Below are 71,499 nucleotides of genomic sequence, written 5' to 3' on the forward strand. Positions count from 1 at the left end.
TGCCAGCGGAGCAGCAGCGGGTGACAGGAGGCAGGAGTCCCGGTCCCCACTGCAAAACAGAAATGAATATTCACTGCTCCCCATTCCCACATGGGCGTGGAAAGGGGTGAATATCATTTAAATTTAGCGGTCTCCGGTTAGTGACACAGTGTTGGCCGCAGCAGCCGGCTAACACTGCCCACTATCAGGGCCGGGGCTCCCCGCTCCCCCAGACCAGGCAGCCGATATGCGGCAGTAAGTCAGGGCCGGCATCGCCCTCAATTGTAATGGAAGAGAGAGCGTCAGATGAAGCTCTCCCATCAGTCCCCTCTGCTCCTGACTCACAGCCGGTACGATGACGTCACTTCATAGTGCACCCGCTGTGTGTCTGGCAGATGGCAGCTCCTGACACTGAAGCAGAGCCGCCACCGGAATCAGCTTGGGAGAGAGGAGAGGTGAGTATTGTTTTTTTTTTTTATATCTCTATATATCTCTATCTCTAGATCTAAATAGAAAACAGACAGCAGCACAAACTTGAGCCGATTTTGGGGGCAATACTTCCTGAGTAATGCGGTTGTCCAACGCAAAATATAAATGGAAAAAAATCAGTCAGCACCAAGTGGTAAAGCACAAAGACCGTGCTGTGAGGTCAAAACGTTGCCCCACTTGGTGCTGGATTAAAGGCCACAACTTTTCCTTGAACTGGAGCGCGGCCTGATTTTTTTCCATTTATCTCTATATCTATTTATTTATCTATATTTATATCTATCTATCTATCTCTATATATAGCATTATACCCTATGAGGGGGGCTGCTTTATACTATATGAGGGGGCTGAATTATACTATATGAGGGGGCTGCATTATACTATATGAGGGGGCTGCATTATACTATATGAGGGGGCTGCATTATACTATATGAGGGGGCTGCCCCAACTCCTGCTACATAATTAAGCTTTGTACTACCTTATATTATACCCGGATATTAGCACGTTTTACCGCACAATTGGTGGTCTTGTATTTATCTCTATGTAGCTACATAGTGGGCCCCAAGAATGATTTTCTCTGGTGAGTACAAGGTGTTCCAGTCTGACGCTGAGCACCATGACAACCAGCACAGCAGAGTCCTGCACACACTGAGGCCCCTGATCATGTGACCCCTGACTCCTCCCCTCCTGTGACCTCATCACAGGTCCTGTGCGCACAGAGCAGCCATATATGTGGAGTGCGGCTCTGCGGGAGGCTCCATTATTCTCTATGTGGAGTGCGGCTCTGCGGGTGGAGGTCGGTGCTGGAGGCTCCATTATTCTCTATGTGGAGTGCGGCTCTGCGGGTGGAGGCTCCATTATTCTCTACGTGGAGTGCGGCTCTGCGGGTGGAGGTCGGTGCCGGAGGCTCCATTATTCTCTATGTGGAGTGCGGCTCTGTGGGTGGAGGTCGGTGCTGGAGGCTCCATTATTCTCTATGTGGAGTGTGGCTCTGCGGGTGGAGGCTCCATTATTCTCTATGTGGAGTGTGGCTCTGTGGGTGGAGGTCGGTGCTGGAGGCTCCATTATTCTCTATGTGGAGTGTGGCTCTGTGGGTGGAGGTCGGTGCTGGAGGCTCCATTATTCTCTATGTGGAGTGTGGCTCTGCGGGTGGAGGTCGGTGCTGGAGGCCCCATTATTCTCTATGTGGAGTGCGGCTCTGCGGGTGGAGGTCGGTGCCGGAGGCTCCATTATTCTCTATGTGGAGTGTGGCTCTGCGGGTGGAGGTAAGTGCTGGAGGCTCCATTATTCTCTATGTGGAGTGCGGCTCTGCGGGTGGAGGTCGGTGCTGGAGGCTCCATTATTCTCTATGTGGAGTGCGGCTCTGCGGGTGGAGGTCGGTGCCGGAGGCTACATTATTCTCTATGTGGAGTGTGGCTCTGCGGGTGGAGGTCGGTGCTGGAGGCTCCATTATTCTCTATGTGGAGTGCGGCTCTGCGGGTGGAGGTCGGTGCCGGAGGCTACATTATTCTCTATGTGGAGTGCGGGTGGAGGTCGGTGCTGGAGGCTCCATTATTCTCTATGTGGAGTGCGGGTGGAGGTCGGTGCTGGAGGCTCCATTATTCTCTATGTGGAGTGTGGCTCTGTGGGTGGAGGTCGGTGCTGGAGGCTCCATTATTCTCTATGTGGAGTGTGGCTCTGCGGGTGGAGGTCGGTGCTGGAGGCTCCATTATTCTCTATGTGGAGTGCGGCTCTGCGGGTGGAGGTCGGTGCTAGAGGCTCCATTATTCTCTATGTGGAGTGCGGCTCTGCGGAAGGAGGTAGGTGCTGGAGGCTCCATTATTCTCTATGTGGAGTGCGGCTCTGCGGGCGGAGGTCGGTGCTGGAGGCTCCATTATTCTCTATGTGGAGTGCGGCTCTGCGGGTGGAGGTCAGTGCTGGAGGCTCCATTATTCTCTATGTGGAGTGCGGGTGGAGGTCGGTGCTGGAGGCTCCATTATTCTCTATGTGGAGTGTGGCTCTGTGGGTGGAGGTCGGTGCTGGAGGCTCCATTATTCTCTATGTGGAGTGTGGCTCTGCGGGTGGAGGTCGGTGATGGAGGCTCCATTATTCTCTATGTGGAGTGCGGTTCTGCGGGTGGGGGTCGGTGCTGGAGGCTCCATTATTCTCTATGTAGAGTGTGGCTCTGCGGGTGGAGGACGGTGCTGGAGGCTCCATTATTCTCTATGTGGAGTGCGGCTCTGCGGGTGGAGGTCGGTGCCGGAGGCTCCATTATTCTCTATGTGGAGTGCGGCTCTGCGGGTGGAGGTCGGTGCTGGAGGCTCCGTTATTCTCTATGTGGAGAGTGGCTCTGCGGGTGGAGGTCGGTGCCAGACGCTCCATTATTCTCTGTGTGGAGTGTGGCTCTGCGGGTGGAGGTCGATGCTGGAGGCTCCATTATTCTTTATGTGGAGTGCGAGTGGAGGTCAGTGCTGGAGGCTCCATTATTCTCTATGTGGAGTGCGGCTCTGCGGGTGGGGGTCGGTGCTGGAGGCTCCGTTATTCTATATGTGGAGTGCGGCTCTGCGGGTGGAGGTCGGTGCTGGAGGCTCCATTATTCTCTATGTGGAGTGCGGCTCTGCGGGTGGAGGTCGGTGCTGGAGGCTCCATTATTCTCTATGTGGAGTGCGGCTGTGCGGGTGGAGGTTGGTGCTGGAGGCTCCATTATTCTCTATGTGGAGTGTGGCTCTGCGGGTGGAGGTCGGTGCTGGAGGCTCCATTATTCTCTATGTGGAGTGCCGCTCTGCGGGTGGAGGTCAGTGCTGGAGGCTCCATTATTCTCTATGTGAAGTGCGAGTGGAGGTCAGTGCTGGAGGCTCCATTATTCTCTATGTGGAGTGCGGGTGGAGGTCGGTGCTGGAGGCTCCATTATTCTCTATGTGGAGTGTGGCTCTGCGGGTGGAGGTCAGTGCTGGAGGCTCCATTATTCTCTACGTGGAATGCGGGTGGAGGTCGGTGCCGGAGGCTCCATTATTCTCTATATGAAGTGCGAGTGGAGGTCAGTGCTGGAGGCTCCATTATTCTCTATGTGGAGTGCGGGTGGAGGTCGGTGCTGGAGGCTCCATTATTCTCTATGTGGGGTGTGGCTCTGTGGGTGGAGGTCGGTGCTGGAGGCTCCATTATTCTCTATGTGGAGTGTGGCTCTGCGGGTGGAGGTCGGTGCTGGAGGCTCCATTATTCTCTATGTGGAGTGCGGCTCTGCGGGTGGAGGTCGGTTCCGGAGGCTCCATTATTCTCTATGTGGAGTGTGGCTCTGCGGGTGGAGGTCGGTGCCGGAGGCTCCATTATTCTCTATGTGGAGTGTGGCTCTGCGGGTGGAGGTCGGTGCTGGAGGCTCCATTATTCTCTATGTGGAGTGCGGCTCTGCGGGTGGAGGTCGATGCTGGAGGCTCCATTATTCTCTATGTGGAGTGCGAGTGGAGGTCAGTGCTGGAGGCTCCATTATTCTCTATGTGGAGTGTGGCTCTGCGGGTGGAGGTCGGTGCTGGAGGCTCCATTATTCTCTATGTGGAGTGCGGCTCTGCGGGTGGAGGTCGGTGCTGGAGGCTCCATTATTCTCTATGTGGAGAGTGGCTCTGCGGGTGGAGGTCAGTGCTGGAGGCTCCATTATTCTCTATGTGGAGTGCGGCTCTGCGGGTGGAGGTCGGTGCTAGAGGCTCCATTATTCTCTGTGTGGAGTGCGGCTCTGCGGATGGAGGTCGGTGCCGGAGGCTCTATTATTCTCTATGTGGAGTGCGGCTCTGCGGGTGGAGGTCGGTGCTGGAGGCTCCATTATTCTCTATGTGGGGTGTGGCTCTGTGGGTGGAGGTCGGTGATGGAGGCTCCATTATTCTCTATGTGGAGTGTGGCTCTGCGGGTGGAGGTCGGTGCTGGAGGCTCCATTATTCTCTATGTGGAGTGCGGCTCTGCTGGTGGAGGTAGGTGCTAGAGGCTCCATTATTCTCTATGTGGAGTGTGGCTCTGCGGGTGGAGGTCGGTGCCGGAGGCTCCATTATTCTCTATGTGGAGTGCGGCTCTGCGGGTGGAGGTAGGTGCCGGAGGCTCCATTATTCTCTATGTGGAGTGTGGTTCTGCGGGTGGAGGTCGGTGCTGGAGGCTCCATTATTCTCTATGTGGAGTGCGGCTCTGCAGGTGGAGGTCGGTGCTGGAGGCTCCATTATTCTCTATGTGGAGTGTGGCTCTGCGGGTGGAGGTCGGTGCTGGAGGCTCCATTATTCTCTATGTGGAGTGCGGCTCTGCTGGTGGAGGTAGGTGCTGGAGGCTCCATTATTCTCTATGTGGAGTGTGGCTCTGCGGGTGGAGGTCGGTGCTGGAGGCTCCATTATTCTCTATGTGGAGTGCGGCTCTGCGGGTGGAGGTCGGTGCCGGAGGCTACATTATTCTCTATGTGGAGTGCGGGTGGAGGTCGGTGCTGGAGGCTCCATTATTCTCTATGTGGAGTGCGGGTGGAGGTCGGTGCTGGAGGCTCCATTATTCTCTATGTGGAGTGTGGCTCTGTGGGTGGAGGTCGGTGCTGGAGGCTCCATTATTCTCTATGTGGAGTGTGGCTCTGTGGGTGGAGGTCGGTGCTGGAGGCTCCATTATTCTCTATGTGGAGTGCGGCTCTGCAGGTGGAGGTCGGTGCTGGAGGCTCCATTATTCTCTATGTGGAGTGTGGCTCTGCGGGTGGAGGTCGGTGCTGGAGGCTCCATTATTCTCTATGTGGAGTGCGGCTCTGCTGGTGGAGGTAGGTGCTGGAGGCTCCATTATTCTCTATGTGGAGTGTGGCTCTGCGGGTGGAGGTCGGTGCCGGAGGCTCCATTATTCTCTATGTGGAGTGCGGCTCTGCGGGTGGAGGTAGGTGCCGGAGGCTCCATTATTCTCTATGTGGAGTGCGGCTCTGCGGGTGGAGGTCGGTGCTGGAGGCTCCATTATTCTCTATGTGGAGTGCGGCTCTGCGGGTGGAGGTCGGTGCTGGAGGCTCCATTATTCTCTATGTGGAGTGCGGCTCTGCGGGTGGAAGTCGGTGCTGGAGGCTCCATTATTCTCTATGTGGAGTGCGGCTCTGCGGGTGGAGGTCGGTGCTGGAGGCTCCATTATTCTCTATGTGGAGTGCGGCTCTGCGGGTGGAGGTCGGTGCTGGAGGCTCCATTATTCTCTATGTGGAGTGCGGCTCTGCAGGTGGAGGTCAGTGCCGGAGGCTCCATTATTCTCTATGTGGAGTGTGGCTCTGCGGGTGGAGGTCGGTGCCGGAGGCTCCATTATTCTCTATGTGGAGTGTGGCTCTGCGGGTGGAGGTCGGTGCTGGAGGCTCCATTATTCTCTATGTGGAGTGCGGCTCTGCGGGTGGAGGTCGATGCTGGAGGCTCCATTATTCTCTATGTGGAGTGCGAGTGGAGGTCAGTGCTGGAGGCTCCATTATTCTCTATGTGGAGTGTGGCTCTGCGGGTGGAGGTCGGTGCTGGAGGCTCCATTATTCTTTATGTGGAGTGCGGCTCTGCGGGTGGAGGTCGGTGCTGGAGGCTCCATTATTCTCTATGTGGAGAGTGGCTCTGCGGGTGGAGGTCAGTGCTGGAGGCTCCATTATTCTCTATGTGGAGTGCGGCTCTGCGGGTGGAGGTCGGTGCTAGAGGCTCCATTATTCTCTGTGTGGAGTGCGGCTCTGCGGGTGGAGGTCGGTGCCGGAGGCTCTATTATTCTCTATGTGGAGTGCGGCTCTGCGGGTGGAGGTCGGTGCTGGAGGCTCCATTATTCTCTATGTGGGGTGTTGCTCTGTGGGTGGAGGTCGGTGCCGGAGGCTCAATTATTCTCTATGTTGAGTGTGGCTCTGCGGGTGGAGGTCAGTGCCGGAGGCTCCATTATTCTCTATGTGGAGTGCGGGAGTGCGGGTGGAGGTCGGTGCTGGAGGCTCCATTATTCTCTATGTGGGGTGTGGCTCTGTGGGTGGAGGTCGGTGCCGGAGGCTCAATTATTCTCTATGTGGAGTGTGGCTCTGCAGGTGGAGGTCGGTGCTGGAGGCTCCATTATTCTCTATGTAGAGTGCGGGTGGAGGTCGGTGCCGGAGGCTCCATTATTCTCTATGTGGAGTGTGGCTCTGCGGGTGGAGGTCGGTGCTGGAGGCTCCATTATTCTCTATGTGGAGTGCGGCTCTGCGGGTGGAGGTCGATGCTGGAGGCTCCATTATTCTCTATGTGGAGGTCAGTGCTGGAGGCTCCATTATTCTCTATGTGGAGTGTGGCTCTGCGGGTGGAGGTCGGTGATGGAGGCTCCATTATTCTCTATGTGGAGTGCGGTTCTGCGGGTGGGGGTCGGTGCTGGAGGCTCCATTATTCTCTATGTGGAGTGTGGCTCTTCGGGTGGAGGTCGGTGCTGGAGGCTCCATTATTCTCTATGTGGAGTGTGGTTCTGCGGGTGGAGGTGGGTGCCGGAGGCTCAATTATTCTCTATGTGGAGTGTGGCTCTGCGGGTGGAGGTCGGTGCCGGAGGCTCCCTTTTTCTCTATGTGGAGTGCGGCTCTGCGGGTGGAGGTCGGTGCTGGAGGCTCCATTATTCTCTATGTGGAGTGCGGGTGGAGGTCGGTGCTGGAGGCTCCATTATTCTCTATGTGGGGTGTGGCTCTGTGGGTGGAGGTCGGTGCCGGAGGCTCAATTATTCTCTATGTGGAGTGTGGCTCTGCGGGTGGAGGTCGGTGCTGGAGGCTCCATTATTCTCTATGTGGAGTGCGGCTCTACGGGTGGAGGTCGGTGCTGGAGGCTCCATTATTCTCTATGTGGAGTGTGGCTCTGCGGGTGGAGGTCGGTGCTGGAGGCTCCATTATTCTCTGTGGAGTGTGGCTCTGCGGGTGGAGGTCGGTGCTGGAGGCTCCATTATTCTCTATGTGGAGTACGTCTCTGTGGGTGGAGGTCGGTGCTGGAGGCTCCATTATTCTCTATGTGGAGTGTGGCTCTGCGGGTGGAGGTCGGTGATGGAGGCTCCATTATTTTCTATGTGGAGTGCGGCTCTGCGGGTGGATGTCGGTGCTGGAGGCTCCATTATTCTCTATGTGGAGTGTGGCTCTGCGGGTGGAGGTCGGTGCTGGACGCTCCATTATTCTCTATGTGGAGTGCGGCTCTGCGGGTGGAGGTAGGTGCTGAAGGCTCCATTATTCTCTATGTGGAGTGTGGCTCTGCGGGTGGAGGTCGGTGCCGGAGGCTCCATTATTCTCTATGTGGAGTGCGGCTCTGCGGGTGGAGGTAGGTGCCGGAGGCTCCATTATTCTCTATGTGGAGTGTGGTTCTGCGGGTGGAGGTAGGTGCCGGAGGCTCCATTATTCTCTATGTGGAGTGCGGCTCTGCGGGTGGAGGTCGGTGCTGGAGTCTCCATTATTCTCTATGTGGAGTGCGGCTCTGCGGGTGGAGGTAGGTGCCGGAGGCTCCATTATTCTCTATGTGGAGTGTGGTTCTGCGGGTGGAGGTAGGTGCCGGAGGCTCCATTATTCTCTATGTGGAGTGCGGCTCTGCGGGTGGAGGTCGGTGCTGGAGGCTCCATTATTCTCTATGTGGAGTGCGGCTCTGCGGGTGGAGGTCGGTGCTGGAGGCTCCATTATTCTCTATGTGGAGTGCGGGTGGAGGACGGTGCTGGAGGCTCCATTATTCTCTATGTGGAGTGCGGCTCTGCGGGTGGAGGTCGGTGCCGGAGGCTCCATTATTCTCTATGTGGAGTGCGGCTCTGCGGGTGGAGGTCGGTGATGGAGGCTCCATTATTCTCTATGTGGAGTGCGGCTCTGCGGGTGGAGGTCGGTGCTGGAGGCTCCATTATTCTCTATGTGGAGAGTGGCTCTGCGGGTGGAGGTCGGTGCCAGACGCTCCATTATTCTTTATGTGGAGTGCAGCTCTGCGGGTGGAGGTCGGTGATGGAGGCTCCATTATTCTCTATGTGGAGTGCGGTTCTGCGGGTGGAGGTCGGTGCTGGAGGCTCCATTATTCTCTATGTGGAGTGCGGCTCTGCGGGTGGAGGTCGGTGATGGAGGCTCCATTATTCTCTGTGTGGAGTGTGGCTCTGCGGGTGGAGGTCGATGCTGGAGGCTCCATTATTCTTTATGTGGAGTGCGAGTGGAGGTCAGTGCTGGAGGCTCCATTATTCTCTATGTGGAGTGCGGCTCTGCGGGTGGGGGTCGGTGCTGGAGGCTCCGTTATTCTATATGTGGAGTGCGGCTCTGCGGGTGGAGGTCGGTGCTGGAGGCTCCATTATTCTCTATGTGGAGTGCGGCTCTGCGGGTGGAGGTCGGTGCTGGAGGCTCCATTATTCTCTATGTGGAGTGCGGCTGTGCGGGTGGAGGTTGGTGCTGGAGGCTCCATTATTCTCTATGTGGAGTGTGGCTCTGCGGGTGGAGGTCAGTGCTGGAGGCTCCATTATTCTCTATGTGGAGTGCCGCTCTGCGGGTGGAGGTCAGTGCTGGAGGCTCCATTATTCTCTATGTGGAGTGCGGGTGGAGGTCGGTGCTGGAGGCTCCATTATTCTCTATGTGGAGTGTGGCTCTGCGGGTGGAGGTCAGTGCTGGAGGCTCCATTATTCTCTATGTGGAATGTGGGTGGAGGTCGGTGCCGGAGGCTCCATTATTCTCTATGTGAAGTGCGAGTGGAGGTCAGTGCTGGAGGCTCCATTATTCTCTATGTGGAGTGCGGGTGGAGGTCGGTGCTGGAGGCTCCATTATTCTCTATGTGGGGTGTGGCTCTGTGGGTGGAGGTCGGTGCTGGAGGCTCCATTATTCTCTATGTGGAGTGTGGCTCTGCGGGTGGAGGTCGGTGATGGAGGCTCCATTATTCTCTATGTGGAGTGTGGCTCTGCGGGTGGAGGTCGGTGATGGAGGCTCCATTATTCTCTATGTGGAGTGTGGCTCTGCGGGTGGAGGTTGGTGCTGGAGGCTCCATTATTCTCTATGTGGAGTGCGGCTCTGCTGGTGGAGGTAGGTGCTGGAGGCTCCATTATTCTCTATGTGGAGTGTGGCTCTGCGGGTGGAGGTCGGTGCCGGAGGCTCCATTATTCTCTATGTGGAGTGCGGCTCTGCGGGTGGAGGTAGGTGCCGGAGGCTCCATTATTCTCTATGTGGAGTGTGGCTCTGCGGGTGGAGGTCGGTGCTGGAGGCTCCATTATTCTCTATGTGGAGTGCGGCTCTGCTGGTGGAGGTAGGTGCTGGAGGCTCCATTATTCTCTATGTGGAGTGTGGCTCTGCGGGTGGAGGTCGGTGCCGGAGGCTCCATTATTCTCTATGTGGAGTGCGGCTCTGCGGGTGGAGGTAGGTGCCGGAGGCTCCATTATTCTCTATGTGGAGTGCGGCTCTGCGGGTGGAGGTCGGTGCTGGAGGCTCCATTATTCTCTATGTGGAGTGCGGCTCTGCGGGTGGAGGTCGGTGCTGGAGGCTCCATTATTCTCTATGTGGAGTGCGGCTCTGCGGGTGGAGGTCGGTGCTGGAGGCTCCATTATTCTCTATGTGGAGTGCGGCTCTGCGGGTGGAGGTCGGTGCTGGAGGCTCCATTATTCTCTATGTGGAGTGCGGCTCTGCGGGTGGAGGTCGGTTCCGGAGGCTCCATTATTCTCTATGTGGAGTGTGGCTCTGCGGGTGGAGGTCGGTGCCGGAGGCTCCATTATTCTCTATGTGGAGTGTGGCTCTGCGGGTGGAGGTCGGTGCTGGAGGCTCCATTATTCTCTATGTGGAGTGCGGCTCTGCGGGTGGAGGTCGATGCTGGAGGCTCCATTATTCTCTATGTGGAGTGCGAGTGGAGGTCAGTGCTGGAGGCTCCATTATTCTCTATGTGGAGTGTGGCTCTGCGGGTGGAGGTCGGTGCTGGAGGCTCCATTATTCTCTATGTGGAGTGCGGCTCTGCGGGTGGAGGTCGGTGCTGGAGGCTCCATTATTCTCTATGTGGAGAGTGGCTCTGCGGGTGGAGGTCAGTGCTGGAGGCTCCATTATTCTCTATGTGGAGTGCGGCTCTGCGGGTGGAGGTCGGTGCTAGAGGCTCCATTATTCTCTGTGTGGAGTGCGGCTCTGCGGATGGAGGTCGGTGCCGGAGGCTCTATTATTCTCTATGTGGAGTGCGGCTCTGCGGGTGGAGGTCGGTGCTGGAGGCTCCATTATTCTCTATGTGGGGTGTGGCTCTGTGGGTGGAGGTCGGTGATGGAGGCTCCATTATTCTCTATGTGGAGTGTGGCTCTGCGGGTGGAGGTCGGTGCTGGAGGCTCCATTATTCTCTATGTGGAGTGCGGCTCTGCTGGTGGAGGTAGGTGCTAGAGGCTCCATTATTCTCTATGTGGAGTGTGGAACTGCGGGTGGAGGTCGGTGCCGGAGGCTCCATTATTCTCTATGTGGAGTGCGGCTCTGCGGGTGGAGGTCGGTGTCGGAGGCTCCATTATTCTCTATGTGGAGTGTGGTTCTGCGGGTGGAGGTCGGTGCTGGAGGCTCCATTATTCTCTATGTGGAGTGCGGCTCTGCGGGTGGAGGTCGGTGCTGGAGGCTCCATTATTCTCTATGTGGAGTGTGGCTCTGCGGGTGGAGGTCGGTGCTGGAGGCTCCATTATTCTCTATGTGGAGTGCGGCTCTGCTGGTGGAGGTAGGTGCTGGAGGCTCCATTATTCTCTATGTGGAGTGTGGCTCTGCGGGTGGAGGTCGGTGCCGGAGGCTCCATTATTCTCTATGTGGAGTGCGGCTCTGCTGGTGGAGGTAGGTGCTAGAGGCTCCATTATTCTCTATGTGGAGTGTGGAACTGCGGGTGGAGGTCGGTGCCGGAGGCTCCATTATTCTCTATGTGGAGTGTGGCTCTGCGGGTGGAGGTCGGTGCTGGAGGCTCCATTATTCTCTATGTGGAGTGCGGCTCTGCGGGTGGAGGTCGGTGCTGGAGGCTCCATTATTCTCTATGTGGAGTGCGGCTCTGCGGGTGGAGGTCGGTGCTGGAGGCTCCATTATTCTCTATGTGGAGTGCGGCTCTGCGGGTGGAGGTCGGTGCTGGAGGCTCCATTATTCTCTATGTGGAGTGCGGCTCTGCAGGTGGAGGTCGGTGCCGGAGGCTCCATTATTCTCTATGTGGAGTGTGGCTCTGCGGGTGGAGGTCGGTGCCGGAGGCTCCATTATTCTCTATGTGGAGTGTGGCTCTGCGGGTGGAGGTCGGTGCTGGAGGCTCCATTATTCTCTATGTGGAGTGCGGCTCTGCGGGTGGAGGTCGATGCTGGAGGCTCCATTATTCTCTATGTGGAGTGCGAGTGGAGGTCAGTGCTGGAGGCTCCATTATTCTCTATGTGGAGTGTGGCTCTGCGGGTGGAGGTCGGTGCTGGAGGCTCCATTATTCTTTATGTGGAGTGCGGCTCTGCGGGTGGAGGTCGGTGCTGGAGGCTCCATTATTCTCTATGTGGAGAGTGGCTCTGCGGGTGGAGGTCAGTGCTGGAGGCTCCATTATTCTCTATGTGGAGTGCGGCTCTGCGGGTGGAGGTCGGTGCTAGAGGCTCCATTATTCTCTGTGTGGAGTGCGGCTCTGCGGGTGGAGGTCGGTGCCGGAGGCTCTATTATTCTCTATGTGGAGTGCGGCTCTGCGGGTGGAGGTCGGTGCTGGAGGCTCCATTATTCTCTATGTGGGGTGTTGCTCTGTGGGTGGAGGTCGGTGCCGGAGGCTCAATTATTCTCTATGTTGAGTGTGGCTCTGCGGGTGGAGGTCGGTGCCGGAGGCTCCATTATTCTCTATGTGGAGTGCGTGAGTGCGGGTGGAGGTCGGTGCTGGAGGCTCCATTATTCTCTATTTGGGGTGTGGCTCTGTGGGTGGAGGTCGGTGCCGGAGGCTCAATTATTCTCTATGTGGAGTGTGGCTCTGCGGGTGGAGGTCGGTGCTGGAGGCTCCATTATTCTCTATGTAGAGTGCGGGTGGAGGTCGGTGCCGGAGGCTCCATTATTCTCTATGTGGAGTGTGGCTCTGCGGGTGGAGGTCGGTGCTGGAGGCTCCATTATTCTGTATGTGGAGTGCGGCTCTGCGGGTGGAGGTCGATGCTGGAGGCTCCATTATTCTCTATGTGGAGGTCAGTGCTGGAGGCTCCATTATTCTCTATGTGGAGTGTGGCTCTGCGGGTGGAGGTCGGTGATGGAGGCTCCATTATTCTCAATGTGGAGTGCGGTTCTGCGGGTGGGGGTCGGTGCTGGAGGCTCAATTATTCTCTATGTGGAGTGTGGCTCTGCGGGTGGAGGTCGGTGCCGGAGGCTCCATTTTTCTCTATGTGGAGTGCGGCTCTGCGGGTGGAGGTCGGTGCTGGAGGCTCCATTATTCTCTATGTGGAGTGCGGGTGGAGGTCGGTGCTGGAGGCTCCATTATTCTCTATGTGGGGTGTGGCTCTGTGGGTGGAGGTCGGTGCCGGAGGCTCAATTATTCTCTATGTGGAGTGTGGCTCTGCGGGTGGAGGTCGGTGCTGGAGGCGCCATTATTCTCTATGTGGAGTGCGGCTCTACGGGTGGAGGTCGGTGCTGGAGGCTCCATTATTCTCTATGTGGAGTGTGGCTCTGCGGGTGGAGGTCGGTGCTGGAGGCTCCATTATTCTCTGTGGAGTGTGGCTCTGCGGGTGGAGGTCGGTGCTGGAGGCTCCATTATTCTCTATGTGGAGTACGGCTCTGTGGGTGGAGGTCGGTGCTGGAGGCTCCATTATTCTCTATGTGGAGTGTGGCTCTGCGGGTGGAGGTCGGTGATGGAGGCTCCATTATTCTCTATGTGGAGTGTGGCTCTGCGGGTGGAGGTCGGTGCTGGACGCTCCATTATTCTCTATGTGGAGTGCGGCTCTGCGGGTGGAGGTAGGTGCTGGAGGCTCCATTATTCTCTATGTGGAGTGTGGCTCTGCGGGTGGAGGTCGGTGCCGGAGGCTCCATTATTCTCTATGTGGAGTGCGGCTCTGCGGGTGGAGGTAGGTGCCGGAGGCTCCATTATTCTCTATGTGGAGTGTGGTTCTGCGGGTGGAGGTAGGTGCCGGAGGCTCCATTATTCTCTATGTGGAGTGCGGCTCTGCGGGTGGAGGTCGGTGCTGGAGGCTCCATTATTCTCTATGTGGAGTGCGGCTCTGCGGGTGGAGTTCGGTGCTGGAGGCTCCATTATTCTCTATGTGGAGTGCGGCTCTGCGGGTGGAGGTCGGTGCTGCAGGTTCCATTATTCTCTGTGGAGTGTGGCTCTGCGGGTGGAGGTCGGTGCCGGAGGCTCCATTATTCTCTATGTGGAGTGCGGCTCTGCGGGTGGAGCTCGGTGCCGGAGGCTCCATTATTCTCTATGTGGAGTGCGGCTCTGGGGGTGGAGGTAGGTGCTGGAGGCTCCATTATTCTCTATGTGGAGTGCGGCCCTGCGGGTGGAGGTCGGTGCCGGTGGCTCTATTTTCTATGTGGAGTGCCGGTGGAGGTCGGTGCCAGAGGCTCCATTATTCTCTGTGGAGTGCTGCTCTGCGGGTGAGGGTTTTTACACCCATTCCTGTCAAGAACACCGCACTGCACTTGCTCACTGAGCCAATGCGCGTGTCCTGAGTACAAAGACTATGCACAAAGATATCTGCAGAGCGGGGCATCAGTGGTGACAATGCATGCCCCAGTCTCACAGGATTTGAAGCACGTGACTGCTGGGGGTGTGGCCTCAGCTCCATAGAGCCAGGAGTTGCAGGGAAACTCCTAGAAAAGTATCTACAAGACAATGTTACCAAGGGGCATAGACAGAGATAGAAACCAGATGAAGCCGAGGTCAAAGCACAAGATAGCAATACAGTACCAAAGGGTTAGACAGAGCGGATAGTCAGGACGTAGCAATAGATCAGAAAACCAGAACGGGCAATAGACGGTACAACAGGGACAAACTGTAACGGAGTAACGATAGCCAAGCCAGGAGGTCAGAACCAGGAAAGACAATAATACCAAAACGAGAGACGGAGTACAGAGTGAGGGAACAGACTGGGTCATACACGAGAAGCAAACAAGCAACGCAGAATACACGCACACCAGGGGTCAGGCACACCCAAACAACAGTATAGTTGACAGACAACCCTGGTAAAGAGTGAGCATAAATACCCCTACCAGATCCAGAAAGAGGCCACGAACACTTAACCCTGTGAGTGCAGGGCAAGAGCCCTGTTCAAACTATGACAATTCCATTATAGGAATCCGCAGTCCAAATCCACACAAAATTCTCAGTAATTCCGCAGTAAATCAGGACGCAGGTCATTTTACCTGCGGATTCTGCAGATTCCATGGGGAAAAATCCACACAGAATTCACAACGTGTGCACATACCCTTTATCTTTCCCTGAGCCATCAGTGATCTTACTGACGGGAGTTTCCAGGAGCGCTAGATTCAGGGTGATCCTTGTGCTGATCGAGCCGTCCACCTCCATCTAAAGTTATGTAGGGTCAAGTGGTCGAGCCGCTCTTTCCTCTGCATTTCTGGTAGTGAAATAAACTTGTCCATTTTCTAGATGGACGCTGAGATGATTTATAGTCGGTTGTGTGACGCCGGTCTCCTGGGAGTCTGCTCCAGGCGCACGCTCCCTGCCTATTAAAGGGGCAGCACCTGCACGTCTGAAAACATCCTCAGCCAATAGCAGCGAGACTGTCACGGATGTGTCAGAGGCAGCAGACCATTGCACTGCATCCATCTGCAGAAGGTCTCAGTAGTATGCTTTGCAGACGAGTGGCCACCTACCCAGGTGCCAATGGCCACACCTGGACCTGAGTGTTGGTTTACTTGCTGCTGGGTGATATTTTCTATTTTTACTTCCCTGTTGAGGCTTGGAGCTGCAGCAGGCAGCTAGCGTCCTCATTGGAGTTTGAAGGACGACCGTGTTTCTCTCTGAGTCTACACAAGCTAAGTATCCCCTTGTATTGTGTATCCTAGCTGTCTTTAGCGGTAGTGGGGTTTGACTAGCGCGCATCCTGTCCTTCCCGGTGCAGGGCTTATTGCCAGGGTCAGGCAGGGATTAGGTATCTTGCTCAGCGTTAGGTGCGGAACCTGTGTAGGGACAATAGGGCAGACAGGGTGATGCTAGATCTGTCTAGGGGTCTTCACTCCTCCCTTCCCTAGTGTTTGGTTCTCTTTCCCTTGTCCCTTCATGTTGCACTTAGCCTTTCCTTCATGTTACATGATAGAGCTGTTTGATATTTAAGGCACCCTCCATTATTGGGAGGTACCTTAGCAATTGTAGTAATCAGTGTGCTTTCTGCTACTTAGTTGTAAGGTCCCTGTACCTGTGCTCCCTTAACCTGATCCTGTTCATCATGCTTGCCCTGTTTGAACCTGATCATGTGTATTCTTCTGTAACCAACTCCTGACCCCATCCTGCATCTAACAGAACCTGATCTGTCTTGTGCGCACCTATACCGCTACCCTCACCAGTGCAGTCTAAACCTGGACCTGTGTGATCCTGTACCCGAGTATGTCCTGTGTTCCTGAACACCAAATAAAATTATTAAATAGACATTATAGATATCATCATGCTACAGTGCAGGCACCACCACCGGCACTTGCCTGCTGAATGTGAATTAATATTTTTTTTTTTAAAACATATTATATTCAGTATGTAAAATAGGGGGCAGGTCCCTGAGGGATCAGTGACCTGTCATAAGCCATACAGATGAATATGTAAGTAGAGCAGTACATACAGAGCCCCGCTCACAATCCGACCACAGCCCCGCCCCTGAGCACGAGAATCTCATTACCTGAAAATTGCAAATAAAGAGAAAACAACCACAAGACGGATTTCATCACCAGGTATCACTGTAATCAGTATGACGGCGCTGACCTGACACTGTCTGTAGGTTACTGTGCACAATCCTGCTGTCAGGTTCACTTTGAATAATGTTAATTCCCTTCCCTTATCTCAGGCCAAGTTGGATTACACGAAACTGTAATAAACAAATCAGAATGGCCGTATATCCGAACACGTCATGTTGTCATGCGCATACTCATGAATATGTCTGTGACTTCCTGTAAATGTAGCCAGTAAAATAGGCATTTCTCCAATGTCCACCACGTTGCCATAATTGACAATCGCATTTCTTACATTAATGTGTTCATCCGCTCTACGTTTTTCTTACTTCAGCTGTATGGACAGAACACGCTCACTTTCCACCTTGGCATACATATCAATTAAATTGATGAAAATGTTGCCTACATTGTTATCTGATCATTATTTGGTAGGCATAGAAGTCCATGGATTATATTTTTTATTGTATATACAGTACAGACCAAAAGTTTGGACACACCTTCTCATTCAAAGGGTTTTCTTTATTTTCATGACTATGAAAATTGTAGATTCACTCTGAAGGCATCAAAACTATGAATTACCACTTGTGGAGTTATATAATTAACAAAAAAGTGTGAAACAACTGAAAATATGTCTTATATTCTAGGTTCTTCAAAGTAGCCACCTTTTGCTTTGATTACTGCTTTGCACACTTAGCATTCTCTTGATGAGCTTCAAGAGGTAGTCACCGGAAATTGTTTTCACTTCACAGGTGTGCCCTGTCAGGTTTAATAAGTGGGATTTCTTGCTTTATTAATGGGGTTGGGACCATCAGTTGTGTTGTGCAGAAGTCAGGTGGATACACAGCTGATAGTCCTACTGAATAGACTGTTAGCTGTTTTTTCTTGCCATAATACAAATTCTAAGTAAAGAAAAATGAGTGACCATCAATACTTTATGAAATTAAGGTAGGTCAGTCCGAAAAATTTGGAAAACTTTGAAAGTGTCCCCAAGTGCAGTGGCAAAAACCTTCAAGTGCTACAAAGAAACTTGCTCACATGAGGACCGCCCCAGGACAGGAAGACCAAGAGTCACCTCTGCTGCGGAGGATAAGTTCATCCGAGTCACCAGCCTCAGAAATCGCAGGTTAAAAGCAGCTCAGATTAGAGACCAGGTCAATGCCACACAGAGTTCTAGCAGCAGACACATCTCTACAACACCTGTTAAGAGGAGACTTTGTGCAGCAGGCCTTCATGGTAAAATAGCTGCTAGGAAACCACTGCTAAGGACAGGCAACAAGCAGAAGAGACTTGTTTGGGCTAAAGAACACAAGGAATTGACATTGGACCAGTGGAAATCTGTGCTTTGGTCTGATGAGTCCAAATTTGGGATATTTGGTTCCAACCACCGTGTCTTTGTGCAACGCAGAAAAGGTGAACGGATGGACTCTACATGCCTGGTTCCCACTATGAAGCATGGAGGAGGAGGTGTGATGGTGTGGGGGTGCTTTGCTGGTGACACTGTTGGGGATTTATTCAAAATTGAAGGCATACCGACCCAGCATGGCTACCACAGCATCTTGCAGCGGCATGCTATTCCATCCGGTTTGCGTTTAGTTGGACCATCATTTCTTTTTCAACAGGACAATGACCGAAATAATGACCTGTTCAGCAGTTAGACTTAAAACAGTGCTTTATATATACTCTGCACTGATAGCCAAAATAGTGAGAGCACTTGAACTATCACTAAAGTGTCCCACAAAAATTTTTATGATAATCAATAAAAATACACTAGAGTCTACACAAGAATCACCTTTACCCCCCCCCTGAAACGAAGCTAGTGCGAAACGCGCATCGGGGACTAATGCTTTACAATGTTGTATGCTTTTCATTTACATGCACTCTGCACTTTATTGTCAGCTGCCATTCCTATCATATGTGTATTGGCGATGTTCACTAGTAGGGTCATTGCTGACTGCACTATTTGCCACTTTGCGCTATACCTAGGTCACATGAGTTAGATCGGGGCTATACAGTTAGGTCCATATATATATTTGGACAGAGACAACATTTTTCTAAATTTGGTTCTAGATATTACCAAAATGAATTTTAAACAAAACAGTTCAGATGCAGTTGAAGTTCAGACTTTCAGCTTTCATTTGAGGGGTATCCACATTAAAATTGGATGAAGGGTTTGCCACCCTGTTTTTAAAGGGACCAAAAGTAATTGGACAGATTAAAATGTTCAATTCTAGTACTTGGTTGAAAACCCTTTGTTGGCAATGAGTTTTGCACTCATGGGCATCACCAGACGCTGTGTTTCCTCCTTTTTGAGGCTCTGCCAGGCCTTCACTGCGGTGGTTTTCAGTTGCTGTTTGTTTGTGGGCCTTTCTGTCTGAAGTTTAGTCTAACAAACAAGTTTAACAAGTGAAATGCATGCTCAATTGGGTTGAGATCAGGTGACTGACTTGGCCATTCAAGAATATTCCACATCTTTGCTTTAATAAACTCCTGGGTTTCTTTGGCTTTATGTTTTGGGTCATTGTCTATCTGTAGTATGAAACGACAACTAATCAGTTTGGCTGCATTTGGCTGGATCCGAGCACACAGTATGGCTCTGAACACCTCAGAATTCATTCGGCTGCTTCTGTCCTGTGTCACATCATCAATAAACACTAGTGACCCAGTGCCACTGGCAGCCATGCATGCCCAAGCCATCACACTGCCTCCGCCGTGTTTTACAGATGATGTGGTATGCTTTGGATCTTGGATCATGAGCTGTACCACGCCTTCGCCATACTTTTCTCTTTCCATCATTCTGGTAGAGGTTGATCTTGGTTTCATCTGTCCAAAGAATGTTCTTCTAGAACTGTGCTGGCTTTTTTAGATGTCTTTTTAGCAAAGTCCAGTCTAGCCTTTTTATTCTTGATGTTTGAGTGGCTTGCACCGCGCAGTGAACCCTCTGTATTTACTTTCATGCAGTCTTCTCTTTATGGTAGATTTGGATATTGATACGCCTACCTCCTGGAGAATGTTGTTCACTTGGTTGGCTGTTGTGAAGGGGTTTTCTCTTCACCATGGAGACTATTCTGTGATCATCCACCACTGTTGTCTTCCGTGGGCGCCCAGGTCTTTTTGCATTGATGAGTTCACCAGTGCTTTATTTCTCAGGTGTACCAAACTGTAGATTTTGCCACTCCTAATGTTGTAGCAATTTCTCGGATGGGTTTTTCTGTTTTTGCAGCTTAAGGATGGCTTGTTTCACCAGCATGGAGAGCTCCTTTGACCGATGTTTCTGTCACGCCGTTCTATCTGTATCTGGTTGTCGGCGTGACAATGCATGTCTTTGCTTTTAACCCTTTGCTCCTTTCCTCCTAATTGAGCTGGGATACTGCTGGCTGTTACCTGTATGGAGCCTGCTCAGTTCCCTGCTCTGCTGCGTAGCTGCACATGTGTTGTTAGGTCTTTGCCCTGCTGCTTGACCATCCGCATGTGCGGTCCCTGGTTGCCGCTGTGGAAGCTGTCCATGGGTTGCGAGGTCATTTGCAGCTGGTGAATGACTTTCCACGTGTGTCTAGGCTTGCAGACGATGCCAGGTGCTCTAAGCTGCAGTTCCTGCACGGACTGTGCTGCAATGGTTTCTGTTTGTGCTTAGGGCGTGCGTGGCCACACCTCCCCTGCTTTTATCAGGGTTAGTGTGTGTACTTGAAATGCTGTCCCCAGCCAATTCCTGAGGGGCAGCTCCTTTATAAACTTACCCTCACTATGGGCGGGACCAGAGCTACTCACAAAGCTCCTGAACCTTGCCATGTGTGTCTCGTGTCTGTGTCCCTGGATCTCGTCTGTCTCAGTTTTGGTATCAAATTTCCTGCCTTGATTCCTGCTTTGTCCTGTTCCCTCGCCCTGCCCCAGAGGTGGTATATCCGGGCCTGAATCAATGATCCTGTACCTGTCCTGTACCTGACCCTGTCTAAATTCACCCTGCCTTGGAGGCGGTGTATCCTGGCTTGAATCCTTGATCCTGTACCTGTCCCGTACCTGACCATGTCTGAACTGTCTGCGGTGTTATGTTCCTGGAATCCCTCTGTGTTTGGAGCCCCGCAACCAGTGACTCTGAGACTCTTGTAACCGGTGTTCCTGCTGAGCAGCTGCTATCCTGTGCTCTGACTACCACGCGGTGCTAGCTCCATGCAGGCCCAGCAATCCTGCGGTGTTAGCACCATCACGCTTGAGTTCCTTCCTAGATCCTATGCCCAGAGCCTGACGACCACAGTCTGTAACTTGATGACCGCTGCCTGTAGCTTGATGACTGCAATGGTGCCTGTAGGTCGTGTTGGATGTCCGGAACCAAACGACTCCTGTCTGATGTCTGCCGATGACTCTGATGTCCTGTGGGTGACCCTGATTGTCCTGATGACCTCGTTTATCCTTATGTCCTGCCTGCGTCTTGATTACCTCGTGTACCCCGATGTCCGGCCTGTGTCCCGATGTCCCGCTTATGTGTGCCTCGGTGATCCGTTAGTGCTTTGGGGTCCTCTAGGTGGTACCCTTCTGGGAGGTGTGAAATCAGGAGCCTGGCGTAGCCCTGTTTTGTTTACGTACTGTGACTTTACTTTAAGAAAACTTTACTTTCTTTATACCTGAAGTTGTGCGGTGTCATCAAGTCCTACGTGTCCTTGTCCACACTCTCAGCTGCCACAGAATCCCAGTCGCTGCCCTTCCCTAGTTCGGGTAGGCCCGGGTCCCCCTCTGTGGTATAGAGGGTCCATATTGCTTCCCCAGGGGACGCCCGCCCCCTCGGCGTGGAGGCGCCTGCTGGGCCACGTTTGCAGCCGCAGTCGTGACAGTTTCCTTCACAGCAAAACTTTCCAAATGCAAGCACCACACCTCAAATCAACTCCAGGCCTTTTATCTGCTTAATTAAGAATGACATAACGATGGGATTGCCCACACCTGTCCATGAAATAGCCTTGGAGTCAATTGTCCAATTACTTTTGGTCCCTTTAAAAACAAAGTGGCACGTGTTAAGGAGCAGAAACTCCTCAACCCTTCATCCAATTTTAATGTGGATACCCTCAAATGAAAGCTGAAAGTCTGAACTTCAACTGCATCTGAATTGTTTTGTTTAAAATTCATTGTGGTAATGTCTAGAACCAAAATTAGAAAAATGTTGTCTGTCCAAATATATATGGACCTAACTGTATTTCCAGGCACTTTACTGTTTATATACAATCATACTAGCCCTGTGTAAGATTCATTTTGGCATCTACATGTTATATATATATTTTCTCTATGTGAGCACTGCTTTACATGTGTAGACTCTAGTGTATTTTTGTTGATTATCATAAAAATTTTTGTGGGACACTTTATTGATACTTCAAGTGCTCTCATTATTTTGGCCATCAATGCAGAGTATATATAAGGCACTGTTTTAACTCTAAGGCTATGTGCACATGGTGAAAAATTACTTAGGCTATGTGCACATCTGCTGAGCAGGTCATTATTTCTGCACGGGTATTTTACTGTTATATTATTCAGCACTTGCATATAATGTATGCCCTATGCTCCTTTTATAGTCCCTGTCTAATACATCATACAGTTGTGGCCAAAAGTACTGACACTCCTGCAATTCTGTCAGATAATACTCAGTTTCTTCCTGATTGCAAACACAAATTCTTTGGTATTATCTTCATTTAATTTGTCTTAAATGAAAAAACACAAAAAGAATTGTCCTAAAGCCAAATTGGATATAATTCCACACCAAACATAAAAAAGAGGGTGGACAAAAGTATTGGCACTGTTCGAACAATCATGTGATGCTTCTCTAATTTGTGTAATTAACAGCACCTGTAACTTACCTGTGGCACCTAACAGGTGTTGGCAATAACTAAATCACACTTGCAGCCAGTTGACATGGATTAAAGTTGACTCAACCTCTGTCCTGTGTCCTTGTGTGTACCACATTGAACATGGAGAAAAGAAAGAAGACCAAAGAACTGTCTGAGGACTTGAGAAATCAAATTGTGAGGAAGCATGAGCAATCTCAAGGCTACAAGTCCATCTCCAAAGACCTGAATGTTCATGTGTCTACCGTGCACAGTGTCATCAAGAAGTTTACAGCCCATGGCACTGTGGCTAACCTCCCTAGATGTGGACGGAAAAGAAAAATTGACAAGAGATTTCAACGCAAGATTGTGTGGATGTTGGATAAAGAACCTCGACTAACATCCAAACAAGTTCAAACTGCCCTGCAGTCCGAGGGTGCAACAGTGTCAACCCATACTATCCTTCGGCGTCTGAATGAAAAGGGACTGTATGGTAGGAGACCCAGGAAGACCCCACTTCTTACCCCGAGACATGAAAAAGCCAGGCTGGAGTTTGCCAAAACTTACCTGAAAAAGCCTAAAACATTTTGGAAGAATGTTCTCTGGTCAGATGAGACAAAAGTAGAGCTTTTTGGGCAAAGGCGTCAACATAGAGTTTACAGGCGAAAAAAAGAGGCATTCAAAGAAAAGAACACGGTCCCTACAGTCAAACATGGCGGAGGTTCCCTGATGTTTTGAGGTTGCTTTGCTGCCTCTGTCACTGGACTGCTTGACCGTGTGCATGGCATTATGAAGTCTTTAGACTACCAACAAATTTTGCAGCATAATGTAGGGCCCAGTGTGAGAAAGCTGTGTCTCCCTCAGAGGTCATGGGTCTTCCAGCAGGACAATGACCCAAAACACACTTCAAAAAGCACTAGAAAATGGTTTGAGAGAAAGCACTGCAGACTTCTAAGGTGGCCAGCAATGAGTCCATACCTGAATCCCATAGAACACCTGTAGAGATCTAAAAATGGCTGTTTGGAGAAGGCACCCTTCAAATATCAGGGACCTGGAGCAGTTTGCCAAAGAAGAATGGTCTAAAATTCCAGCAGAGCATTGTAAGAAACTCATTGATGGTTACCGGAAGCGGTTGGTCACAGTTATTTAGGCTAAAGGTTGTGCAACCAAGTATTAGGCTGAGGGTGCCAATACTTTTATCTGGCCCCTTTTTTTGGAGTTTTGTGTGAAATGATCAATGTTTTGCTTCATTCTCTTTTGTGTTTTTTTCATTTAAGACAAATTAAATGAAGATAATACCAATAATTTGTGTTTGCAATCATTTTCAGGAAGAAACGGAGTATTATCTGACAGAATTGCAGGGGTGTCAATACTTTTGGCCACAACTGTAGCATATTTACATATGAACCTTGTAAATGTATATTGGACATATATCTCCTATTAAATCATTTTAAATGTTTTGGATGTTTCATATCAATAAAGGCTATGTATTTTATGGCTTAACCGTCTCATGCCCAATATCACTGCTCCCATTCGCTTCCAAACTCCTGGAACAGCACATCCACGCTGAACTTTCCTCCCACCTATCATCGAACTTGCTCTTTGACAATCTACAATCTGGTTTCCGCCCCCATCACTCCACTGAGACAGCCCTGACCAAAATTCCTAATGACCTACTTACAGCCAAATCAAATGGACAATACTCTCTACTCCTGCTTCTAGACCTGTCCTCTGCATTCGACACAGTTGACCACTACCTCCTACTACAGATCCTCTCCTCCTTCGGCATCAAAGGCCTTGCCCTATCCAGGATCTCCTCATACCTTTCCAACCACACATTCAGCGTCTCTCACACCACCTCCTCATCCCACCCTCTCTCTGTTGGAGTCTCCCAAGGCTCTGTTTTAGGACCCCTACTCTTCTGAATCTATACACTTGGTCTGGGGCAACTCTTAAAGTCCCACGGATTCCAGTACCACCTTTATGCTGATGACACTCAAATCTACCTTTCTGGCCCAGACGTCACCTCTGCTGTCCAGAATCCCAGAATGTCTATCAGCCATATCCTCCTTCTCCTCTCGCTTTCTCAAGCTCAATGTGGACAAATCTGAACTCATCATCTTTCCTCCATCTCACAGATCTTCCTTACCCGACCTAGCTATAACAATTAATGACCTCACACTTTCCCCAGTACCGGAAGTCCGCTGCCTCGGAGTAACCTTTGACTCTGCCCTGTCCTTCAAACCACACATCCAAGCTCTTTCTACCTCCTGTCCCCTCCAGCTCAAAAATATTTCCAGAATCCGTCCTTTCCTCAACCCTCAATCTACTAAAATGCTTGTGCATGCCTTCATCTCCCGCCTCGACTACTGCAACATCCTTTTCTGTGGTCTCCCTGCTAACACCTTTGAACCTCTGCAGTCCATCCTTAACTCTGCTGCCCGACTAATTCATCTCTCTCCTCGCTACTCCTCCGCTTCTCCCCTCTGTAAATCTCTTCACTGGCTCCCATTCCCTCAGCGTATCCAGTTCAAATTGCTAATACTGATGTTGTGAGTTCATTTTCCCCTTCACCATTGAGGTCTGATGAACTCCCTCTTCTGGTGAAGGAAGGTAGTGAGGCTGATTACCAAGCACCTGAGCAGGATGATGATGACTGGGTGACTGGAATTGCTGACTGGATATAAGGCAGCCGACGCCCTTCTGCCTTGCTAGTAATTGCTCTGAGGGATTCTAGGAGACCAGTCTGATTCCTGCTCCTCAAAAGCTAAGTTTTCTGCTCTGCTTTTTGCATTTGTGTTTTGGCTTTGTTTTGCCTTGTTTTTCTGGATTTCTACCATTCCCTGCTGGGGTGAGCTGAATTCCTTTTTGCTCTGTCTTCAGAAAATACCTGAGTACTGATAGTCTTTTTGAAGTCTAGCGTCTTCAGGGCTTTTTTCCCTATCAGTCTGTTGGCTCTTGTTTTGATAGGGTTTTGGCGGATTGCAGACAGCAGCTTTTCTATCCTGTCCTATTTAGTTAGCTTGGGCCCCATCATTTTCTCAGCCTATCTTTCTATCTGTGTGAGTGTCTTTTCATCTTGCTTCACCGTTATTATATGTTGGGGGCTGCCTATTGCTTTGGGGTCTGCTCTGGGGCAGTTTAGATATCCCTTTCTGTCTTTAGGCTATTTAGTTCTCCAGCTATGATCGAGGGGTCTAGGGCTCCGTAGGAACCCCCCACGGCTACTGCTAGTTGTTGTTGATAGGTTCAGAGGTCTGCAATCCGATAGCTGCCAACTTCTCTGGTTTTCTGGACTTAGCTAGTATTTCTGTTTTTGCCTCCTACGGTGACTCATTCATAACCTACTGACCTACAAGGCCATCTTTAACCTGTCTCCCCCATATATCTCTGAACTAATCTCCCGATACCTTCCCTCACGTAATCTCCGGTCCTCCCAAGACCTCCTTCTCTCCACACTTATTCGCTCCTCACCCAACCGCCTGCAAGACTTCTCCCGAACTGCCCCTATTCTCTGGAATTCTTTGCCCCAACAAGTCCGACTATCAACCACATTCGGATTCTTCAGACGGAACCTGAAAACCCACCTCTTCAAGAAAGCCTACAGCCTGCAATGACCCCATTACCTCCTTCTGTCTCACCGCTACCGGTAATATCACCTCAACCAACACCGGAACTGCTGCAACCCACCAACCTACTGTCTCCTTCCCCACCATCCTGTAGCATGTAAGCCCGAAAAGGCAGGGTCCTCTCTCCCCTCTGTATCAGTCTGTGATTGTTAGCTTGTTTACTGTAAGTGATATCTGTATTTTGTATGTAGCCCCTTCTCATGTACAGCACCATGGAATCAATGGTGCTATATAAATAAATAATAATAATAATGCGTCATTGGATGTTATATTTTTTATTGGTTGGCCTAGCAGTGTTGGGATCAGCCTGCTTTAGATTATAGTGATAGCCATCTTGGACATTCCACAATATTATCGGATATGGCAGAGCATCATATGATCTATGTGACTACGTCGAAGAGTTTCCCTTTGTCGCTGAATAATTATATCTCGGCTTAGAAAGTCCCATCCAACCATTACAGTAGCTACTTCGTTAAAACTGTGAGACGTAAATCTCCTTTTGTGCTCCCCAACCGGTGTCTTGTCTGCTGTTATTATAGCCTGGTATTCCGCACTTGGCATTCTTTCTAAGGCCGCTCTACAAAGGGTTACTAACTGATTGTGTTGAAGAAAAAAATCTTTGCAAATTCAAAACAATGTCTTTTGTGTCTCAGGTATAACTTCACAATGTCGATCAGCTCGCATCTGTTCATCTCCCAAACAGTAAACTTGTAAAAGTGGGTCTTGATTTGCTACAGGAAGCATCGGACCTATTTTGTGATATATTTGGCCCTGGACGTCAAAAGTTGCCATGAATCCTTCTTCAAGTCCAGTTGTCTTTATTTTACGCTACATACTGTAAAATAATAAATCTCCTCATATGTTTCCCTTATTATCTTCAGTAATTGTATTATTACACAGGATTTTATGATGTTACATCGGCTCATCTTCTCATTCAGGTCTCTACAATATCGGATCCTCTCAGTGAAGATCTTCTACATAAGAAAATTTTCCTGATTTACCCATCAAGGATGGATATGGACAGAGACAAGATGGCGGAGAGGATATTACACCTCACCCTAGAGATCCTCTTCCGGCTTACTGGAGAGGTGAGAGATTCTGATGACGTCACATTACATCATTCTTATCTATGGGAATAACAGATGGACAGGACTGGAGAGGTGAGGACTCTGGAAATGTCTGTAGTGAGATTTATTACTGTGTCTCTCCATAACCAGGATTACACAGTGGTGAAGAAGACCTCTAGTGAGCGCTGTCAGGACCCTGTGTCTGAGGGATGGGGAAGACCCCTGAGCCCAATCACAGGGCCTCCACCTCACTCCCTGATACATGAGGACATCAATGACCAGAAGATCCTAGAACTCACCTACAAGATGATTGAGCTGCTGACTGGAGAGGTGACACTGCTGGGAATGCTGGGACATTATACAGTAACACTATGAAGGAATCGGGGGGATGACGGTATCATTGTATGTGTCAGGTTCCTATAAGGTATCAAGATGTCGCTGTTTATTTCTCCATGGAGGAGTGGGAGTACTTAGAAGGACACAAAGATCTGTACAAAGATGTCATGATGGAGGTTCCCCAGCCCCTCACATCACCAGGTAATAGACAGGACTGAATACACATGGCCTATAATTATCTGTATGTAAAGAATGAATTCAGTCCCTGTATGTGTTTCCTCCAGATCTATCCAGTAAGAGGACAACACCAGAGAGATGTCCCCGTCCTCTTCTTCCACAGGACTGTAAACAAGGAGATCCCAATGTTCCTCAGGATCATCAGGTAGATGGAGAGAAGGTGACATGAGATCTCCCCTGTGATGTGTAGATGGCTGTGAGGGTCTTGTGCTCAGTCTTGTTTTATCCACCAGTATTATATGTTTTATACTTGTGTAATGAGAGCTGTGGAGATGGCAGGATTAGAGCTGATCATAGATGTGACTTCTCCATCTGTCTGTGACTTTTATAATATTTGTTTCAGGGTGAAGATCTGACCCATATTAATGCTACAGAGACATATGTAAGAGATGATGAGCAGTGTGAAGAGGAGATTCCTACATATGACTACCCAGGTGAGTAATAATGATGAACACACTTTTTCAGAAAACGATCGCCAGGCATAAATTCGGCACAAATATGGAACATTCGGATTCGTGATCGTAAACGTGAGCAAAATTTGATAAGATATAAAAAAAATTGGAAACATGTGATTAAAAAGTGCAGGAAAATGTGTGTTGCCACAAAAGTATTTTCAGCTCTTTTGTAACTATAATGGTGGTGTATCATGAGTGTGGGGCACGTGTTTGATGAGGGGAGGGGGTTTACAGAGCTCAGAGGCGCGGCGTGCTTGTAAACAGTCTTTTTTTTTTTTTTTTCTCCTAACTTTGTGTGCACATTGTGGCTAACCAATCATGGCGCCGGAAACATCCACAATGTCCTGACCCAACGGCTTGTGTCATTAGCTGCTGAAATCACATGTCCCTCGGCATATCAATAGCGGCCAACTTGTTTTAGCAACATTTTGACACTGTAAGGCTGGTTTCACATTAGCGTCTTTAGTGCAGCGCATCGTGCGCATCCATGCGCATGCGCCCCATGTTTAACATGGGGGGCACATGATCTAGCGTTTGCACGCGTTAGTATGAGTTTTTTGTAGTGTATGCTTAGGCGCGCCGGACGCAACCTGTTGCATTTTTGGTCCGTCCAACCTGTGTCAAACGCATGGAATGCGACAAAGCACATTACAGTCTATGGGAACGAACGCCTGCATTTAAAATCACATGCATTTTAAGAGTTAACATGGCTAGAAACTGGTTAAAATGCATGCGCCTAAAAAAAGCAAACGCATGATGCGTTTTTTTTCATGCGTTTCTATTGAGCACGAAGCGCAGCGCTAAAAAAAGCTAATGTGACAGTAGCCTAACAGCGCAGAGCGGCTGCTCCTGATGCCGGCACTGTTAGCAGCTACGGTAGTTTTTAGCTATTTAGCTAGGCAGTTTTTCCTTACTCAGATAGTTTAGCTATGTAGTGTCCTGTATGGCTGTAAAATCAACCTTCCAGCAATACTTATTCGAGTGTCCATGACAGCACCATCTGAAAGAGGGGATCTGCCCTTCAGGGACAGGAAACCTACAGATACAAAAGGGCGGCATCAGTTGGTTTCCTGTTACTGGAGGACAGGATTCCCTACAGATCGTCCATCTTCGATTATCAGGATTCCCAGGCCAGCTGACCACCACATGTAGCGGGGGGTCTCCTACCTCGTCTCAGTACAGGATCCCTGGAAGCGCCACTGTGGGTCCGGGCAGGGCTCCACGATGGTGTGCAGAGCGGGGTCCGGAGGATGGCCGTCTCCAGAGCCAGCGCCGGAAAGTATTTTCTCCCCCCCCCGGGTCCATCCTGGTGCGGGTTGTCCTGCGGTCCGGGCCTCTGCCTGGCACTGGCCGGCATGGCGTTCACAGAGCTGGGGTCGTACCGGGTCGGGCCATGGTGCACGCCGCTGTCCTCCGGCGCGTTGCTGCGCGTTCATTCGAGCGCCGGAAGTCAAGCGACCGGGGACGCCTGGCCGGAAGAGGGATGGCAGCTGGCTTTTCTCCTGTGTGCGCTGCCGGGTCGCGGCGGCGCGGGGGCGGGGCACAGTGGGGTAGACCAGGAGACGCCCCGAACGGGGGGGGACGCACCTGGCCACAGCCCTGCTGACCCGGATTTCCAGGGGAGGACTACAAAAAGGCCACAGAGACACTGCAGGGCTGCTTTTTGCCCATTGCAGCAATGGATGAGTCGAAAGCTCCCGTGGTCCAGTTGGAACAGGAGCAGGGGCAGGAGAGCACCTCAGAGAGGCCCCGTACAAACCCCCAGCTGAAAAACCGAGGACGAAGTGGTCAGTCCAGCCAAAAGAGTTCCTCCAGGCTAAAGGATTCAGCCCGCCCCCCACCCCCACCCCATGATCCGGTACCTACTTCTACTGCTTGAGTAAGAGAGCTTTGTGAATGTACCCTTATATTTTCTCTCTAGGGGAAGAAATGCTCTGGTAAAATGAAAAACAGGGAATTTGCCCTTTGCAGTTTTCCCTTGCCAGACGCCTACCCTAAAAAGTTGTCAGGCTACTTTCACACTTGCGTTTTTTTGCACTGCGCAGTGCAAACGCACATAAACGCATCATGCGTTTGTGTGCGTTTTTTTGCGGTTTTGAGCATGTTTTTTTCTTTTTAAAAACGCATGCGTTCTTTGTGCTGACGTGCGCATTACCATGCGCACGTCCGCGCACCCATAGACTATAATGGGTGTTTGGGTGAAAAAAAACACATTACGTGCGCATGCGTTTTTTTGGGAAAAGTTGGATGCACAAAAAATGCAACAAGATGCATTTTGTGCACCGAGCACACACTACAAAAAAATGCATGCGTGTACAAACGCATGTGTATGCGCACCCATGTAAAGTATAGGGGAAAAAAACGCATGCTTTTTTTTGCGCAAAAAAACGCAAGTGTGAAACCAGCCTCAGCCATGTGTGCGACAGACAGTAGGGGGTAAAAAAAAAAGTGGGGGAAACGGTAGTGGTGGAAGAAACCCCTGACTTCACAGCAAACCTGAGGGAGATTATTAGGACAGAAGTAAAGGATTCCCTAAAATCCCTGTCTCAAGGGGAATCCTCTAAAAGCAGAAGTGGAGCAAGTTTTTCGGGGTCAGACTCCTCAGCTGCCCCTAGGAAGGGCGAATATTCTTCAGAGGCCTCTGCCTCTTCTTCGGCATCGTCTTTGGATGAAGACTCCTCCAACCGGTTTTGCTTCGCCCTAGATCAAATGGACAAATTGGTCAAATCAGTAAGGTCTACCATGGGGGTAGCTGACATGAAGCCGGAACTTTCAGCTCAGGACCTGATGTTCGGCAGCCTAGACCCAAGGAAACGCAAATCTTTCCCACTAAATGGCAAATTGCAAAACTTGATAAATAAGAGAATGGAAGAAGCCAGAGAAAAGGGGATCCCTACCACCGGCCTTCAAATGGAAATATCCCTTCAAGGACCCCTTGGTGAACAGATGGGATAAAGCCCCAAAACTGGATGCATCGGTGGCTAAAGCCTCCAAAAAGTCCTCCATAACTCCCAACTTTTGAAGAATGCAAAGAGGGATAAAGGCGGCGGCGCGCTTAGCGCGCCACGTCAAGTTTTAGGCCATGCCCCTAGCCACACCCATTTTAAGCCACACCCATTTACACACACCTTTTCCTCACTCTTCTGTCCCCTCCAAACTCCTGTCCCCTCTGCACTCCTCTGTCCACCCCAAACTCCTCTGTTCTCCTATGTCCACCCCAGACTCCTGTGTCCCCTCTGTACTCCTCCGTCCACCCCAAACTCCTGTGTCTACCCCAGACTCCTCTGTACTCCTTTGTCCATCACAGATTCCTCTTTCCCCCTTGTACTCCTCTGTCCACCCCAAACCTCTGTGTCCCCTCTGTACTCCTCTGTCCACCCCAAACTCCTGTGTCCCCTCTGTACTTCTCTGTCCATCCCAAACTCCTCTGTTCTCTTCTGTCCACCCCAGACTCCTGTGTCCCCTCTGTACTCCTCTGTCCACCCCAAACCCCTGTGTCTACCCCAGACTCCTCTGTTCTCTTCTGTCCACCCCAGACTCCTCTGTCCCCTCTAGTCCTCTCTGGACTCCTTTCTCTCCCTCAGACTCCTCAGTCCCCTCTGGACTCATCTGACCCCTATAGTCCTCTGTCCCTTCTGTCCCCTCCGAACTTCTCTCTCTCCCCTAGACTCCACTGTCCCCTCCAGACCTCTGTCCCCTCCGGACTCCTCTCTGTCCCCGAGACTCCACTGTCTCCCCCCCCCCCCCAGACTCAGCCTGTTCCGTGGACCTGAGCGCCTGACCGCGTCCTCACAGCACCACACGCTCTCTGGACACTTGAGGCAGGATGGGGGCGCGTCTCCTTGGTGATATACGGTAGCTGTAGTTCCGGGTTCTTGCTTCCTGGGGCTGGGCTGGAGGTGAGCTCTGTGCTCCCTGTGGATGTGACGCGGCGATCCCCGCACTGTGTGCGGCCTCTGCTGTATTTTGCGGTCATACACCGCGATCACGGGACAGAAAGCTTCCCAGCCGGGACGGCGGGATAAGGACTAGATATCTAGTCTGTCCCGCGGGAATCGGGAGGAATGAGACCTATGCCTGTGATGACATGGCCTCTTTAAAGGATCCGCTGGATAAGAAAGCGGACTCATTTCTGAAAGGCACTTGGGAAATGTCAGCTGGCGCCCTAAGCGGTTGCTGCTACCTGCATAGCCAGATCCACGATGGTCTGACTGGACCAGCTTGAATCCCAATTAGCAGACAGAGCCTCGAGAGAATCCATCCTTAAGACCCTGCCAATGACTCAGAATGCTGCAGCCTTTCTAGCCGGTGCTTGGGCAGATTCAGCAAGGATGACTGCCAAGGCCGCAGGACTGTCAAATGCAGCACGAAGGGCTCTATGGTTGAAATGTTGGCCAGGGGACATCTAGGCCAGATCCCGTCTCTGCTCCACTTCGTGTGAAGGAGAATATCTGTTCGGCCCAGTTCTGGATTAACTTTTGGAAAAAGCTGGGGACGATAAAAAGAAATTTCCCAGTCTGCTGACCCCTTCTTACAGACGTCCCTTCACCAGGAAAAGATATTTTGGTAGAAGGTTGTCTGGAGATCGAGGCAAATGGGATGAAAAAAGGAGAGATACAGGATTTATGTTTGGAGGAGGGGGTCGCCAGGAAGGAGCATCTCGTGAAGCTAAGAAACCACCCCAATGACCAGCTGCTCCGGTAGGAGGTAGGCTAGCTGCCTTCTACCCAGCCTCGTCCCTAATTTTCCAATAGCAAATGGATCCTGGGGTTGATAAAGCTCAAGTAAGGATCTCTTAGGAAATGATAAACCAAACATGTGAACATATATTTCCCTATAAAATTCAAATTTATTAATCTCAATTTAAAAAACACACCAACCCAGTGAAAAACTGGTGTATAAAAATACCATAGGATAAAAACCCTAGCCTAGAGGATACCCTACAATAGAACTAAGCTTTATTCCTGCCTAGCCGTGGAGGTTGGCACCCTAGTAGGACGATTTTGGCGCCCCCACTCAATGTAGGCTTTCCCTCACTCCCCTATTTCACCCTAGCAAGAAAGGTTGGAAAACAATTTCCAAAAAGGGCAGAGGTGAAGTGAGCCTTGAAACTTGATGGGTACCTAATAGGTATAGCATAAACCAAAGTACATGACCATTTTCGTTTCCCCGTAGACGGTACTGTTCATCAGAAGGTTGTACTCAAGTGAATGCTGGCTGCCATAGTAGATGATGACGTGCCGCAGCCCCACACATGGTGGACTTAAATAACCACCGTTGTTTAGTTGGCCCCGATAAGCTCCGCCCACCCTATCGCGGGCAAATAGACCGGGTTACACATTATGCTGCAGACAGATGTCTCACCTCCCCCCATAAACGAGCGCCCCTTTTTTTTCTCTCTCACCCATGACAGCACCACGGAGAGAGGGGATCCGCCCTTCAGGGACAGGAACCTACAGATAAAAAGGGCGGTACCTCTCCTCCGCCTTCAGTTGGGTTCCTGTCCCTGACGGAGGGACCCACGGTACGGCGTACCTGTGAGGAGTCCGGGGCCGGCCTGTCCGGGTATCGGCAGTGGGGAGGCCCCTGTCGCGGCAGGTGCGGTGCCCGAAGCCGCCACCGCCGGGGCCGATGCGGGCTGCCAAGTGAGCGGGGGGGAGAGACACCGGAGTCGCCGCTCCGGAAAGGAGGTTGGGGCTCAGCGGGACCCGGTGGAGCGTGGGCAGCGCCATGGTACGGAGAGTACCAAGATGGCCGCTGCCCCGGAAGTAGACCAACGACTTCCGGGTCCCGGAACCGGGCGCATGCGCAGGAGCGCGCTTCCCGACCAGCGCGTGCAGGGGGAGCGGTGACGTCACGCGGCGCCAAGTTTAAAAAAGGTGAGGTGCAGAAACTCCTGGCTGGAAGCGATCCTAATAATGGAGGATAGCGACCAGCAGCAGGAGCAGAGGCAGCAGCTGAAACAGCAGCAGCAGCACCACCAACACCACCACCGACAAAAGGAACGAAACACAGAGTGCCGTTCCAGCAGTCACTCCACGCGGCGTAGCACGTCAGTAGCGAGGAGCAAAATGCCACCAGGAGATCAGCCTATACAGGACCTGACTCCATCTCCCGAACCGGTACCTGCAGCCGTGCGCCTTTTTTTGGGGTAAGTGATCTTCGTGAATGTCACCCTTGTAATGCAATCCCTCTCCCTTATTAGGGAAAGAAGAAGGCTAAAAAGAAGAACAGGGAATGTCCCACTTGCGCTAAACCCCTACCGGTATCATGGGAGAAAAAACTATGCGAGTCCTGTACAAAAGAAATTGTTTGTCAGGAGACTCCGGATTTCGCATCTGACCTAAGGGCCGCAATTAAATCAGAGGTCCAGAGTGCCCTCGAATCCCTTAAACATAAGGATAAAACGAGGAAAAAAGACACGGTAGAAACCTCCCAGTCAGACTCTTCCACATCGGGAGAAATCTCGACTAAATCCTCAGAATCCGGCTCCTCATCCTCAGACGAGGAAACAGGAGGACGACATTGTTTTCCCCTAGAAGAGGTAGACAAACTGGTGAAAGCTGTAAGATCTACCATGGGGGTATTGGACCCGAGGCCGGATAACACAGTCCAGGACATAATGTTCGGGGGGCTAGGCCAGAAAAAACGGAGAGTATTTCCGCTAAACGAAATCGTCAAGGGTCTAATCAAAAGGGAATGGGACAAGCCAGACAGGAAAAATACTACAGTCCCTTCCCTTAAAAGGAAATATCCCTTTGAGGAGGAGGCATCCACGTCTTGGGACAGAGCCCCGAAACTCGATGTGGCAGTCGCTAAAGCCTCAAAGAAATTCGCCCTCCCCTTTGAGGACATGGGCACCCTCAGGGACCCCCTAGATAAGAAGGCAGATACTTTTCTAAAGGGGGCTTGGGAGTCTGCAGGCGGTAACCTCAGGCCAGCGATAGCGGCCACATGTACCTCAAGAGCCCTAATGGTATGGGTGGACCAACTTGAGAAACAGCTGAAGGAAGGGACACCTAGAGATAAAATTCTAGATTCTATCCCAGTAATAAGGGGATCGGCTGCATTCCTAGCAGACTCATCGGCCGATTCAGTCAGACTGTCGTCCAAAACAGCAGCACTTTCAAACGCGGCCCGAAGGACACTATGGCTTAAAAGTTGGCCAGGGGACCTTCAGACCAAAATGAAATTATGCTCCATCCTCTGTGAAGGAAAATTCCTTTTTGGGGAAACGTTAGCTGACATCCTCCAGAAAGCAGGGGACAAGAAAAAAGGATTCCCAAATTTAGGGCCAGCGGCATTTAAAAGACCCTTTTGGAATAGGAGGTTTTTTCAGAGAAGACCACCAAGGGAACAAAAGTGGGATGATAAAAGAAGAGATAGAGGCTTCTTCTTTAATAACTCTCCCCGGGACAAAAAGCCCTCCAAGTGACAGTACGCCAAGGGTGGGAGGAAGGTTATCCTTTTTCCTTCCAGCCTGGAGGAGGATTTCAACAAACCCCTGGATAATAAACCTAATCCAGGAGGGCCTAAGGATAAACTTTTTCTCTCTCCCGCCTCAAAAATATGTAACAACGCCGCTGAGATCCAGCATGCGAGAACAGGAAGCGCTAGAAAGCGAGGTTCTAGGCCTAGTAAAAAAAGGAGTCCTCCAGGAGGTCCCCCTGCAGGATATGGGCAGAGGGTTCTACTCCCCTCTTTTTCTAGTGACCAAACCAGACGGCACCTTTCGTACAATTATAAATCTGAGAAAGCTAAACAAATACGTCAAGAACCAGAGCTTCAAAATGGAGTCGATCAAATCTACCACCAAAGTCCTGTTCCCAAACTGCTACATGACGGTGTTGGACCTCAGCGACGCTTATTATCACGTCCCTATCCACAAAGACTCCAGGAAGTATCTGAGGTTAGCCGTCTCAATAAAAGGCAAGGTCAAAGAATTCCAGTACAGAGCCCTGCCGTTCGGAATATCGATAGCCCCGCGAGTATTCACCAAAATAGTAGCGGAAATGATGGCTCATATAAGGGAACAAGATATAATAATAATCCCGTATCTAGACGATTTCCTAATAGCGGGCAGCTCGGCTCAAAAATGCAGGGAACAGAGAGACCGGGTGATGAACACTCTACAAGACCTGGGCTGGCTTCTAAATCTAAAAAAATCAAGATTGGAGCCGAGCAGGGTAAAAGAATTCTTGGGCCTAACACTAGACTCAAACATTCAGGAGTGTCGCCTCCCAAACCACAAAAAGGAGAAGATCGCTCAAATTACAGCAAGAGCAATCCAAAATCCCTCCATGACACTAAGGAAGGCCATGTCACTGTTGGGTTCACTATCTGCCTGCCTACCAGCAGTTCAATGGGCTCAGTTACACACGAGAAATCTCCAGTGGGACGTATTGGCCAACCAGGCAGTAGTAGGGGGACACCTAGAGGGTCGCATTACCCTAAATTCAAGCACTATTCATTCCCTAGCTTGGTGGGGAAACCAGGAGAACCTGTCCAAAGGGATCCCCTGGGCACCAAAGATAACACACGTAGTGACAACAGATGCCAGTCCTACAGGATGGGGAGCGCACATGAACAACGAGGTGACTCAGAGCGAATGGGTAAATCAAGAACTAAGAGCCTCCTCAAATCAAAAGGAGCTTCTAGCAGTAGGCTATGCCCTAACACACTTCCTACCCCTACTCCAGAACCACCATGTCCGTATCCTTTCGGACAATCGGGTCACAGTGGCCTATATAAACCATCAGGGGGGAACCAGGTCCCGAACCCTAATGGACACATCCGCCAAAATCCTCAAACTAGCGGAGGCAAACCTATTATCTCTGACAGCCCTACACATCCGCGGTACAGAGAATCAAAGGGCAGACTTTCTGAGCCACACCCAATTGCGACAGGGGGAATGGGTACTAAAGCAGTCCATTTTTCGGCAGATTGTAAAAATGTGGGGGACCCCAGACGTGGATCTGTTCGCCGACTTCAAAAACAAAAAAGTAGACGCCTTCTGCTCCCTAGATCCCAGGGGGAATCCTCTAACTCTGGACGCATTTATGCTCCCATGGACACAGAATCTAACATATGCCTTTCCCCCAATCATGCTCATTCCAGCAGTCCTAAAGAAAGTCAGGCAGGACAGGGCAAGAATGATACTGATAGCCCCCTTCTGGCCCAAAAGAACCTGGTTTTCGTGGCTAAGAATGCTCTCAGTAACCGACCCGTGGGTCCTACCGGATCTCCCGGACCTGCTATCGCAGGGCCCAGTGCTACATCCTCAGGCACCGAACCTCCATTTAACAGCATGGAATTTGAGAGGGCACTGATGAGGGACAGGGGTTTTTCAGAAAACCTGATAGCTACACTACAAAAGAGTAGGAAACCAGTTACAATGAGAGCTTATGGTAGAATATGGAAAAAATTTCTATCCACCTCTAGGGCAAAGGTTCAGGACGGGGTTCAGATTGATAAAATCCTAGAATTCCTACAAGTGGGCCTAGAACAGGGTCTGGCGGTCAACACATTAAAAGTACAAATAGCGGCATTAGGCGCCCTCTATAACCATGATGTGGCAGGTGACCCCTGGGTAGCACGGTTTATTAAAGCCGCAACCAGATCGAGGCCAATAGCCAGTCAAAGATTACCATCATGGGACCTGAATCTTGTACTTTCAACACTGACAGGCCCTCCGTTTGAACCAATTCACTCGGCACCCCTAAAAGTCCTATCTCTTAAAACGGTGCTTCTGGTGGCACTAACATCAGCCCGAAGAGTAAGCGATATTCAAGCCTTGTCAGCGGGGCCTCCTTTCACAAAAATTCTAGAGGATAGAGTTATCTTAAAACCTGACCCAGCCTATTTGCCCAAAGTGTCATCACATTTTCACAGGTCCCAGGAGGTAGTCCTTCCTTCCTTCTGCCCAAATCCAAAAAATAAGGGGGAAGAAAAGTTCCACACTTTAGATGTTAAAAGGTGCCTAGTACAGTACTTAGAGGCCACCAAAAAGTGTAGGAAGGAAGGCTCTCTCTTTGTATGTTTCCAGGGTCCTCGGAAGGGGCTCAAAGCATCCAAGAGTACCCTGGCAAGAACAAATCTGTAAGGCGGCCACCTGGTCATCACCTTCGACCTTTTTTAGGCACTATAGATTAGATCTAGCCTCTACATCTGACCTGACCTTCGGGAGAAGGGTCCTTCAGGCGGTGGTCCCTCCCTAAGCTACCAATCTCTGAAATTCTCTCCCTGGTGCTGTCATGGGTGAGAGAGAATAGCTTAGTTACTCACCGATAACGGTGTTTCTCGGAACCCATGACAGCACCCGCTTATTCCCCTCCCCTTCACGAGTGTGGTGGGCACGTTTTACTGTTAGTAGAGTGTTTCTGTTAAGGCACGGTGCTTCTGATAAGCAATATTATAATGTTGTGCATATATTTCTGTTGTCTAACTAACCTGGAGACCCTCTGATGCTCTGTAACCAACTGAAGGCGGAGGAGAGGTACCGCCCTTTTTATCTGTAGGTTCCTGTCCCTGAAGGGCGGATCCCCTCTCTCCGTGGTGCTGTCATGGGTTCCGAGAAACACCGTTATCGGTGAGTAACTAAGCTATTCTCCTTCATTTCCGGTCACTCATACTGCCACGCTCAGATCAGCGTGGCTCGGGTGTCCAGGAAGTACCCTGTGCTCCCAGATAATGGGGGCGTATGTCACATCCGCCCACTCCACCGGAAAAGCCCTGCGCTCCAGACAGTGGAACGCAAACAGTGCTCACTTCCTCATTGCGATCTCATACCAACAATAGAAAAAGCGCTAACGAGACGCAAAATCAATATTACACCTTCTTGGGGGATAAAGCAGCAGCTTAATGTATCATATATATATTAATATATCATAGAAAAATCAAACAAAGCAAAAAACACATTTGCATTAATCCAATAAAAAAGGCCATAATGGGGGCATGTACAAAACACGCAAGTAGTATGCTGTCTAAATCACATATATCCTATCACGTTGTGGACTCCATTGAAACACAAAAGGTATATATTTTCTCAAATGAAGCATGCATAAGAGAGGCATTCATTTAAACCTTAGGAGAGAGGAATTGCATCCTAAATATCCATTCAGCCTCACGTTTTAATATTAGTCTGTCCAAATCTCCTCCTCTCGTTTTAGGCTTCACAAGCTCCGCCATAGTGAAAGATAACTCCAATAAGCGGCCTGCATGAGTCTCATTAATATGGCGGGCTAGTGGTGTATCTCTCCTGTGTTTAATGTCATTTCGGTGTTCCCCCACACTCAGCTCTCTCTTGGTTTTTCCAATATAGTCCAGGGGACAGGTACAGGTGGCCTTATATACCATCTCTATGGACCTGCAATTCCCAAAGTCTCTAATTGAAAAAACCATTGGCTGCACTACAGACGGTCTTTCCTTGAGCCATCATACTACATCTGGAGCAATTGCCACATCTATAGAATCCAATAGGTCTTCTGTCAAGCCATGTACCAGTCCCAGCGGGTTTCTGATAAAGACTATGGACCAAACGATCACCAATAGACCGGCCCTTCCTGTACTTCACACCTGGTTTGGCTGAGATGAATTTATTGACACTTGGGTCTGCAAGAGGGATCCCCCAATGCTTTTTAAGGACCTGATAAACCTAATACAGTCGGAGAGGATTTATCAGATCTCCAAAAGATTTAAATGAATGCCTCTCTTATGCATGTTTCATTTGAGAAAATATATACCTTTTGTGTTTCAATGGAGTCCACAACATGATAGGATATATGTGATTTAGACAGCACACTACATGCATGTTTTGTACATGCCCCTATTATGGCCTTTTTTATTGGATTAATGCAAATATGTTTTCTGCTTTGTTTGATTTTTCTATGATATATTAATATATGATACATTAAACTGCTGCTTTATCCCCCAAGAAGGTGTAATATTGATTTTGCATCTTGTGAGCGCTTTTGAGATCTCCCATTATTTGGATTAAATCATGTGATCCGTTTCTATTGTTGGTATGAGATCTCAATGAGGAAGTGAGCGCTGTTTGCGTTCCACTGTCTGGAGCGCAGGACATTTCCGGTGGAGTGGGCGGATGTGACATTCGCTCCCATTATCTGGGAGCACAGGGTACTTCCTGGACACCCGAGCCACGCTGATCTGAGCGTGGCAGTATGAGTAACCGGAAATGAAGGAGAAAAAAGCGGCGCTCGTTTATGGGGGGTGGGGGGGAGGTGAGACATCTGTCTGCAGCATAATGTGTAACCCGGTCTATTTGCCCGCGATAGGGTGGGCGGAGCTTATCGGGGCCAACTAATTGGTGGTGGTTATTTAAGTCCACCATGTGTGGGGCTGCGGCGCGTCATCATCTACTATGGCAGCCAGCATTCACTTGAGTACTACCTTCTGATGAACCGTACCATCTACGGGGAAACAAAAATGGTCATGTACTTTGGTTTATGCTATACCTATTGGGTACCCATCTAGTTTCAAGGCTTACTTCACCTCTGCCCTTTTTGGACATTGTTTTCCCACCTTTCTTGCTAGGGTGAAATAGGGGAGTGAGGGAAAGCCTACGTTGAGTGGGGGCGCCAAAATTGTCCTACTATGGTGCCAACCTCCACGGCCAGGGAGGAATAAAGCTTAGTTCTATTGTAGGGTATCCTCTAGGCTAGGGTTTTTATCCTATGGTATTTTTTATATACCAGTTTTTCACTGGGTTGGTGTGTTTTTTAAATTGAGATTAATAAATTTCAATTTTATAGGGAAATATACGTTCACTTATCCTGGGGTTGATAGCCTCAGGAGTACGGTTAGAATTCTCCTGTGTCCCCCAACACAGATTTAGTATCACCCCACTCAGGTCTTCCCCATTGGAGCAGGCTGCCCTGGAGACCGAAATCCGTGACCTATGCAGCAAAAAGGTCCTGACAGAAGTACCAGAGGCAGAAAGGGTCAGACGTTTTCACTCCCCTCTATTCCTTGTCCGTAAACCAGACTGCTCCTTTAGGACTATAATCAATCTTAAAACCCTCAATGAGTTTCCGGTCATACGCCCGTTCAAGATGGAAACAATTCCACGATAAAATTGTAGTTTGAAAACTGCTTTATGGTGGTGTTGGAGTTAAGCCGCCTACTACCATATACCCATCCATGCAGCTCACCAGTGATTCCTTAGAGTGGCGGTTCATTTATATGGGTCAGTTCAGCATTTCCAATATGTTGCCCTTCCCTTTGGCATTGCAGTTGCCCCCGGGTATTCACTAAGGTTATAGCCGAGGTTATGGCCCATCTGCGTGAATCAGACATTCTGGTGGTCCCCTACCTTGATTACTACCAAAGTATCCCCTTAGGGTGGGATGACTGCCTGGAGAACCATTCTCCCGAAAGCAGTCTGTTGGTTAGATAATACATCTAATTTGTAATGCTTACAGAATGTTTCCAACCTGGACTTGGTTGCGGCCCTACAGATTTGGTTTACTGAAGCCCCTGCCCTTTCTGCCCAGGAAACTGATAATGCTCGCGTTGAGTGAGCTTTTAACCCTTCTGGGGGAGGAACCCCCTTAGAGACATGGGCTAAACTGATTAGCGATGTTATCCATCTCGCGATGGAGGCTTTTGAGACTTTTTTCCCTTTGTTTTTCCCCCCCAAAGAGTAGAAACAGGTTATGGTCCTGTCTCCAACCCTGCATGGCCTTGATGTAATCAATAACTGCCTGGTGTACATCTAATTCGTGCAGGGCCCTTTCTTTGTCATTTGATGGGTTCTCACAAAAGGAAGGCAAAATTATTTCCTGGTTTAAGTTTTGGACTGACGCAACTTTGGGCAAAAAGTGGGGTCTAATCTCACGATTATTCGATCCTCCCAGATTCGGAGAAATGGGTCTCGGATAGATAGCGCCTGTATCTCACTTATCCGTTTTGCGATGTTGATCGCCACTAAGAATGCTACCTTCATGGTTCGATGTGAAATGGGCATCTCCTGGCTCTGTATAAAGGGATCTAAGCAAAGGGACCGCAGGACAAGACTAAGATCCCATGGGGGGGACTGACCTCCTGATTGTGGGACGTAACCTCTGAATTGCCCTGATGAATCTTATTACCCAGGGATAGGAGGCCAAGGGGTAATCAAGAAAGACGCTTAATACCGAGATCTGGAACGTCAGTGTGCTAGGCCTAAGTCCTCTATTAAAGCCTGCCTGAAGGAAATCTAGTTTCTTTGGGATGTCTGGTTTTCCTTCCGCTGAGTCGGGCCTGCCACAATCTAGACAGAATCTTTTCCAAATTTTGTGGTATATCGCAGAAGTTACGGGTTTTCTGCGGGCCTGACTAGTCGATATGACCTGGTCTGACAGGCCTCGAGCCCTCAGGATCTGCCGTTAAGGATCCAGGCTGACAGGTGAAGTCTTCCTGGATCTTGGTGAAGAACCGGCCCCTGGTGAATGATGTCTTCCCTCTGTGGCAGCAGAAGTTGTCGATCTTCTGCCATAATCCCCAGGAGTGGAAACCAGCTCCTTTTCGGCCAATAAGGTGCCATCAGTAGCACTCTTGCCTGATCCTCCTGAATCTTCCTGAGGATGGCTGGAATGAGAGCTATCGGGGGAAATGCGTATGAGAGAGTCTGCCCCCACTTCTGGCTTAGGGCGTCTACCCCCTCTGGATTGTCCAGCGGATTCAGAGAGAAAAACCTGCACGTCTTAGTATTCTTTCTGGTTGCGAAGAGGTCTATCTGCGGTCTTCCCCAGCGCTGGCATAAGTTCTGGAAGATCTCCGTGTTCAGCTCCCACTCCGTGGGACAGATCATCTGCCTGCTTAAATAATCTGCCACAGTATTTTGTGATCCTTCGAGATGGACGGCTGTTACTGACAGAACCGTATTTTCTGCCCAGGAATAAATCTTTTTTGCCAGGTCCTGGAGTGCATAATGCCTTGTTCCTCCTTGATGCCGGAGGAAGGATACCGCTGTCACATTGTCCGATAGAATCTTGACGTGTTGGTTTTTTAGTCGGTCCTGATTACTTCTTAGGGCCTCCCATGTGGCGTAAAGTTCCTTGTAGTTGGAGGAAGTGGACCGCATGTTTGCCGGCCATTCTCCCTGAAGAATTCTGCCTTCTAGATGAGCTCCCCAGCCCCATTTGCTGGCGTCTGTAGTGATTATGATGCATGGGGAGGTGATCCAGGGGACATCTTTCCTTTGGTTTTGTCGCTGCATCCACCACACCAGGGATCTTTTTACTGCTGGAGACAAGGCCATTTTCTTGTCTAGGGAGGTCTGGTGATGATTCCAGGTGGCAAGTACTTCTTTTTGAAGGGTTCTCGCATGGAACTGTGCCCATCGGATACAAGGGATGCAGGATGTCATGAGGCACAGAGCGCGCATTGCTACTCTGATGGAAACGCGGCCTTTTTGAAGTTCCTTCATGCTGTCCCGTATCTTTGTCTGTTTTTCTGGTGGTAAGAAGGAAGTTCTGCTTCTGGAGTCCAGTAGTACTCCCAAAATTTTTTTTCTCCTTTCTGGTACTAGGTCCGATTTTTCTTTGTTTATGATCCAGCCCAGGAACTCTAGAACCTCTATTGTCTTCTCCTTGTGTCGCCGCAGTTCCTCTGTTGACCTCGCCACCAGGAGGAAGTAGTCTAGGTATGGAATGATGATTATGCCCCGATTTTCTTAGGAACGCCACCACTTCCGCGATTAGCTTCGTAAAGACTCGAGGCGCGAAGGCCAGACCAAACGGAAGACACTGAAATTGAAAGTGGCAGGTCCGATTCTGAAGTCTTACTGCAAACCTCAGGAATCTCTGTGACATTTGGTGAATTGGTACCTGATAGTAGGCACTTTTCAGGTCCAGGGTACACATCAGGGCATTCTTGTCTATCAGATGGACTGTGGATCTGATTGACTCCATTCGGAATTTTTTGTCCATGACCCAGGCATTTAAGGGTTTCATATTTATAATGGTACGGGATTCTCTGGATGGCTTCACGATGGCAAATAGGGACGAATAGTGGCCCGCCCCAATTTCTGCCCGGGGAACCGGAATTATCACACGTGAGTTTGCCAGTTCTGTCACGTCGACCCACATCTGGGAGTCGTTAATTATTCTGCGGGGAGAAATGGACCTTTCGGGGGGAGGGGATGAAAATTCTGTTTGGTAACCCTCTGCTATTGTTCTCAGTACCCACTGATGTTTTTGTGATCTGAGACCACTGGGAACTGAATTCTCTGAGTCGACACACTATGTTGGTATAGTCATGTTCTTCTGGATCTAGTACGAGATCCAGAAGGGTGGGCTCTAGATCTTCCAGCTCTAGAGTGGGTGCTACCGTAGGAACCCCTCTGAGAGCTCCCCTGGTATCTATAGTACTGCTGTCTTCTTTATCCCCCAGGTCTACGAAAGGGCTGGTCCCTAGGTTTCTTTTCCTCTGGGAACCCTTTCTTTACATCAGATGCTTTTTCTAATATATCATCTAATGCTGGGCCAAAGACATTTAACCCAGAGAAGGGAAGGGCACAGAGCTTGTTTTTAGAGGCTCCGTCACCCGTCCAGGTCTTTAACCAGATGGCTCTGCGTGCCGAATTTGACAAAAAGCCATTCCGGGCAGAAATTCTAACGGATTCTGCCGATGCATCGGCTAGGAAGGCTGTGGCTGATTTCATGATCGGAAGTGAATCTATAATTTCCTCCCTTGGGGTTTTATTAGTTAAGTGTTCCTCTAACTGCCCCAATCATAAACACATAGACCTTGCTACCGAAGTAGCTGCTACGTTTGTTTTAATTAAGGCTGCTGATGTTTCCCAGGCCCGCCTTAGTAGGTTATCCGTCTTCCTATCCATGGGGTCCCTCAGACTAGACGCGTCCTCAAAGGGGATCGTTGTTTTCTTGGCCACTTTTGCCACATTGACATCAATTTTGGGAACTACCTCCCATTCTTTAATGTCCTCCAGGTCGAAGGGGAGATGTCTCTTAAAGTCCCGAGATATCACGAGACGCTTTTCCGCTGCCTCCCATTCCACCAGGACCATAGCTCGCACATGGTCATTCACTGGGAATACTACTTTCCTCTGCGCCCTAAGGCCCCCGAACATCATGTCCTGTCTGGACTGAGGATTCTGGACCTCCTCAATCTGCATTGTGTCTCTGACCGCCTGTACCAGATTGTCTGTATCATCCGAGGAAAAGAGGTATCTTTTCCCATACTCCGGTTCACTAGTGCCCAGCTCGCCTTCTTCCTGATCCAACTCCGAGGAGTAGGAACCTTCCTCTGAACTAGGCTCCACCTCCTGTCTGGTTCGCTTAGCACTGGGGCCTGGACTGGCTGGCTGGGGCTGGGACAGGGTGGCCACGGAAGCCTAGACCTCCTCTCGAAGCAGCGATCTCATCTCCTATAGGAGGGACGGCTGTTCGCCCTTCATTACTTTGGCCGTACAGGTGTCACACAGCAACTTCTTGTGCTTGCTGGGGAGCTTAACCCTGCATACGGGACACTTATTGGGCTTCCCTGGGTCTTACTCCGCGGTCGTGGGAGTGGGCGCTGTCGGTTGTGCCTTTTCCTGCATAGTGCAAGAGAGGGACAGTCAGGCTCTGATCTGGGCAGTCCGGGTCTCGGTCGGTTGGTATGCGCTATGCACACTTACCCCGTCCGGGTCGATTCTGCCCTGGTTCTCCATCCTTGCTGTGAGCCTCTGCAAGATCAGGACAGGCGGGTGCTGCCTGTCTCGCTGATGCCGAGCTCTGCTCCTTCAGCGCGCCCGCCGGCGGCCTGTATTTGCAGCGCTCTGATGTCACCGGAAATGCGTTGCGGTCTCTCTGCACGCGACTTCCGGTCCCCGCGCTGCTGGCGTCGGAGCTGAGAGCCTCCGCTGCGGGAGGAAGCAGCTCTACCCAGGGGGCTCGTCCCTCCCCTGATCTCTGTGGCTGAGGGATCCCCACCCAGGAGGGTTTCAGCGCGGGGGCGTCCCTCCGTGCAGGGACAGGAAGAAACACTGAGGGAATGGGGATGGAGACTGGTTTTTAACCTCTTGTGTGCTCTTCCTGTCCTTGCAAGGAGGCGAGGTACGTCGTCCCTGGTGCTGTCAGGAGGGACGTCCTGGAAAAATCGGATAGCACTCAAATTTCATCGGCTGCTAGATAAGTAAGTTTCTCTACCTTTTCCTATTTCTCATTGGAATAAAATGGATGAATCTCAGACCAAACGCAAATGAGATGTTGACATTGCGGAAGATCTGATGAAATGCTGAACAGAATCACTGATGAAACAAGGATTGTTTTTCTGATACATGAGAAAAACTTATTTTTCGGATTATAAGACACTCCGGAAAATAAGACGCACCCCAAATTTTGAAGAGAAAAATAGGAAAAACTTTTTATTTAAATAGAATTATGGTGTTTCTTATAATCCATGCATCTTATTGCTTACCGGGGGTGGTGGCTGCGGTGAAGCGGGGTCCCTGGGTCGCTGCTGAAGGCTGGGATGAGGGGGTATCCGATGTACAGTGCGCCGCTGCAGGTGTCCAGTGCTGCGGGTGTGGCCGTCGGTGGTGCTGGGATGTCCGGCGCTGCTGCCCAGGTGTGCGGCGCTGCTGCCTGGGTCTCCAGTGCTGCGGGGGGCTCTGCCTACATTTTGTGAAAGGCCAGAGCCCCCTGTAGTTTCGTGGTTTCCTGTGCGGAGGACTCCGGGAAATGGCTGCCGGGGGGCGGCGCATGCTCTGATGAAGATCGTCGCATCAAGATCTCTATCTGCGCGTGCGCCATACCCCGGTGACCATTTTTCTGGCGTCCACTGCACAGGAAACCATGGAACTGCGGGGGGGCTCTGGCCTTTCACAAAATGTCGGCAGAGCCAACCCGCTGGACCAGTGACCCCAGCACCACCGCCAAGCACCCCAGCAGCACCGCCGGGCGCCCCCTCATCCCAGCCTGCAGCAACAGTACCGGTAAGGTATATCCTCATTATAAGACCCCCCCCCATTCCCCCCCCCAAATTTTGGGGGAAAAAACTGCGTCTTATAATGCATAAAATACGGTATATCTGAATTAGCTCTTACTCTCCAATCCTAGGTTCAGCCACTGATTCCGGTGCCTGTTATTGTTTGATGTCATATCAACACTACTGGATCCAATACCTGAGCTCAGCAGCTTCATGTGAGTTGACGCCATGAGTCGTCATGGCCATTGAGTTCCCCGACTGGCTGCAGTGTTATAGACGTGACTTGAGCACTGCAAACAATGACAGGCACCAGGAACTGTCACGAAGACACGGCACTGGCCCCGGGAGGGTGAGGAAAAATTTTTTTTTCTCTAGACACCTTCCACGACAGCGTAGGAGGTTGTCTCCATACCCTAATGGGGGACAGTAAACACAAAGAGGTTAAAAACACATCCCATCTCCCATTAGCCAGTGTCTTTCCTGTCCGCCATGGGGCATGGACAGGTTCCAGGTATGCTGCGTGGCCGGCGACTGCAGTAGTACCTTAGAGATTAGACCTTCGTCCAGGCAGTGGTGGTCGTGGGCTCTGATTTTCTCCTCCCTCATGCTCTCGTCTCCCCTTCGGGTGGATTCAGGGACCTTTTCCTGGCCCACCTGCGTCCCCTTGCGGGGGTAAAGCGGGCCAGTGATCCCCTTCCCAGAGGCCTCCCTGAGCTCTCCGGCGTCTCTCCCTCCTGTACGCGCCAATCGGTCTGGGTATTATAGGCTCCCCTACTTCCATTTAGGGAGACAAGTCTACCCATAAAGCCTCCACTAAAAGACCCACCAAGTGTGTCATCTGTAACCTAAAGCTGCCCCTAAGATGGGAGAAAAAGCTGTGCCAGCCCTGTACAGATAAAGTAATCAGAGTGGAGCACCCCTCTCTAATTGAGGAGATACGTACGCTTGTCAAACAGGAGGTGCAGACCTCTTTGGCCACGTTTACTCCTCCCCCACCGCCACCCTGGCCTGGTCCATCTCTCCCAAAAAAGAGAAAGTTTCAAGTGGAGGCCTCTGATTCAGATTCAGATATCTCTTACGAGTCGTCGTCAGGGAGATGGGAAGATTTTGTAGCCCATAGAAATTCTGAGGTCAGGAAATATCTTTTTTTTCTTCTGAACATATTGGTGAGTGCTGTACAGAGCACTATGGGGTTGGAGGAAGAACCCGTCCCTCAATCCATACAGGACGAATTGTTTAGTTGGTTACATGTAAATAAACAGATTGACCATATCCACAATACTTTTATGTATGGGAAAGCCAATCAGGAATGGGAGCTTCCAGAAAAGCGGCTAACCACCCCCTCACACTTCAAACGGGTTCCCTCTCAATGAAGATCGTATTAAGTGGTGTATCCCTAAAGTGGATGATCAGGTGGCAAGAGTGGCAAAGAAAACCGCCATACCCTTTGAAGACTCTTCCCAGTTAAGAGATCCCATGGATAGGAAGATTGAGAGTCTTCTAAAAAATATCCTGGGAAACTTCCACATCTGCTCTCAGATCTAATATTGCATCCACCTGTGTAGCCAGGTACCTTTTCTGCTGGTTGGATGCATTGGAGAATCACATCTCCCAGGGGACTCCTAGAGGGGATTTGCTAGACTCGCTGCTGATTCTCCAGAAGGCGACCGTTTTCCTGGCAGACACTTCTATAGAGTCAATCCATTGGTCCAGGCTAACTCGGCCAGAGGGGAACTCTCGCTCAAGATGTGGAGCGGAGATGTAACCTCAAAAATAAAACTATGCTCTATTCCCTTTAAGGGCGAGTATGTGTTCGGACCAGCACTAGATGAGATCCTGTTAAAGGCCACGGATAGAAGGAAAGCCCTTTTCTGAGCAAAGACCACCTAGGAAGCGTTTTTTTCGGCCCTCCCAATCTCGGCCCTCCCAGCCCAAGGGAAAGGGAAAAACTGGGAGATGGAGCTATGCCAAGGGGAAGCCCAAAAATATTCTCGTTCCCCAGCAACCACAGCAGGAAAAGCAATGACTCCGATCCGGTGTGGGGGGGGGGCTCTCGAGATTCGCCAACAGTTGGCAGGCCATTTCCAGCAGCCGCTGGGTTCTCAATGTCATCAATTAGGGCCTTCTAATAGAATTTGAGGCTTCCCCTCCCCAGATCTTGAGAGTCACCTCCCCTCCATCTCGATAGTCTCAGGCCCTAATGATGTCGGGGCTTCAGGAGCTGTTGGTGTCAGGAGCGATATCCCCGGTTCCAGAAAACGAACAGGGAAGAGGTCATTATTCCTGTCTTTTTATGGTAAAGAAACCCACAGGACAGGCCCGGATTATCATAAACCTAAGGGCTCTCAATTGTTTCATCACTTACCCCAAATTCAAGATGGAATCCATAAAATCAGCCATCCTCCTGATAGGCCCGCATTCCTTTATGGCAACTACTGACCTAAAGGACGCCTATTTCCATGTGCCTATACACCCTCAACACAGGAAATATTTAAGATTTGCTGTTCGGCTGAACCAAAGGTTAATGCACTGTCAATACAATGTGCTCCTCTTTGGGATTTCGTCGGCCCCAAGGGTCTTCTCCAGAGTCACTGCGGAGGCAGTATCGTACATACGGGGACAAGGTATTTCCATCGTATCCTATCAGGACGACCTACTAATTATTGGTCCTTCCGCCGAGATCCTCAGAGACCATGTGGCCAGAACTCTGGACATTCTACAAAACCTCGGTTGGGTCCTCAACCTAAAAAAACCCAACTCCAGCCTTCAAGGTCGATAAGATTTTTGGGGATTCTTGTGGATTCGGTGAGGCAAATGTCATTCTTACCAGAGGACCATCGCCAAAATCTGATAGAAAAGGTACTGAACCTCAAAAAACAAAGGTCACCCTACAGACAGCTATGTCTCTCCTGGGTTCAATGACGGCCTGCATACAATCGGTGTCTTGGGTTTAGGCACACTCCTGAACTCTGCAGGCACACAATCTAAAAAACTGGGATGGGAATCCCAACTCATTAGCCAGAAGGACCCAAACAACAGGAAGTGTAAAAGCCTCCCTAGCCTGGTGGTCAAATCAAGCAAACCTTCGCAAAGGCGTAGGTTGGGTACAATCCACCCTGGTGACAGTGACCACGGATGCCAGCAGAAGAGGCTGGGGGCTGTGGTATCTCACTTTCCGTTCCAGGGCAACACATCCGAGTTTACTCAGACAATATGACTTCTGTGGCCCATCTCAAACATCAAGTGAGCATGAGATTCGACAGTCTGAGAGGGCTCTCAGGCCAGATATTCTGCTGGGCTAAAAGACATCTCCTCTCCTTGACGGCAGTACACCTGAAGGGGTCCGAAATCCAACAGGCAGACTTTCTAAGCCACTGAGAGATCCAGCCAGGAGAGTGGTGCCTGAAGAAGGAAGTTTTCAGGATATTGACAGACAAATGGGGCCTACCAGAGGTCGACCTATTGGCCTCAAGCCAGAATACACAAGTCGAGGCCTACTTTTCCCTAAATCCCAGGGACGCCTCTCAGGAAGTAGACTCCTTCGCCCACACATGAAGTTTTCGGCTGGCATATGTCTTCCCCTCGATACCATTACTCACGAAGACCCTTCGAAAGATTCGGGACCATCAGGTACCGACTATCCTGGATGCCCCGGTATGGCTGAAAAGGAGCTGTTCCAATCTCATTATAGAGCTCCAGTTGGACGGGCCAGTTCACTTGCCACTGTCACACGACCTCCTTCTACAGGGTCCTCTTTGTCACCCAAAGCCTCGAATGCTGAACCTTGTGGCCAGGTTACTGAAGCCCAAGTATTACGAGCCAGGGGGCTCTCACAATCGGTAATATCCACCTTACAAAAGTCAAGGAAACCTGTTACCAATGCCATATATAATAAAGTATGGAAGAAGTTCTCCTCATGGTGTCACCCTAATACACCTGATCCCTTCCACCCAAACATGTCGAAAATACTGGACTTTTTGCAAAAGGGACTAGAACTGGGTCTTAAACCAAGTACGCTAAAGGTTCAGGTTTCCGCCTTAAATACCTTTTTTGACCAGGATCTAGCTGGCCATCGGTGGATAAAGAGATTCATGGTTTCAGCAATCAGATTATATCCCTCGAGACAAATTGTTGTCCCATCTTGGTACTTAAACTTGGTTCTCAGGGGCCTCACAGGTCCTCCATTCGAGCCCCTGTCTTGTACTCCCCAGTTCCTCTCGTGCAAGGCAGCATTCTTGGTGGCCATATCTACAGCAAGGCGTGTAGGGGAGTTACAGGCTTTATCGGTGAGAGAGCCTTACTTAAGCATTTTTTACTGATTAAGACTAATATGTTTCATCATTTCAGTATCTGTGTTGTTGTCTATACTGTTTTTGACTGCAATAGTGTCCAAAATACTCTGATTTAACCACTTCCCCCAGCCAGTTGTGTGTTCCTAATCAGGGCCCATTTTTCAAATTTGACATGTGTCACTTTATGTGGTGATAACTTTGAAATTCTTCATAAAGAATAATAGGAAACAAGTGGACATAGTAACATAGTTAGCAAGGCCGAAAAAAGACCTTTGTCCATTAAGTTCAGTCTATATTCCGTCAGAATAAATCCCCAGATCTACGTCCTTCTAAAGAAGCTAATAACTGTAAGATACAATATTGGTACGCTCCAGGAAGACATCCAGGCCTATCTTGAGCCTCTCAACTGAGTTTGCCATCATCACCTCATCAGGCAAGGAATTCCAGATTCTCACTTCCCTAAATTCTCTTGAATCTTCTGGTTCCCATGTCTCCTCCATTACCAGCGCTGCCTGCAGAATGAATAATGTGGCTCCTGGTGTCAGAAACAGACGTAGCAAGAGCAGATAAGAGGAGATGGGACACACTATGTGCAGAAGACCTAATGTGACAAAGGGGCAGAAAACTAGAGCAATAGAAATTTGTCACGGGCACTAACCGGTGATGTGCACACAGCATGGATCTGGTTAAGCCTGAGACGAGCGGGGCAGAAGACCCTGCAGGCTGCTGGGAGTGAGCGTACCCACAGGGTCACAGGACCTGCGGCACGTGACCGCAGGAGGCGGGACTGGGGCGGAGTCCGCCGTGACTCAATGGGGAGGCAGGCGAGAGTGCTGGCAGGAAAAGGTCAGTCAAGCCGAGGTAGGGTCTGAGAGGGCAGCAACGGTACCAAAGGGAGTATAACAGAAGAGGAGTCAGATGCAGGCCAGGGGTAAGAACCGTGGAGGGCAGACGAGGTACAAGAGGGAAAGATGAAGCGGGCAGTCAGAGCAGAGCAGGGGTCAAGTACCAGGCAGGCAGTAAACAGTACAGAATCACTAGACACAAACCAAGATGGGAGGACGGACTGGATCTGCAACAGGGAATCAAACACAGAGCAGGCACAAGCACACAAGGGTCAAACTACTCAGCTGAGGGCAAAAGTATAACTGACAGCGTTTGGAGCTTCTCAGGGTTATAAGAAGACCTCCCTGATCCAAAGAGATGCCACAACCATTAACCCCTGACGTGCAGGTCCAAAACCTGCACTAGGATCATGACAAAATTCACATAGAGTGATGCAATTTTGGGAATTATAACCTTGAATTAATTAATCTTTAGAGGTAGGGAGTATTTTGACTACAAAGACACTTTACGCATATTAGCAATCAGTAGATGTTGGAGAGTGAAAATTGCACATTTGCAGTTTTATTACCCAACACATAGTGCCCAGATTGTGCTTCAGGAGAAAGACACACACCATAAATTAAGTGGATTCTCCTCACTATGGCAATGCCAAATTCATGGATGCTAAATGTGGTTTCGGCGCAATTCAAGGCTCAGAAGTGAGGGGGAGATTAGACTTTGAAAGAGCGGATATTGCTGGATTGATTTATGGAAGCCATGTTGCTTTTCAACAGCCTTTGAACCACTAATATTGTAGAAACCTCTGTTTTTCCACTTACAGTTGATGGACCTGAGTGGGTGGCTTGTTTTTTGTGAGATGAGTACAAGATTTTATTGGTATTATTTTCACCTACATAACATTGTTTTGTGGCTTTTTATTCCATATTTGGGAGGCAGAATGAACAAAGATGAACCCCATGCCCTACTGGTTCATCCTATTAAGTTTCCTATTAGACTGTAAACTGCCATTGTCTTGGTGAATAATTCAATATTTTTACATAACTTGATATTTTTACTGACAGTTTAAGCAGAAATGTTCAAAATTATAAAATTTAAGGATATTTTATTCAAAAATAAATATTGGTTTTATTCTTGGCAGATGACTGTACCAGAAGATCAGAGGGACAGCTGACATCTTCAATTTTTAAATCGGATGATCTTGAGATTCCACAGGATACAATTGAACTGAATACTATTACTCCAGATATACCATCATCCATTCACAGCAAAGATCTGTCATCTGATCCTTTGAAACAGGTCCTGTCTTCTGATTCATTACCGACTACTAAGGAAAATCAAAGTCACAAAATAAGAATTCAAAAACAAACTAAAGCAAAGAAGCCATTTTCATTTTCAGAATGTGGAAATAGTTTTCCCATCGAAAAGTCTTTTCTTAAACATCAAAAAATTCACACGGCAAAGAATAGCTTTTCTTGTTCCAAGTGTGGTAATTGGTTTAACCAGAAAGCGCATCTTGATAGCCACAAGAGAACCCATTCAAGGGAGAAGTCTTTTTCATGCTCAGAATGTGGGAAATGTTTTAACTTAAAAACGGACCTTGATAGGCACGTGAGAACCCATACAGGGGAGAAGCCTTTTTCATGTTCAGATTGTAGTAAATGTTTTAACTTAAAAACGGACCTTGATAGGCACGTGAGAACCCACACAGGGGAGAAGCCTTTTTCATGTTCAGAATGTGGGAAATGTTTTAATAGGAAAGCTCATCTTGATTGCCACCAGAGAACTCACACAGGGGAGAAGCCTTTTTTGTGTTCAGAATGTGGGAAATGTTTTAACTTAAAAACAGACCTTGATAGGCACATGAGAACCCACACAGGGGTGAAGCCTTTTTCATGTTCAGAATGTAAGAAAAGTTTTCGAGATAAATCAGCTCTTTTTAAACATCAGAGAACTCACACAGGGGAGAAGCCTTTTTCATGCTCAGAATGTGGGAAATGTTTTAACTTAAAAACAGACCTTGATAGGCACATGAGAACCCACACAGGGGAGAAGCCTTTTTCATGTTCAGAATGTAAGCAAAGTTTTCGAGATAAATCAGCTCTTTTTAAACATCAGAGAACTCACACAGGGGAGAAGCCTTTTTCATGCTCAGAATGTGGGAAATGTTTTAACAGGAAAGCGCATCTTGATAGGCACCAGAGAACTCACACAGGAGAGAAGCCTTTTTCATGTTCAGAATGTGGGAAATGTTTTAACAGGAAAGCGCATCTTGATAGCCACCAGAGAACTCACACAGGGGAGAAGCCTTTTTCATGTTCAGAATGTGGGAAATGTTTTACAGATAAATCAGCTCTTTTTACACATCAAAGAACTCACACAGGGAAGAAGCCTGGGCACGAAATTACTTGTAATAAAATGTAACTTCAAATCTCAGAGATAATAAAATAAAGTAGCACTCTGTAGCGCTATAGCTTGCAAACGTGAAATAAGAAAATTTGAACTGCATTACTGCACTTGAAATATGAAAAATTGGGAATGCTTAGCGCATAAATTTGCCAATTCATGTGTACCTGGAAGCCACGTTAAGGCGACTGAATTGGCCAATTTATTCTCTAAGCATTCTTAATTTTTCATATTTCTTGTGAAAAAATGCAGTTCAATTCTCATATTTCATGCTTGCAAGCTATAGTGCTACAGAGTGCTGCCCTATTTATTGTATTATATGTGAGTTGGTGACTGTAGGTAAGCACCTGTTCACACCTAGTCTATGCTTGGATGTGACGGTCAGTATTCATTAGCCTTCTGAGTGAGCACTCCGCCTCTTAGCCTCAGGCATTTTTAATCACAGCAGGACCCTACCCCTCAACAGAGATATAGATTTCAGTCCAAGAGAGGATTCACAGGTTCCCATACACATGAAGACTTTTTTCTAAGACAGGTTTGGCAGTGTTAGGTCCTGGAAATGAGAATTGCCTTAGCGTGGCTTCCAGGTTCACATAAATTGGCCAATTTATGCACTAAGCATTCTTAATTTTTCATATATCTAGTGCAGTAATGCAGTTCAATTTTCAGATTTGTTTGGATGTGACAGTCAGTTTTTTTTAAATTTGTATTCAAATCTCAGACAGAAGAGTCTGGAAGTATAAACTCATGACAACCTTTGAGGCAATCAGTGCAGGAATGAATGTGTCGCATGGATTTATGTCTTTTTACATCAATTAAAGAATTTGCTCCTCAGATCTTGTGGAGGCATCACAACACAGAACCAGACCACAATCAGAGGACAATAAAACTTTTACATTCCTTATCTATGAACTGTTCCAATATTTATGGCCACAACTATTTCTCCCTCTCCCATAATGATAGGTCTGCTTCACGTCAATTGTCTTATCTATTGCATTATTTCTGTCTTGTGTATAAATATGTGACTCTTCAGATTTTGCATTATTCTATACCTTAAGTAGTCTTGAAAGCTTGCAATTTGTTACTATATTTTGAGTTAGCCATTAAAAGGCATCAACCACTGAGGACTCTAGATTCTAAATATTTTTCTATCTACTGGCTAACACGGTAAGGCTGGTTTCACATTAGCGCTTTTTAAGCGCACGCACGGCCGGGGGTAGCTCCGCCCCCGAGCCGGCTCTCTGCCCGGCGTGCCCGCCCCTTGCTTGTAGCGCCGCCTCCTAGCGCACAGCGGCGCCTGCGATCGGCGCACCCTATCTTTAGCATAGGGTGCGCAGATCGTGCGCAGGCCGTGCGCTAGTTGCGCTTTGACCTGCGCTGCGCACTCTTGACGGTGCGCCGTGCGCGCCAAAATCCGAAAAGTTCGATTTTGGCGCGCACGGCGCACCGTCAAAAGTGCGCAGCGCAGGTCAAAGCGCAACTAGCGCACGGCCTGCGCACGATCTGCGCACCCTATGCTAAAGATAGGGTGCGCTGATCGCAGGCGCCGCTGTGCGCTAGGAGGCGGCGCTACAAGCAAGGGGCGGGCACGCCGGGCAGAGAGCCGGCTCGGGGGCGGAGCTACCCCCGGCCGTGCGTGCGCTTAAAAAGCGCTAATGTGAAACCAGCCTAAAAAGATCTTTCCTGTATCTCAATGCGTGAAGATAAATCAAAGGATATAGACATAGAACTGTGTGTGTAATCTATGATAGTATGAAAACACAGAGACCCCTGTAGTCTTTGTACTTGATGTAAATCTTGAATCCTTTTTGACACCCCTGCCTTATGCAGAAATGATAGGATGAGACTGTAGATATTGTGGCCAACAGAATCGCCGGGGGGGCTAATTACTGTGTCTTTTGGTACCCATGCAATGGATGCTTAAGGGTACGTTTCCACGTACCGTCTTCCTAGCGCTTTGGTCGAGAGGGATAACCCGCTCTGCCCAAAGCGCCGCCCCCTGCTTTATGCGCGGTGCTTCTGGATGAGCTCATTGAACACATCCGAAATCACCACTTTGTAAAGAGAGCAAGATCAGACATCATAGACCATCAGTTATCACATCTGCAAAATATCACAGAGCTCCTCCGCTAAACATATATGATGAGATTTATAGACAAGGTGTCTGTCGGTGAATGGGATTCGCCCCCCCCCCAGGCTCTCATAGCACGGGGAAGTAGCTGATGGATAAATTGTCTGTAATAATAAAAAGGGAGGAATTGTTATGGTGAATGTTTATAATAATAATAATAATAATAATAATCTTTATTTATATAGCGCCAACATATTCCGCAGCGCTTTACAGTTGAACAGTTTCAAACACAACAGTCATAAGTAACAACGTTAACAATACAATAATTAAAGCAAAATAAGACGACCCTGCTCGTGGAGCTTACAATCTACAATGAGGTGGGGGAGATACAAAGCACAGGTTTGTATTTACAATGATGTATTTACAATGACGGTCCAGCCATCTTCAGGGGGTGGGGGTTAGATGGAGATAGTGAATGGGCTACACACACACAAACATAACATGACTTTGATTACTGAATGTGATAGGCCGCTCTGAACAAATGTGTTTTGAACGAGCGCCTAAAACTATGCAAATTGTGGATGGTCCTAATATCTTGGGGTAGAGCATTCCAGAGGATTGGCGCAGCACGGGAGAAGTCTTGGAGTCGGGAGTGGGAGGTACGGATTAGGGCAGAGGTTAGTCGAAAGTCATTTGCAGAGCGCAGCGGTCGGTTAGGCCGATAGACAGAAATGAGGGAGGAGATGTAATGTTTATACTTTGCTTTCATTATTATTGAATTAAATCTAACTATATATCTTGGATAATTCTGTATTTTAGTATTAGCTTTATAAGTGTTATCCATAAAAGCAATAACACAGGGAGTTGTCTCTGAGATAGAGGTGTCTTTGTGTTAAACATTCCTCTTTATTTCTGAAAGTATAGTAAGCTGGTTAGAACCAGTGAGAAAGGAATTTTGACAGAATCCATAATTTTGTTTTTCCCAACTGAAATGTGAGAAGTAATTCCCACTTTCTCTGTGGTTGTAATAGAGACTTGTGACTGGGCATCTGAGAACCAGCAAAGAATTGTACACTGACGGACACTGGCTGTGTGTGATTTTCTTGCCTCCGATAGATTGTATTTATTATATTTCATTTTAATTTGAACCAATAATGGCAGAGATATTGGCGATAGTTTATATCTCAGCCGATATTAGCTCTCCTTAGAAGGGGCTACCTCCACTCTCTCTAATTTATAGTGTCGTTCAGATGTTCTCCTATCCTTCTTCTAATTTCCCGTATCATTTTTCCTACATATTGTTTATGACATATACACGTGGCTTTGTAAATGATAATCTTAGTCCTATAGTTAATAAAGCTCTCAATGTCAAAAGCTTCTGTAACACTGCTAGAGAAGGACTTGGTTACTTTCAGATTTGGACAGGTCGCACATCCACTGCATATAAAGCAGCCTTTAGGTCTTCCCGGTAGCCACATTTTGTCCTCATCTGGCATAGTAAAATGACTTTTTACTATTCTTTTCCCAAATGTCCAATTCCATCGGAATGTAATTTGAGGTTTTGTGCTGACGCTTTCCTTTAGATCTTCATCAATGCTCAAGATCCCCCAATACTTATCTAAGAAAAGCATATAAGCAACAAATAGTAAGGTTGCCCCATAATGTACAAAGAAGGATTACTCTAGAACATTGAGACCGCATTGCTGCCATAGGAAAAATATATATTGTACACATGAAATATTTATCTAAAAAATTGCTATGTAAACATTTCACGCATAGATTGGCCAATATATGTGAGCCCAATTGCCAAAAAGCTTGTATACTTTTTTTGGTTGGCGCCTATTCACACTAGTTTAGATGTGCTGGTCCTTTTTTTTTCTAATGAATCATAGTCTTTTGGATATGTGCACTCCCATTAGCCACAGGTGATTTTAGCTGGTCCATTCCTTCCCCATAAATTGTAATTTTTTTGCCCAGGAGATGTGACCTATCTGGACAGGGACCCAATTTACGAAGGACGCCTTGACATGGCAATTGGGCTCACATATATTGACCAATCTATGCGCAAGTACCTTCCTTTTTTTTTCAGATAAATTTTGCAGATAAATATTTCATATGTACATTATATAGCTCTTTTTCCTATTTCCTATGGCAGTAATGCAGTTTCAATGTTCTAGAGTAATCCTTCTTGGTATATTATGGTACAACTTTACTATTTGCTGTCTAAATACTTATCTAAGATCATGATCACTTGTGGTGTTCATCACCATATGTTGCCATCAGCCTAATTGGTCTCTTGATCCGACTTTTGAAGCAAGGCTCCCTCTGGTGGATACTGCTGGTAGTGGTGCTGGTCAACATGATGTTAACCCAACAGCTGCAGAAGATAATTGGAGGAGTGGTGGTAGTGACTGGGACTACATAAGAGAGCAGACTTCTCTCAATGACTGCCGGTGATACTCCTTTCAAGTGTCATTTGCTAAACCCTTTGCATCTGTTTTTGCCTTGCTGTCAGGGGTCAGCTTGCTCCCCCTGGGGCTGCTGGCTCCTGCTCTGTATTTTTGTATCTTGTGTTTGCTCAGTCCCCTGCTGTATAAGCCTGTTGCTAGCTGCCAGTTTACACCTGAGTGCTGATATAGTGGGGGCGAGGTTGTTCAAACCTCAGTATTTTTGTACAACAGTCGTGTTGGAATTATTAGGGTTTTTGCGTGATTGCAGACAGTGTCTTTTCTGTCCTGTCCTAGCTAGTCAGTGTGGGCCCCATCATTTGCTCAGTCTATTTTCTGTCTGTGTTTGTGCTTCATCTTGTCTCACCGACAATATATGTTTGGGGATGTCTCTTCCTTTGGGGATCTGCTCCGGGGCTGTTTAGATATCACCTTTCTGTCTTTAGGCTTAGTTAGTCCTCCAGCTGTGATGAGGCGTCTAGGGCAACATAGGAACGCTGCACGGCTACTGCTAGTTGTGTTGATAAGATCAGGGGTCTGCAATCCGCTGAGCGACCAACCTCTCTGGTGTTCTGGTGGCATAGCCTATTGCGCTCTCCTCGGTGACCCATTCATAACATACCACCCTGGAGTGGATCCTGGCAGCTGCCTGCCACACAAGTCTGATCTCACCATCAGAGGCTCCAGTGAAAACCAAGGCAGCTGTCTTAGTCACGCCCCTTCCAGGGTAGTCTGGTTTGTGACAAAGAGGGGCCACAACCCCCTGGCTCACTCCCACCAGTAAGGGCGTGAGCGTGACACATACTCAGTATTAAATCTGGACTACAAGCAAAATGCAAAGTGCTATGCTGTAGAAAAAGTTATAAGGCAAGTGTTAAAATTATAGAAGAAAAAAAAAGACTGCAAAGCCAACACATGACTGTCCATGTACTTACAGCAGTGTGCACTTGGCTTAATGTACACCAACTACCACCCTGACTGCGCTGTTTCGCCAAGACCGCCTTCTTCCAGTGCCCCCTCAATTTATCAGGGACAAGGGTGATTTTGATTCTTGACAGGTTTTCACATATAATGAAATAAAAATCAACCAAAAAAGACAGAGGCTGCCTAGATCAAAAAGTGATTTGTCTAACAAGAACAGGAGACCTCAACGTGAATACTGAACCACAGATTCTGATTCAAGCCTTTCAGATGATAAAGGCTTTCATGATGGACGCGACCCACAGGCCTCCACATGCAGATTCCAACGTCACGCTTCCATTAGACGGTGCACATGGAGGGGCAGAAGGGGTGGGGAAATCAAGGTCAGAAACAGGTCTCACGTAGATATTAGAAAGGGTGAAACCCCTTTCCCAAACAGTAGTCAACCTCACAGATCACGCCCTGGACGATGTCTGTGTATCTGTGTTATCCAAAGGTTTGGGGTTCTTTCTCCCTGGAAAATCTGAAGAAACTGACAGTGAAGGGAGAAACACACAATAGGGTAAAACCCTAATATAGGAGACAGTGAAAAAAATGGTTTGCTCACCGTAGGTGGTTGTGTGGAGACACAACCCCTATAAAGGTTCAGATAAGCGGCTGCCGCTGTCCCATGAACGGGGAATGATCCGCCAGAGGGAAATTACCAAAACAGAAAAAACATTTAAAAATTGTCTGCGCTTCTGGAAAGAAGACTCGTGCCGCGATATTCTTTAGAAGGTTCACTACGCATTTCAATGTTGTACTGGCATCTTTATCAAAAACCTGTTTTTTTTTTTACACTTGATAAAGATGCCAGTACGGCATTGAAACGCGTAGTGACCAATAAAGAATCTTCTAATGAATATCGCAGAAAGAGGCTTCTTTCCAGCAGCGCAAACAATTTTTAAATGTTTTTTTCTGTTTTGGTAATTTCTCTGGAAAATTTGACGTTGACTTTAGAAGTGACTTCTTTAAGGCTGTCTGTAAAACTCATTTGTACAAGATTTTCACTGTTACAAGTAAATGGTCTCCACCATAAGGTAAAGTCCTTTTACCATCGTCCCACTGGGTTTCAGGGTAGTCACTGTAGATGATACTTCCATTTCTAATGTTCGTGATGATGCAGAGGTCCTGTTAAGTTTAAATTGGATCCCACAGTCACCAAAGGATGGGGGCACAGAACCTTTCCCCCATTACAGGTGGTGTATGTTCCTCTTACATGCCGCCTGTTTAACCCATTAACATGATTGACGCTTTCCGTGACCAGGTGACTAAGGATGTAGAGGCGGTAATTTACCAAGCTAACCTGAGAAATCTCTCTGAGGAGGAACCTATGGCTCTAAACAGAATTCGTGAGTGGTCGGATGTGGTGAACTGTGAAAGGGACAAAGGGGGCAATATTGTCCTCTTGAGAAAGGATTATTATATTCAAGAGGCAGAAAAACTATTGGGAGATAGTAGTACATATACGCCATTGAGCGAGGACCCCACACTGCACCTTCTTATGCCAGCAGGTACAACTGGAAGTCTTGTCAAGAAAAAGAACTGAAAATCTACTCCCTTTTTAAAAAAAACCCATATTGATAGCACATCCCCAAATTGCACAAGTCACTTCCCTCTCCCCCCTCGGGTCGCCCAATAGTTTTGGGGTTGGGTTCACTGACTCAGCCCCTGTCGCAGTATGTGGCCTGGCTCCTGAAGGACGTGCCTTCATATATGAAGGATTCAGGCGATGTTTTGAATTCTATTAGGGATATTGGCCGGCAGGAGGACTATACGTTGGCTTCTATAGACGTGGAGAACCTCTATACGAACATTCCTCAGGATGAGGGAATAGAGGCGCTGCAGTCTATGCTTCTGAACACAGAGCGGAGTCAGTCTGGCATCCATAGACTTTATCTGTGGTGGTTTAAAATGTATCCTGTCTCACAAAGGTCTCTTTTCTGTAGAGAAATGGTTTATGCAAAGCACATGGACAGGAATGAGGAAACCAGTAGCATGTACGCTTGCTAATCACACAGGGATCTGCACACACAGGGGTCCGTACACACGCAGAGCTCCACACATACAGGGGTCCGTACACACACAGAGCTCCACATACAGAGGGCTCTGTACACTCACAGAGCTCCACACACACAGGGGTCCGTACACATACAGAGCTCTGCAGACACACAGAGCTCCGCACACAAAGGGGTCCGTACTCACATAGAGCTCCGTACACACATAGGAGTCCATACACACACAGAGATTCACACATACAGTGGTTTGTACACAAAGAGGTCTGTAAAGACACAGAGCTCCACACTCACACAGCTCTGCACACACAGGGCTCCATACACACACGGCTCCGCTCCATACACCTCGTACACACACGCCTCTGCTACATCCCCCCTGTAAACCCCTCCTGACTACACACATAAACTTCCCCTCATCCAGCACCATCAGGGTCAGACTGGCTCACCGGAGAATCAGAGAATTCTCCGGTGGGCCCTGGCATCGGATGGGCCCGGGCATCTGCTGGTGTGGTGCCCCTGAGGGTTCAGTCGCCACAGAGGTACTGCACCTCACCCAGAGGTGTGGTATCCCACGACCAGGTAAGATGGAGACACCTGACTACATTCAACACCCGCATTCCATACCCACATAGAATAACAGAGCACCCTTTATGGCCCCTGCTTGGTACACGAAGGGTGTTGGGAGGTGGGTGGAGTGTAGGAAGGAAGAGCAGGAGAATTGCAGGATGTGAGAGAGTTCCCTCAGAGGGAGGGAAGGAGACAGGACGTGTCTGGAGCAGCTCCTGGCAGTAGAAGCTGCTGGACGGATTGGTTTTGACAGAAAGCTCCCTGAGGAGGAAAGGGGTTCTTTCAGAGGCACGGGTAAAACATGCTCCCCGTGGGCCTCATTCCACGATAACGGACATCAGGTGGAGGAAAAACCAGGTCGCAAAAGGGTCTCAGCCCCTAGCCTAGTGGAGTGTACATCGAACTCAACAAGCAAGCTGACTGTTGTGACCACTTTATGGGCCACAGCAAAATTACCAGTTATTCTCACCAGAAAGGCAGCTATATAGGATCAAAGAAGCGGACTGTACCCATTGTCTGACAGGATTTGCAGCTGCTGGCCTGGAGCACTGACTGTGAAGTGCTGGAAAGGAAGGAAAGTGGAAAGCAGCATTGTGGAGATGTGAAGGGTTAAACTAAAAATCAAACTGAAGGCTTCATTCTTTTTGTGCTTACGAGATAAATTCTGTTAGCTGTTATGACTAGTTCGCATCAGTATGAAGAAAGGGGTCTTGTATAGTGACCTTGGCTCATGAAGTTCTGTAACTTTCCATGTCACGTAGCTAAGGACATTTTCTTGCAATACTATTGGCTTATAAAGTAAATGTGTTACGATTCTATTGGTAGCTGTATACTTTGCATAATTAAGCAGAATGCTATGTAATGTGAGATTCAATAAACGGGGTTAGTGATCTGCTTTGATCCACCCATACAGAGATACATCTCCGTTTGGTCATTCTCCGTTGCTAGCAACATCTTGTGAATTAATTTGGAAATCACTTGGTCAACCATGAAGGGTTAATTTAGCCCTCCGTCGACAGCTGGCACCCAACGTGAGGCCCCCGAACAAGGAGGCCTCTGCCCCGGAGGACAACAAGACAAAGGACCCTCGGACCGGACACAAGCGCTGGAAAATGGGGACGGATCATCCCACACGACAACCACGGTAAGCTGGCAGTTATACTGTTCAAACTGACCGCTTGGTGTGCTTTTTCCCGTGCTTGTTGCTGCAAAGAGGATCTGAGGTTTGTCCCCGATGGTGGGGTGATTCTTGGGTGGAATCATATAGAGGTGTAGTCCCGTTGGGGGCCCAGTGTTCGAACCTTACCTCATAAGGGACGGACACCCCGGATTGATCAGTGATTGTGGCTCTCTTTACGTCAAAATATCCTGAAATCAGGCGTGGTGAGGAAATCGAAGATTGGGTAGGATACGTAACTCAGGAATATATATAAATATATATAACCAGAGGTGTCTGGAGGGATAGTCTAAGACGCCCTCCTCCTTTCAATGAGTGCCGCGTAGGAATTTTGGGCATCCCAGAGGGGGATAGACCCTGTGGAACAGACTGTACGGCCGCTCCAGTATTGTGCACAACTGAAGCAAGGATATTTAGCTCTAAAGGAGAGAATCATGTTTCTGTGGAAGAAAAAGAAGAGTTTGGATTCCTGTGACGGATCAGATACTGTTAGTCTTATGATTCAAAGACGAGGAAAGAAATCTGTTAAGAATGCAGTAAAAATATTTTCGATTCTGGGATTCTCCAAGGCCAGGAGGCTACAGCCTACGCTATGGGACGAAGGCATTAGAAAGAGTAAAGGGAGGTTGACTGATGATGGATTACTTAAAGACGCTGAAGAATTCCGTGGCTTGGCACATGAATTGTGTGATGAAGGTTATGTGGAAGTTGAAGAGGAAGTAAATTCTGATTGTTTTTGTTATTGTTATGTTGAAAAAGTCAAATTGTCTACCACTCTGACAAAGACTGGATGTTTTGTGGTGCAAGAAGTAACTGGGAAAATTATTGAAGAAGGAATTAAGAATGTGATTGACAGTAATGTGCCAGGAAGACAGTTAAAAATGATGATTTGGAACAAGAGGTCTCCCTGCTAGATGATAATGTCCCTCCCCAGGAAATCAAGCCTCTCCTCCCGACTGTAAGCTCTATGCCTCTTAACCCCATAGCACCAATATATCCTGGGCTACCAAAAGTCAGTGCGCCCCCACCCTATGATCCTGCCGAGTGGATTTGTGCCGTATGCGGAGTTACTAATCCTCAGTGGAGAGAGGTCTGTTACAAATGTGGAGCGAGGAGACCCAGAGTCGCGGCAGCCCCCACCTTTCCCTTGCTAAACGCTGACGGTACCTGTCATGAACTCATTTTCTGCTCCACCAGTTGAGAGTTCCCCTTCCGTTCTCCCTCAGGTGGTGACAGGAGGTAGTGCGGTTGGTTTAAGTGGTAGTGATCTGCCACCTGATGAGGAAGATAACGATTGGATCTCTGGAGTATCAGACTGGATATAAGACAGCCGGCGCCCTATCCGGGTGCTGGTGATTCAGTCTGCTTCTCAGGTCCTGGACTTCAGCTCTCTTCCAGTCTTCTTCACACTTGCGCTTGTTGGTCAATTCAGTTTGTTGTGTAATCAGCCTGCCCCTGCTGGGGCTATGCTGAAATTCCACTCCTATTAATCAGTATTTGCCAATCTGCTTTTTTGTCCCTTATTAGATTGGCCAATTTTTTGCTCTGTCTCAGAATATTTCAGAGTGCTGATATAGGTTTAGAAGTCTAGTGACTTCAGGGTTAACTTTGCTATCAGAAGTGTTGGACAATATTTTTGTAGGTTGTTTTTGGCAGATTGCAGACAGTGTCTTTTCTGTCCTTTTTAGTTAGCCGGGCCCCATCGTTTGCTCAGCCTATTTTCCTGCCTTTGTTTGTATTTTCATCTTGTTTCACCGTCAATACATGTGGGGGGCTGTATTTCCTTTGGGGTCTGCTCTGGGGCAGTTAGTTTTCCTCTTTTCCTACTTTAGGCTTACGTAGTTCTCCAGTTGTGACAAGGCGTCTAGAACCAACGTAGGAACGCTCCACGACTGCTGCTAGTTGTGCGGTTAAGATCAGGGATCTGCAATCTGCACAGTTACCAACTTCTCTGGTTTTCTGAGACTTAGCTTGTTGTCTTGTTTTTCCTCCTCGGTTTCCCATTCATAACAGGTACCTATTATCAGCCACCACCAGCCTCAGTCCCTGCTATGCCTAGTATTGCTAGCTATGAGTATCCACCCCCTCCCACTTTAGTCACTCGGTCAGAGACAGGATACACAGAAGAGATAGAAGATTTCCAGGAAATGTATTCCAATGTTATTCCTGGACCCCACCGTCATGATGTGCTCTTTAGGATAGGGACAGGGGATCTCACGGAGCAGCACATTGGGGCCATAGTAAATGCTGCAAACAATCAACTCCACCATGCTGGAGGACTGGCCACAAAAATTTCACAGAAAGGCGGACCCATGATGCAGGAAGAATCTGATTCGTATATACAAACGTATGGCCAGGTAGAAACACGACAGGTCGCAGCAACCAGAGCAGGACAGCTGCCGTGTCAATATGTAATACATGCAGTGGGACCACGATATGATCCTACCAACATTCCTAAGTCCCAACAATTGCTTACTGAGGCTGTCCAGAACGCAATCCTGTATGCCTCCTCTGTCCCCCCCGGTACGATGCCTCAATGTACAGTGGCCATACCATTACTCTCTGCCGGTATCTTTCAATATTCCAGGAAGGATGCTGCCATGGTCATAGTATCAGCAATAGAGCAGTGTATATAGGAAAACCCCATAAAATTGGAGGAGGTCCGATTTGTCCTCGACAGCCACCTAACAGCTCATCAAGCAATACAATCTCTAACTGTAACAGAGCCTCCTGGCCAGCTTCCACAGCAGATGCCTCTTGTGCCCGTACTACCCCCAACTCCTCCCCCCGAGTCAGTAATATCTGAATTTGAAGAGGATAATGTGGAAACTACTCCTGACAGCTCAAAGTATAACCCCTTTACCCCATCCCAAATAGACACCATTTGTAATCAATTACTCAATCCAGAGACTTCCCCCATAGCCTTCTACAGGCAAATGGCAGCGAATCGAGAGATTTATTCCACTCCCCGAAGAGATCTATTACACATCCAATTATTGAGGGTGGCATAATGTATAATGTGAACCTGGATGGGGGAACCTATGAGAGTGGTGTCGATTTCTGCAATGCTTTGTAAAGGTTTGGGCACAAGATAGACTAGTGAGTCAAGCTTCCTCTCTCACAGATGTCACACAGGACAAGGGGGAGACTGCTGAGAAGTTCTATGGGCGTCTTATGGTGGTATTTATAGATCTGGGATTCTCATTGTATAATAAAGCCCATACACAACTTTTTGTGGCAGCTTTGATGTCCGGCCTCAAACCCGACTTGCAAGAGGTGATAATGTCAGTTAGACCTGACGTTAAGAATTCCACTCCGGACGATGCATTAAAAGTAGTAAAAAGGAGCTTATGCATGTACGCTCGACAGGAATCCAGTGCTGTGTGTTTTGGGGGAGGTGGATGGGATACCTGTCTCAGAACATTACAAAGTGGCAATAGCGAGGTTGCTGTATGTGGCACGCAAACTAATAGCACGAAAATGGAAGGATTCGGAACCCCCCACTAGGAGGGAATTTATTGCTCAGACACGTACGGTAATGCATTTAGAGGAAAGCATTTACAGGCGAAGGCATGGTGAAAGCACTTTCGAAAAAATATGGTCCGCCTGGATGGCGGTGATATGATTGCTAAGACTCTCAAGTATACCCGGCATAAGGAGTATTGGGGGAGGGGGGAGGGGGGGATGGCTTTGATTGTATTACTACAAGATATGTGAATTGTTACATGTATATTGATATCCACTGTTTATTGTTTAAAATCTTTTGAAACCTAAATAAAAATAACTGGTTTAAAAAAAAAAGTAGTAAAAAGTTTACAGAAGAATTTAACCCGTTCTGTATCAGCAGGAAAAGCAAAAAACAAGCCAGCAGCTGCAGCTGTAGCAGCTCCAGGTCCTCCAATAACAGCCCCCCCCAGCTACAAGCACACAGCTTGTCCCTTATCAGTGTGCCCTTCAACCCACACAGCAGCCTCCAACCCCCACCGCAGCAGCGAGCACACAACTAGTACCTTATCAGTGGCCCACACAGCAAACTCCAGCTTCCACCCTCCAACCATACACAAACTCGGCTCCCTACTCCAATATCTCTTACAATCCTATGATTGGGAACATTACTCCCCAGGTCCACAGCCAGATCTGCTGCACCAATTCTCATCTGCAATGCTGGCGCTGTGGCCGACTCGGTCACTTTCAGGGAGAATATCACACCCACGCTGATAGATGCTACCCTCAAGTTCCCCCTTCCAATCGTAACCTAAATACTGAGAACCCTAGAGGATACGGACAGCCCCAAAATCCTGATAATTGTCCATACTGAAGGTGTGGCCAACCAGGGTCTGCCATCACAATGTCCTCCACCAAACCTGGGGCATGCTCATCTGTCACGCTCCCTGTAGGGGACACCCTTGTTAAGTTCATGGTAGACACTGGGGTGGCCAATTCTATAATCAAGTCATCAGATGTACTTATGGATATCCCTATTCAATTCTCAGATCAAGATCTTGTTTTAATTGGAGTAGATGGCAGACCCAATAAACATACTTTTACAAAACCTATCCCTGTGGGACCCTTCCCTGAGGTTACTGCTCAGTTCGTGATCTCTCCTACATGTCCAGTAAATTTACTAGGGGCAGATTTACAGTTCCGCTCCAGGATACAATTCCAAGATGATGGTCAGATGGTTCTTACGTTATATAATACCTATGCAGATGAAGACAGTGAGGAAATCTGTATTCTCCATGCCCTTCCCACGGCTATGATGGCCCTGATAGGCCCAGATCCACCCCCAATATTGCCTGAGGATCAACGACTCACCCCATACCTCTCAGAGATACCATCTAAACTTTGGTCAAAAGGGCCATATCTTATAGGGAAAATGCCTGTAGAACCAGTAAAAGTGTTTCTCAAACCTGATGCCCCTTTTCCCAAAGTCCATCAATACCCTTTGAAACATGATCAGGGGCAGGGCCTCCAGGAACAAATACAAACGTTGCTTGATAATGGTGCTCTGGTACCCTGTGTTTCTCCATGTAATATGCCCTTGTTTCCCATTAAGAAAGAGACCCCACCTGGCCAGCCCCCTGTGTACCGGCTGGTACAAGATCTACGGGCAGTTAATGCAGCTACTGTTCTGGAAACTCCACTGGTGCCCAATCCACATACTCTTTTGTCCCAAATACCCCAGGATGCTGCTTGGTTTACAGTCATTGACCTTGCCAATGCCTTCTTTAGCATTCCGTTACACCCAGATTGCCAGTTTCTGTTTGCATTCACTTATCAGGGCGACAGTTAACATGGACAGTTATGCCACAAGGGGCCCAAAACAGTCCCAACCAGTTTGCAAAAAACATGGGCGAGTGTCTTTTGCCCTGGCTGTTAGATCACCTCCAGGTCACACTGCTTCAGTATGTGGATGATCTTTTGTTGTGTGCACGAACGGAGCAGGAAGCCATTGCTGCCACTGATAGTCTTCTCAAGTATCCGGCAGATCTGAACTGTCGGGTTTCGGCCTCAAAACTTCAGTTCTGCCTTGGTCAAGTGATATTCTTGGGTCACTGTCTCCTTCAGGGTGTCAGACACCTCACAGAAGAAAGAAAAATAGAAAAATAGCTGTCAGCTCCTTCCTTTCCCAAAAGATGAAACTGAACTCCAGCGTTTTCTTGGACTATGTACTTATTGTCGAGAGTGGATAACGGATGCATCCCGCATAATGCAACCCCTTTACGACGCCTTGAAAGACGGCATAATGAGCTACAAGGAAAGATCACCGGTTTGTATGGAAAGCCTTTATCGTGCCTTCTCTGAACTAAAGCGGCTCATTGCCTCTGCCCCTGCCTTGGGCATCCCGGACTATACTCGACCGTTCCATTTGTATGTGTCTGAGAATGAAGGACACGCAGCAAGGGGTACTTACTGTCATGGTTAGGACATGGTTAATGTCCTGTTCTCACAGGGTTTACTTTTGCCGGCCTCTCTTTGGATCTGGGAGTGGTATTTATACTCACTCCAGACTAGGATTCCCTGTCAGCTATACTGTTATTCTGGCTGTGTGCCTGACCCCCCTGGTGTGCGTGGATACTGCATTGGTTGTTTGATTCCGGTGTATGACCCGGTCTGTCCCCTCACTCTGAACTCTGTCTCTCACTTTGGTACTATTGTCTTCTCCGGTTCTGACCTCCTGGCTTGGCTATTGTTACTCCGTTACAGTTTTTCTCTATTGTACCGTCCATTCCCCCTTCTGGTTTTCTGATCTATTGCTACATCCTGACTATTCGCTCTGTCTAACCCTTTGGTACTGTCCTGCTATCTTGTGCTTTGACCCCGGCTTGATCTGGTTCCTGTCTCTGTCTATGCCCCTTGGTAACTTGTCCCGTAGTTACCTTTCTAGGAGTTTTCCTGCAGCTCCTAGCTCTGTGGAGCTTTGCTCACACCCCCAGCTGTCACGTGCTTCAGGTCCTGATAGTCTGAAGCACGCATCGTCACCGCTGCTATACCGCTCCACAGGTATCTTTGAGCACTGTTTTTGTACTCAGGTCACGTCCACTGGCTCAGTGAGCAAGTGCAGTGCGGTGTTCCTGACACTTCACATGGCTATAGGCAACAGCCAGTGGGCTATTATTCGGCCCGCCTCGACCCCGTGGCCCGAGCATCACCAAGTTGCATGAGGGCAGTTCACGCCACTCACTCGTTGTTCGACAAAACTGCAGACATAATTCTTGGACATGAAACGCATATTTTTGCCCCACATGACACGGCTGCAGTTTTCACTCCTTTTGCCTGACTATGTCAAGTTGCATCGCTGTACTACAATCAACCCCGCTACTTTACTGCCGGTCCCCAAGAAAGATGGCAGTGATGAGGATTACCTCCAACATGATTGTTCCCAACTTCTGACTGAAGAAACAGCTACTCCTTCAAATGTCGGCGAAAATCCATTCCCACATCCTGATCTGGTGTTATACATGGATGGTACAAGATATGCTGACGAGTTTGGTAGACTCCACACGGGATATGCTGTTACCACAGAGGACACTGTATTGCATGCAGCTGCGCTCCCGCCCTCATAGTCAGCACAAGAAGCAGAACTTCAGGCTCTGTCTACTACATGTATTTTGGCCAAGAACAGACGGGCTAATATATATACAGAACATGATTAAGACCTGAGGCGTCGAAACGCGTTGTTCTGTAGTCATCCGACAGATATGCTGTACCTGCTGGAATTTTAATATGCAATGGCACAATAAAATGGATTTTTAATTTTCCATTCCTGACGCTGGAACTTCTTTTTTTTTTCCTATTATTGATTGACTGCCTAGTCAAATCCGTGCGCAGGATCTGGATCCTACCAGCAAGGCAGTGCGGTGAGCTGGATTAATTTCTCTTTTTTTTAAATATATATACGGACTCACGGTATGCATTTGGTATTGCTCACGATTTTGGGGCTCTATGGGCCAATCGAGGGTTTATTACTACTGCCGGAACTCCAATGAAAAATGCTGAAGCTGTTAAAACCCTCATGGACTCAATCAAATTACCTACTCAGGTGGCCATTATCAAAGTTAAGGCGCACGGTCCTAGGAATAGTCCACAGGCAATTGGCAACGCATTTGCGGATATGCAAGCAAAAGCCGCCGCTCTCTTACCCGTTGAACCAACCATACCAACTATGGTGACAACACGCTCTCAGCGTAAACAGTTACAAGAAGCATTGACCCTACAAGACCCTGATGATCTACAACAGACTGAAGTTTTCTGTCAGACCCCGCGAGACCGCTTAATGGCGATGCAGAGAATGTCTCCAAAGTAAGAGGTGAAGCAATGGAAGACTGATGGGGCACGTATGGATAATGGTCTCTGGAAAAAGGACCAACTCGTGTGTCTCCCTAAGTGGATGTACCCTGCTATTGCCTTATGGACCTACACATCGAGGAAAAAATCAGGCCCTTGCACTGGTGCAAAAATTCTACTGGGCCCCGGGAATTTCCAGTTTTGACAGCGCTCAACCGTGCCTGTAATATCTGTCAGACCTGCAATCCCGGTCAACTTCAATGTGTACCGAAGCACC

General features: G+C 48.9%; 1 protein-coding gene across 3 annotated transcripts; it reads left to right on the forward strand.

Moving 5' to 3' along the window:
- Positions 1 to 1,256: 1,256 nt before the first annotated feature.
- LOC141059306 (uncharacterized) lies at positions 1,257 to 55,319 on the forward strand. 3 transcript variants are annotated; one of them, XM_073555635.1, is made up of 7 exons: positions 1,257 to 1,358; positions 26,567 to 26,716; positions 26,846 to 27,025; positions 27,109 to 27,232; positions 27,316 to 27,413; positions 27,612 to 27,702; positions 52,933 to 55,319. In XM_073555635.1, the coding sequence occupies exons 1-7, from the start codon at positions 1,290 to 1,292 to the stop codon at positions 54,213 to 54,215; spliced, it is 1,995 nt and encodes a 664-aa protein (XP_073411736.1). In that variant the 5' UTR covers positions 1,257 to 1,289; the 3' UTR covers positions 54,216 to 55,319. The 3 variants fall into 3 exon arrangements, with proteins under 3 accessions (XP_073411736.1, XP_073411738.1, XP_073411737.1); XM_073555637.1 differs by lacking the exon at positions 1,257 to 1,358 and adding an exon at positions 5,113 to 5,154; XM_073555636.1 differs by lacking the exon at positions 1,257 to 1,358 and adding an exon at positions 9,965 to 10,066.
- The last annotated feature ends 16,180 nt before the right edge of the window (positions 55,320 to 71,499 follow it).

Source organism: Dendrobates tinctorius, unplaced genomic scaffold (genome assembly GCF_039654945.1).
Source record: "Dendrobates tinctorius isolate UK_male_01 unplaced genomic scaffold, ASM3965494v1 ptg000226l, whole genome shotgun sequence".
Lineage (NCBI taxonomy): Eukaryota > Metazoa > Chordata > Amphibia > Anura > Dendrobatidae > Dendrobates > Dendrobates tinctorius.

What these genes read in the sequence shown, in the direction of transcription:
- LOC141059306 (XM_073555635.1), top strand. Translation starts at nt 1,290, where the DNA reads ATGTGGAGTGCGGCTCTGCGGGTGGAGGCTCCATTATTCTCTACGTGG. An exon ending in ATGTTCCTCAGGATCATCAG is followed by an intron (nt 27,414 to 27,611) that starts GTAGATGGAGAG and finishes TATTTGTTTCAG; the next exon opens with GGTGAAGATCTGACCCATAT. An exon ending in TCCTACATATGACTACCCAG is followed by an intron (nt 27,703 to 52,932) that starts GTGAGTAATAAT and finishes TATTCTTGGCAG; the next exon opens with ATGACTGTACCAGAAGATCA.